Source organism: Spinacia oleracea, chromosome 4, assembly GCF_020520425.1.
Source record: "Spinacia oleracea cultivar Varoflay chromosome 4, BTI_SOV_V1, whole genome shotgun sequence".
Taxonomy (NCBI): domain Eukaryota; kingdom Viridiplantae; phylum Streptophyta; class Magnoliopsida; order Caryophyllales; family Amaranthaceae; genus Spinacia; species Spinacia oleracea.
Window position 1 is genome coordinate 109284222 of NC_079490.1, and position 72089 is coordinate 109356310.

At 35.1% G+C, this 72089-nt stretch overlaps 2 protein-coding genes, 1 long non-coding RNA gene, 3 other non-coding genes and 1 pseudogene across 8 annotated transcripts; 2 read left to right on the forward strand and 5 right to left on the reverse strand.

Moving 5' to 3' along the window:
- The first annotated feature begins 3592 nt into the window (after window positions 1–3592).
- LOC130460414 (small nucleolar RNA R71) lies at window positions 3593–3699 on the forward strand. Its single transcript, XR_008920287.1, has one exon. It is a non-coding gene; the product is annotated as a small nucleolar RNA R71 (small nucleolar RNA).
- Window positions 3700–16924: 13225 nt separating this feature from the next.
- On the reverse strand, window positions 16925–33168 carry LOC110796091 (polynucleotide 3'-phosphatase ZDP). 3 transcript variants are annotated; one of them, XM_056843875.1, is made up of 13 exons: window positions 33013–33168; window positions 32778–32929; window positions 30497–30544; window positions 30170–30229; window positions 27455–27517; window positions 27209–27277; window positions 26703–26759; window positions 25795–25871; window positions 25256–25337; window positions 24992–25108; window positions 18384–18496; window positions 18220–18289; window positions 16925–17256 (listed from the first exon to the last, which is right to left on the reverse strand). In XM_056843875.1, exons 2-13 carry the CDS (start codon window positions 32847–32849, stop codon window positions 17209–17211), a joined length of 876 nt encoding a protein of 291 aa, XP_056699853.1. In that variant the 5' UTR covers window positions 32850–32929; window positions 33013–33168; the 3' UTR covers window positions 16925–17208. The 3 variants fall into 3 exon arrangements, with proteins under 3 accessions (XP_056699853.1, XP_056699854.1, XP_056699855.1); XM_056843876.1 differs by having other exon boundaries at window positions 32778–32910; window positions 33013–33165; XM_056843877.1 differs by lacking the exons at window positions 32778–32929; window positions 33013–33168 and adding an exon at window positions 29924–30084 and having other exon boundaries at window positions 30497–30537.
- Window positions 33169–33470: 302 nt separating this feature from the next.
- On the reverse strand, window positions 33471–33544 carry TRNAW-CCA (transfer RNA tryptophan (anticodon CCA)). The gene has a single exon. It is a non-coding gene; the product is annotated as a tRNA-Trp (tRNA).
- A 184-nt stretch (window positions 33545–33728) lies between these two features.
- Window positions 33729–33802, reverse strand: TRNAP-UGG (transfer RNA proline (anticodon UGG)). Its single transcript has one exon. It is a non-coding gene; the product is annotated as a tRNA-Pro (tRNA).
- A 4685-nt stretch (window positions 33803–38487) lies between these two features.
- Window positions 38488–50112, forward strand: LOC110793092 (protein FAR1-RELATED SEQUENCE 5-like; annotated as a pseudogene).
- A 5413-nt stretch (window positions 50113–55525) lies between these two features.
- On the reverse strand, window positions 55526–56063 carry LOC130472505 (uncharacterized). The gene is made up of 3 exons (XR_008932945.1): window positions 55966–56063; window positions 55782–55880; window positions 55526–55652 (listed from the first exon to the last, which is right to left on the reverse strand). It is a non-coding gene; the product is annotated as an uncharacterized lncRNA (long non-coding RNA).
- A 181-nt stretch (window positions 56064–56244) lies between these two features.
- On the reverse strand, window positions 56245–62902 carry LOC110780051 (uncharacterized). The gene is made up of 7 exons (XM_056842088.1): window positions 62813–62902; window positions 62669–62736; window positions 59971–60064; window positions 59806–59881; window positions 58587–59307; window positions 58216–58416; window positions 56245–57261 (listed from the first exon to the last, which is right to left on the reverse strand). The coding sequence occupies exons 3-7, from the start codon at window positions 60026–60028 to the stop codon at window positions 56245–56247; spliced, it is 2073 nt and encodes a 690-aa protein (XP_056698066.1). The 5' UTR covers window positions 60029–60064; window positions 62669–62736; window positions 62813–62902.
- Window positions 62903–72089: the final 9187 nt, after the last annotated feature.

A 72089-nucleotide genomic window follows, 5' to 3' on the forward strand; every position in this document is an offset into this window, starting at 1 on the left:
CACACTTTTTCACCTTTTTCATCTATAAGACCAATCACTCACAATAATAAGGAATTGGAATACTTGTATAAAACAATGCTCTGGATTTTTCTGAAAGTAATGAATTTTTTTTCTTTTTGCTCAATTTCTCTTTTTTTCCTCTTTTTCTCCCTTTTGGGAACCTTCACATTCTCAATTCTCCTCATCTTTTTGCTTATCAATTTTTTTTTAAAAAAAATCACCACACAAGAACAAGAACCCCCTTTCTTTTTCCAATCCCCAAATTATGCTCAAATGAAGCACACTACAACTCCCTCACCTCACTCACTAATATCTACCCCAAGCCAAGCTTGGATTAGTAACCAATGGGGCTTAATGGGCTTGTAATGTGGTTAGTCACGGAATAAAAGGGGCAAAGCAACAACATGGGTAGAAAGAAGGGAACAAATATATCTAAAATCATCTGAAGGCCACCTAAATAGAAAAAATGTCTTCGTCCTCCTCAATGTGCTTAATTGCTTATATATGAGCCATAAAACACTACTAACAATTGTTAATCAATACTCAAAATCAATGACATGCCAGGAATCTAACACACATTCCTAACCAAATCAACTAGCCAAGCACCAAGTCCACAAATAGTTGGTCAAAGTTCACTCATGCAAAGGCACCAAAATAGTCGAATATTAAATCATGGCCAACATATCCACATTATTCGTCATCAAATAACAAGAATCAAAACAATTTTCAATCAAGGGGCACAGGGAAGCAGGATTTTGTATTCATCGGAACGTAATTTTGTTCTTTTTTTTAAAAGCAATAAAATTATCCTAGAAAGAAAATAAATACACACACACAAAAGCAATAAATAGAGTATAGAAGTGAAGAAGAGAAAACATACCTAATGCATACAAGGAAATGATACACCCCCCCCCCCCCAAGCTAAATCCGACAATGTCCTCATTGGCTCTAAGGGGTACGGAACCCATCATCATCACTCATCACTGATGGCCCTCGCCATCACCATCCATATCTCTTCCCGTCCACCATGACCGCAAGTTTGAAGAGGATGATTGAAGTGAAGAAAGAAAAGAAGAAGGGAGGCATGTGTTTTGTCTCTTAAATCTCCATCCGCTCGATCGGCAGATGTTCGCCCGCTCGGGCGGATAAAAAAAATCTCAAATCCTCCTGTCCACCCGCCCGGTCGGGCAAACCTTCGCCCGGTCGGGAATTCGGCTCGTAACCACGTCGACCGGGCAATCATCCGCCTAATCGGGCGAAATTCTGTGATATTATTTCTTTTGACAAGCGCCCCGTCGGGACACTTTCACCTGGTAGGGCGAATAGCACAGTGCTCCGTTTTGCTATTTTCCGCTTTTTTCGAACATAGAGACTTAAACCTGCACACCACTAAACGCCCAACCAGTAAAATGCCCTCTTCTCACCTCTCTAATGCTAAAAAATATTCTAAAAAAACACAAAAAGTGCAAAAAATCAAAACTACATTTAAAAAAACGGTAAATGGATAGTGAGGTACTCATCCCCAAGTTGGAGTGATGCAATGTCCCCATTACACAACCCAAGCCAAGAAGCACATATGATAGTAAGGGGAGGAGTATGATGATAGCTCGTCGAATGGGGTCACCAAAGATAGTGCCATCGATTATCGAACTAACAGCTCCAGATGAGTTATGCAAAGGAAACATAGGAGGGGGAACGTCGCGACCCCGATCATGAATGTGGTGCCCTTTGTTGACAGAATTTTCATCCTTTTGGGTAACATAGTCGTCAAGCCTTACCCCTTTTTGAGTCCACACCAAGGAGTTGATGCTCCGGTCACCTCCACCTGAAAAATCATTCAAAACAAGTGAACCCCTTCGTATAGTCGCTAGAGGTGGTGTGAGGTAAATTATCATTGAAATAAACATCAGACACATCTATAGTACAACATGACTCCTCTATCATGGGACCCTTAACAACGTGGGTTAAATTGAATGTAACCTTATCATCCCCCACATTTAAAATCAGTTTCCCATTATTAACATCTATGACTTCCCCTGTAGTATGTAGGAAAGGTCTACCCAATATAATGGGAATCTGTCTGTCCTCTTCCATGTCTAATACAACAAAGTCCACGGGAATAAAAAATTTACCTACTTTAACAGGCATATCTTCTAGAACACCTAGGGGGTATTTCACATATCGGTCGGCAATTTGCAGAGTTATGTTGGTAACTTTCAAATCACCCATGTTCAATTTAGTGGAGACAGATAGGGGCATGACACTAACACTGGAACCTAAATCACATAAAGCCTTGTCAATAAAAAGATTGCCAATGTTACATGGGATAGAGAAACTCCCTGGGTCTTTCAACTTGGGTGGAGACTTATTTTGTAGTAAGGCATTGCACGCTTTACTAAATGCAAAAGTCTCCACCTCACTGAATTTTCTCTTCCTATTCAAGATGTCTTTCATGTATTTAGCATATGCAGGTACTTGAGTAATTAATTCAGTGAAAGGAACTGTTACCTGAAGATTCTTTACCACTTCTAAGAACTTACCGCACTGCTTGTCTAGCTTGTTCTTAAGCTGGCGGTGAGGGAAGGGAAGTTTGATAGGTGGAACTTGTATCTCAACTTTCTTATCTACCTTTATGGTAGCCTCCTTCTCCTTGACTACCTTCTCATCTTCTTTTCCCACGGCATCACTGGCAGACGCTCCAGCATTGCCCTCAATAGAGATAGGCGGCCCATCATACTCATATCCACTCCGCAAGGTGATAGCATTTTTAGTCTATATATTCTCTGGCTGTGAAGGAAGTTTCCCCTGGGGTCTCCCTGCAAGACTAGTAGCCAACTGTGCCAACTGAGTATCAATGATCTTGTTATGAGCGACAAGAGCACAAATTTTAGCATCCTTTTCATTCAGAGACTTTTGCATCTACATCATCATGTTTCGCATCTCCACTAACATAGGATCAGACTGAGTAGCTTGAGGTTGTGGTTGTGGAGGTTGTGTCTATTTTCTAGAGAACCCAAGTGGTCCACCAAATTTTTGGTTGTAGTTGGGTCGTGGTTGGTATGGTTGTTGTGGTGGTGGGTGTTGAACCTGGTGTGGGTTCTGAATATTCATACTCCTATAGGAAAGTAGGGCGTTATTTTTGTACCCCTCATTGTAGGAATTGGAGTATGGGTTATTCTACTTGCAGGCCTGAAATGCGTTGCATTGCTCAATGGAGCTTCTACACTCCTGTGCATAATGACCCTGCATCCCACAACTATCACAGACATTCACAGATTGGGCACTCATTGCAGCTACACTAGCAGGTTGGGCGGATTGAGATGATGTAACTTCCATATTACCGAGTTTATAATGTAGGGCAGTCAACTGAGCAGTAAGTTGTTCAATAGAATTCATCTCATGCTTACCACCCTTGTTAGCAAGGCCTATGGGATTCCCATACTGGGAATTATGAATGGTCATCTCCTCAATCACTTCCATGGCTCTAGACACAGGAAGCTGTATGAATCTCCCACTGGCGGCAGAATCCAAAATAAGCCTAGAATCATTACCCAGACCATTATAGAATTGTTGAATCAAGAACCACGGTTGTAGACCATGGTGTGGACATTCTCTCTGCAAATCTTTGAACCTTTCCCAGACCTCGAACAAACTCTCATCGGCCTGTTGAGTAATAGAAATAATCAGGCTCCTCAGACGAGCCGTCTTCTCAGCTGGGAAGTATTTCACATAGAATGCAAGGGCTAAAGATTCCCAGTTAGTAATTTTCATAGCCGCTCGATTTAACCCATTGATCCACAACTTTTCTTTTCCGCTCAAAGAAAATGGGAAAAGCATCTCCATAGTCTGCTCTGGTGTCACATTCTTCTGCTTGATAGTAGAGAAATATTGAATGAAGGACTAAATATGAAGATTAGGGTCTTCACCATTTTCCCCACCGAACTGGTGCCTCTCAATCATATTTATCAATGCAGGCTCAATTTTGAAACTCTCAGCTGCAACAGAAGGCATGATTGCCTTAGGTATTATAGAAAAACTTGGCTTAGAATAGTTTGTAAGCCTCGGTTCTACTGCTTCGTCACCCATTTATGAATTTGTATGAAATAGATCGCCAACAAGATGATCAGTTTCAGAGTCAGAATAGTCTCACAACTGTTCGATGAATCTACGCCATCTACGGAAGGTCCGTTCATGTTTAGGATCAAATGGAGTAAGATTTGTAGTATCTACAGTCCTGGGCATAAACAAGCAAAACTAACGAACAGTCGTGAGATCCGATCTCAAGGAACTTAAGTCCCTTGAGATATGACAATAATCTAGAACAAACAATTAATAATAGAAAATAAAATCGTTTCCCGGCAACGGCGCCAAAATTTGACAAGATAAAGTCGTATCACCTAATCAAAGATAAACCTAAGTCCACTAACAAGATAGTAAGGGAAGTAGGGATCGTATCCACAGGGAAACGGGCGTTCTTTCTATTACAAAAACTAAGGTCTAGACTATTGGGAAACAAGAAAATGGTTTTGAGTTGAATATTAAATTACAACGGTAATTAAACAAGGTAATAACAATATTAAGGGAATCTAGGGCAACGGTTCACCACAAATGCAGACTAGGGATTGACGACAGACAAAAATAAACAATTAATAACTATAACTAGGAAAACATGCATCTCAAAAATCTTATGGATTCCTTAGGCAATTACAACTAGAAGGCTCTCACAATGTACTAGAAACATTTCCTATCTAATATCCACAGATCATGAACATCAGATTTGTACCTCTCGGGGCATAATCTAAGATTCATCAAACTCAATCAAAATAGTATGGCCGAACAAAATTGATGAACAAACAAAATAAGTTATATAAACTATAATTAAAAATAAAATATTTAAGTCTAATCAATCTCAAATGCATTCATGGATCCCCTAAACCCTAGAATGAGACTACTCACACATAATTGAATTAACTACCGCAAACATATTAATTGAAAACATAATTAAAATAGAATAATAAAGCAAGGGATGAATCAATACCGAAAATATGAACGACGAATTGAATGAAATCTTCGAACTTTAATTGAAATAGTAAATGTGTTTGGAACAATTTTTTAGAGAAAAAAACTAAGTGCTAAAATAAACTAAGTACCTAATACTAGAAAAATAAGATGTTTTACAATGAGCTAAGGGCTTAGTTTAAATAGTCTTTCCCAAAAACGAAACCAAAAACCGGAAATAAAAGCTAATTCGCACGTCCAGAGGTTGTTTTCGCCCGATCGGGCGTACACTCACCCGATCGGGCATCCAGCTTGTAAACGGCCTGGTCAGGCCGGCATTCGCCCGGTCGGGCAGCCATCTGCATGATCGGGCGCGCGTACAAGCTGCACGATCCTCTATCTTCAAAACACCATATCTCCTTTGTTATTCGTCCAAATTAGGTGAGTGACCACATGTTGGAAATCTCTTGAAGTCTAAAATCCAACCTCGTTGGAATCATATCATTTGGAGTTGTAGAACTTGAGTTATGATCAAAAGATTAGAAGAGTGTCAGTTTTCTACTTCTTTCACTATTCGCTTTGCTTGAAAACTCCTCCAACTCAATGTTTGCGCTCTCGAAAGTACATAATATCTTGTGTTGATTCAAATGAGTAGGAAATGAACACAAATATGCTAATTCCTACAATAATGAACCTGAAAATACAAACACACTACAAGGAGCACATTAGTACCAAAAATCGCCCCGAAGAGCTCATTTGATATCAAAAAGTACTAAGGGACGGGGGTAAAAACACTATAAAATATGAACCTATCACAAACAATCCAGTATTGTGTGAAGTTGGCTTCCTTACACTGTTTCTTTGTTCTAACTCTGATCATCATGGTTGAACCAGGTCTAGACCTTATGGAGGAGGAGTTGTAACTTTAAATGGGCTTCCTATAAAAGAGTTCTCGGAAACTTCTAAGGTTAATCTTTTGAATTACAGCCAAACCAATTTTTCTAAAGCCCCTCGAAAAAGATCTCATGCTTTATGTGTTGTGGTTGTAACCCTTATCTTTACCAAATATTTCCGCACAAAGCATAAGTTATGGAGTCGTTCGAGCTTTTTGATAATCGTCTTAGTACTGATCAGCCTAGGGTGTTCTATAGAGAAAAAATGGTTCTCCTCTAATCAGTGTTGAGTATCAAAACGGGTGGGATCCCTTATCTAATGTTCAGAGTTCCAACGAATTCTCTAACGATGTGATTCAAGGATATCGGTTCAATCTAAAGGAAGTAGAATATTCTAGTCAGATCTTCTCACCATCTAGCTAGCTTGCTGGGTAAGAGTGGTTTGTCGGTTGTGTATAGAGGAGTCTTAAAGAGATGATTGTCGTTGGAAAGAAGAGCAATAAAAGTAGTTGCAAGTCTGAGGAAGTCGAGTTTATGAAGGGTTTGAGAGGCTTATATTGAGAGGCTTTTGTCCTTCACGGGGGAGGGGATAATTCTTTTTGGTCTATGACTTTGTTTTCAATGGGATTGTAATCTACTCGTGTTTGGATCATCCATGGAATTTCCAAAGGTTAGTTCTCTTTCCTATGGCTTGCATTCATGTTCGATAAATTTTGAAATTTGTTGCATTACATACATTCTCGTTATTGATTGATTTGTGAATTTTTCTCCACCAAGTTAACATATTCTCTGGCGACTTTCCTAAATGCAGGACTACAATACCTGTACAAAGCCAAAGTGAATACTTTTTACAATGATGTTTGGAATGCTAAATATAGAGATATTTGGTCCAATCCCTTCACTTAGGTGTCATATATTACCTTTTTGTCTTTAGCTAATTAGTCAGATTGTGATTATATGCTTATACCATTACTGTTAGGTAATTTGTTGGTCTTTTTTTTATTATGTGGCTATGTATGGTATGTAGTTAAAGCATTCATATCTAAACCATAGCCACATAATACCAACGTAATATGTACGTAAACAACTAAATTTATGCCCTATCATTGTATCTTGTTACTTTTAGAAACAAAAATGAATTTTCCCTTACTGTTTCCTTTTATTACCCAACATATATAATATGAACTGCACATTATCCAATTCTCAAAAGAAAGAGTTCAATCTGAACAAGCTATCTGCTTACCATTATGACATCTTGTTGCTTGGACTTATCTATCATACCAAAAGGAAAATTTGGGCACTTGAAATAAATCTGACAATAATTTCCTTAATTTACCCGCAAGAAGTTCTCAAGGGGCTTGAACAACTTAAACAACCAATGCTAAAGGGAGAAAGCCCCAAAGCAAAGTAGGACAATGCTTTTAGACTTGATCATATACATGTGTATTATGCTTGTGATCAAGTTGATACAAGTAAGGCTCACTTAACTAAACCTTTCTTATGCATTGCGTACTAAACCTTTCTCATTTGATCATGCTAATAAAATAAACTACTATTTGATGCAGATGTTTGGAAGATGCTCATTCCTCATTTGTAGCATCAGTCCCTTCAGCATACGTCAATATATGCTTTCAAAGATGTACAAAAAACACAACCAAGTTTGACACACCTCCTAAGCATTTTCGTTGATGAACCTGACTTCCTTATATGTTGCATGAGAAAATAATTAGAGCTCAAAATTATGTTCTTGCTTTTCTTTTTTCCAGTACTTTTCTAGGTCCTATATGCAAGCATTAGCCTATGGATTTTGTTTAGGTTAATCGGCATTTCTGATGCATAATCCATGTATACTTCTTAACAAGGTAGCAGTTGCATAAAGCTCTAAACTAAAACTTCACCAATTATTGACATAAAAGATTTCAATATCTTGGGGACCTGAGCCAACCACTAGTAAGTTACAAATATTCAAAATCTCGGAAAAAATGGACGGAGTAATAACAACGTTCCTTAAATGGAAAATGTTCAACAGGTTCATCAAATTAACACATCTCCTTCTCAAATCTATGAATCTATTTCATTGAATTTTCATTCTTGGAGATGACATTGGTCAAGCCAGGAGCCTTGAACTGTTGCCTGAGTTTGAAGTTGTAGGCTCAAATCTTCAATCTTTTGCTAGTGCAATCCTTACACTGAGCTACCTATATACAAAAAATATAGTTTAGTGTTGATGCCACTGAAAGTTGCATCCATGAGTTATGTGCATGTTGCAAAGCTTACAAAACCTAATAACCTCTATAAACACAAAAATAAGGTGCTATAATTAGATCAAGGAAGATCAATATGATACACTCTTATTTTCCCCGAAAACCCTCAAACACCTCTAATTATCACTCCCTACTTTGACTTACTATAATCACTTAATTAATTTGTTACTTCTTATGTTTAAGACCAATCGTGCCATAATTTAGAATTTTGAGATGATAGAAAAAAATGGTCACTGATGTTATCCCATACATGGTGTATAATAATGAGCAGTGCAAATTCCGACATGACCACAATAAAGGTATTATTAAAGAGAATGTCGTACAGAGTGCTGACCTTGCCCATGAATCATTTATGTCATATGTTGTTCTCCAGCTATTCCCAACCTTCCCAGCCCACAATGCAGGGTCAGCAACACCTCTGTGTAAAATAAAAATGAGATACCATGGAGTTTTCTTTGAGATGCAGTTTCTTCAATTTATCTTAAATTCAACACAATCCAAAACCAACAAAAGCTAACTATACTCTTACATAAGGAATCGTCCAGCATAATTTGGCTAAAACCAAAAAAAATACTAACAGGGATTTTGCAGCAAAAGGTGGAAAAAAAGTTCTGGAAAGAAACAACAACCAACAAAGAAGGGTGCACAGACCGCAGCCTAACCGAAACAAAAACACTGCAGCGAAAACATAACCTAGCAACAGTAATACTGAGACAGCAGCAGAACACTACAGCACAACACAGAAGCTGCTGCTGGAAAAAACAGAAGAAAAACAACACTTGAAACAACCTACGTACAGCAGGAACAACCTAGCAACAGAAAGCAAAGCTGCAGCAAAAAATCACACTTACACTACACATTGTAGAAACACAACAGCATCCAACAAACAATAGAAGTAGCAGCTACAATAAACAACCCATAGCAGCAGACTGTAACAACATAACAAACAACCTGCAAACACTCTAACAGCACAACCAATCTGCACATATCAGAAGTCTGAAAATCAAACTGCACCTGCAGAACCAGTTGTGTACTTCTGCAGATTCTTCTTCCCCAACATTCTAGAACCAATTATTCATGCAATTTTTTTGAAATTAAATTTGCAATTATATAATCTTTTAACGTAATTGAATATAAGACTAATAATTTAAGCATTTTCCAGACAAATATTTCATTGGGTATCTGCAAATTGAATTGTTCAAGTAGATATGTATCTACTCAGGAGAAGGATTCACATTAGATTGGCTTCTTATTCTATACATTAGATTGACTTCTTATTCTTATTTTATGCATTAGATTCACATTAGATTTGCTTCTTATTCTTATTCTATGCATTAGATTCACATTAGATTGACTTCTTATTCTATCTCTATTATATAAGCTAACGATGCATAGATAGTCGGAGATTAAACCAAACCCATTAAAGTCATCATTCAGATAAAGACTAATAGAGGATTAAGTGTGCATTAGGTTTACCCTTCGAGATGATATTTGAATTCGCTTACGGAAGCCAATCTAATATCACTATTAGATATATTGGACATTAATATCACTAATGTACATTATTCAGGATGACTATTAGATTGCTATTAGATTCGCGATCTAATTATTATCTACGCGATGCATCACTAATATGCATGGTTTTAATGATCTGTACACATGAGTTTAATGATTAGACCAATAATTAGACACATTATGTCAATGATTAGATCTCAATAATCAGCAATTACACAAAACTCATATAATGATTAGATCTAATTAATTAAACTCAATAATTCGCGATGATCATCACAAAACTCATATAATGATTAGATCTCACATGTGTAATGATCTGTACACATGAGCTTAATGTGCACAACATCAATAATTAGATCTCAATAATCAACAATTACACAAAACGCATATAATCTGTAAACTCATTATATCGAGATCTATACGCATATCATCTAAGTATTATATAATATCACTATTAGATTGGACATTAATATCACCAATGTACATTATTGTCACTGATAAACTAATGTGCATATGGGATCTGTACGCGAATTACACAAGAAATTACAACATCAATCAGCAATTTTACAAAACCCAGAAACTCAAATTTCTTAAATTCCCGCCAAAAGTCATCTTCTTTGATAAGAAATCAAAATTCATATTTAAATGAAGGAAACTTAAACCAAAATCGGATCAAACAACTAACCTCATACAGAAGGCAATTCTTCGGAAGAAGTTTAGCAACTTCAGCTGGAAGAACTACTGGAAGAACTACAGGTCTGAAAATAATCACAAAACAAAAATAAATTATCAACACCTAAATAAAAATACTAATAATTATCAAAAAAGAAAAAAATATCCCCAAATATTTTATTATTCAAATTCTAAATCCTTACCTGTATTTGTAAGTATCATCAAAGTACTTCTCAGAGTACTGGATCTGACCCATTTTCTTCTTCAATCACACAAATAAATAGAATTTCTCGAACAAAGCCTAGAGATTCCAAATCAAACCAAATATCAAAATCAATAATCAATCCGTAAATTATGAAAGTCAAGGAAGATTATATGAAATCCACGTTTCAATTCAGGACCCCATAGCTACTACTACCTTCCGATTTTGAATCAAACTAAACTCACAAAATAAACCAAAATCACAATCGTATTTTAACAATAGATCGTATTTCCGAAAATTCCAAAAACACAAAGTTCCAAATCATCACAAAAACAAAAAATTCCAAAAACACAAAATTTTAGGAGCGATTTCCTTCAATATTGCATAAAGATCCAACAATTCCCTAAATACGTTACTTTTTAAGTTATTTCCCACCATACCGTCCACGTAAGCAAGGGAGAAAGAGAAGTAATTTTTTTTTTCCGGTTCAGCATTGAACCGCTATATGAGATAGCGGTTTCGTTTTAAAGCAAACCGCCATCTCAGATGGCGGTTCAATGTTATAAACCGCTATCTCAGATAGCGGTTTGTATTAAAACAAAACCGCTATCTCAGATGGCGGTTTACTTAATTGTAAATTATTTTTAACATGAATTACAGTTTAAATAGAAATATAATTTAGAAGTAACCTTTTATGACATCAATTGTGTCTGTAGCTCAGTGGATAGAGTGTGTTGTTTCTACGCAGGAGGTTGTGGGTTCGAATCCTACCTGATGTGTTTATTTCTTTTTAACCATTTATTAATATTCATTATAAACATTTCTAAATTTAACTTATCAACATTAGTGTCTGTAGCTCAGCGGATAGAGTGTTTATTTCCTAACCAAAAGGTCGTGGGTTCGACCCCTAGCTGATGAATTTTTTTTTTTTAACCATTTATAAATAGTACTACCTACGTGATTATAAACCGCTATCTCAGATAGCGGTTTACTTAAGTCAACCGCTACCTGAGATAGCGGTTTAGTGTCGCTTCGTTAAAAAAAAAAGAGACCGGTTTTAATGCTGACGTGGACGGTATGGTGGGAATTAAGTTAAAAAGTGGCGCATTTTGGGAATTTGACGTTCTTTAAACAATATTGAAGGAAATCGCTCAAATTTTAGTAAAAATTAACCTAATTTTGACAATAAATCGTATTTCCGAAAATCCCTAGCCTCACGTGATTCCAAAAATAATTGATTGCCGAATTCAAGCTAATAAATCTGTCATCTAAAAGATGCAATTTAAAAACCCTAATTTGAATATTGTTCACTCAAAATCAAAACCCCAATCCGCAAAAGCCACTCGATGTTGACCTTTTAACTCATAATTCCTCAGCAATTGACCAAATTTATCAAAATCAATGAATCGTGAAATTGAAAGATCAAACAATTCGAAAAACTGGGCAAAACAATCGATGCATCAAATCAAAGAATCCGAGATTCAAGGAATTTCGAGAAGAACAAAAAGATGAATGATTAAAATTAACCTTGAGAAATGCAGAAAGATCGATCGAAAGAGGAGATAGAAATAGATGAGAGTAAAGTGTGCTTTCCTCTGCAGTGATGTACCTGGGGCTTCAATGCCTCATGCGAATCCAAATTAATTGATTGGTGCCAAGAAAAACAAACTTAATCTCCTACTTTGAGATCGAAGATGATAGATAACTGAATATTTGAGATCGAAGATGGGAGATCGAAGATGTGAGGGAATGAGAGAGAAAAAGTATGTAAGTATCATAGGGAAGCGGCGGAGGAATGAAGTGGGTATTGGGTACGCGAAGTGTGTTTGACAGTAAAAGGTATTGGGTATTTTAGTCTTTTCCATGGGGGACACGAAAAGTGTGATTACCGTAATGTCCCTCCCCTCTTGGCTTATATAATAGAGGTCTATCCAACCCAACTTATTTTATTATTTTATTTCATTCAATTATTCTTCTTAATACTCGTGCCCGGCCAAGTGTATCTTTTAAATAAATACGGAGGTAGTATTTGTTAGAAGTTGCTTTTGTGTTGGATCGTATGGTGATTACTAAATCTACAAAGATATTTACGGGCTTTGAATCTTGGCGTTGGTATTATGAGGAGAGAATTTTATCAGATGAAAACTACATTCCCCTGACTCCTCCTCTACCGATTTTTGCACAAAAAAATTAACGCAAATCTTGCCCAACTAATTCGTTAGCCCAGATTTCCTTCAAATCGATTGCCAAGAATTAATGATATCAATTTCGTAATTGCAATTCATATTTCATCAATGGCAACAATTCAATTTCAATTTTTCATTGACTTCTCAGAACACCTCTCAAGAAACCTCCTTCTTGTTGCAACAATGGCAGAACCCTCCTTGTTTTCTCTACCTATGTCTTCTGTTTTGGAATGGCGCCAATTCTCTTCTTTTATAATTACTCTGGCAGGATTATTTTTCACTCACTCCTTTCTCTTTGTTCATGACAGCAAATAATATCACGCTATCTCTTTTTTTTTTTAAGGTAAAAATTAGTTCATTGATAAAATAGTCATACGACATCTACAATAGAAATCAAAACTAACAAATACAAAACACTTTGAATTAAACAAAATTCTAATCCGGCAAAACCACGATCGTTGTAGATGAGATCTGACAATGATGAATACCCTCTTTCACATCGCTGTTTGATACAGCCTTCAACGAGGGGGTCTTTCTATCTGTTGTAGCTTTGGTATTGAATTAAATTCGATTCAATTGATTATAGACGTAAGAATGACATTCGTTGTAACCCCGCACAAATCTTCATCAATAAATCAACTTTTACTGCGAAATTAAAAACATATCCCAAACTCTCATAAGGAGAGAGATAAAACCCAATAAATGGGTAAAAAAACTCTCCAATAGGGAGAGAATGGAGTTTTTATTCCGAACATTAAATCAAAAGCTAGGAAAAGGTAGGAAAAGCAAGAAAAAAGGGGCTTACCATCAACCTAATGGTTGGTGGTAGCCCCTAGGAAATTAGGGTTTTGAAAGAGGAAGAGAGAAAAGGGAGAGAAAAAGAAGAGGAGCGGCTAATGAACAACTTAGTTTTCTTTTGCTCCACCTAGCATTTCATTTTGCTTTCTTTTTATTAATTTCAATTTTCCCCCACCTTTTACATTTGTATTATTTTATTCTTATTATTTTCCTCTAGTACTATACTAGTTATTGTCTAAGAATTTCTCATTCTTCTATAGGAATATTATACTAGCGTAAAACTTTAAGGGGGCGTTGGTTGGGGGTAATAATCAAAGGGAATGAGAATGGACTGCAATCATTCCCTTTGTTGTTGTTTGTTAGACCTCTTTTGTCATTCCCTTTACCCTTTTTCATTTTTGAGTTTACCCTAAAACCCTTTACACTCATTCCCCACCTTCCCCCCCAAGACTTTTGCATTCCCTTTCCCCTCTTTACTTCCCCCACCTCCTCTCTCTCTCCTCTAACCCTAGATCTAACCTCCGACCACGCGACCACCCAGCTCCGGCTACCTTCTGGGTCACCGACCATTGTCACCGACCATCCACGCCGACACATACAGGCCTGCTCAGATCAGCCACGCTGAAGGGAGGGGGAGGGGCGACGACAGAGGGGAGAGGGAGAAGGAGGGGGCGGCGACAGAAGGGAGGGGGAGTGGCGGCGACGAGGGGAGAGGGAGAAAGAGTGGACAGCGACAGAGGGAGGGGGAGTGGCAGCGACGAGGGGAGGGGGAGGAGTGGACAGCGACACAGGAAGAGGGAGTGACGGCGACGAGGGGAGGGGGAGGAGGATAGGACAGCGACAGAGGGGGCGAGAGAAGGAGGGGCGGTGTCAAAAGAGAAGGGGACGGAGGGCCGGCGACGGCGGCGGGCGGCGGGCGGCGACAAAAGAATGGTGAGAGAGAATATGAATGAAAATGGAAAAAACCATCCCAAACAATTTTTTACATCAAAGGGAATGATTTCCATTACCCTTCTATCCCATTCTTGATTCCATTCGTTTACCCGTGCGAACCAAACCGCCCCTAAGAATTTTTTTGCATAAAACCACCTTTTAAAGTTGCTACTTTTGAAATAACCATCTTATAAGTTTTTTTTAAAATAAGCACCTTAAACTTTCTCCGTTAAGGAAATCACCACCCAATTTTAACTTCCGTCAAAATTGTCGTTAGTGGGGCTCACATCCAACAGCCAAATTATGTTTTCCCTCCTCTTTTCCTTCCTTCTTCCTCTTTATAATCTGTTCCTCCATTAACAAACCTTGGTCGAAATTTTATAAAAAAATTCCCCAAATTAAATCAATTTGTCTCCCAATTTTTCAAGTACATTTCATCAACAAACAATTTTCGGCAATTTCCCCCAAATATTAGCATGGTCCGTGTAGTTAAACAGATAATTTGTGCTAAATTAAAATGAGGGTTCTTCAATTGTAGAATTTGGGGGTTTTCCAATTTAGGGATTTAAACTCAATTAATCCCCTGTAGTAGGAATAAACTACATAGAAGCTCTGCAGGGCAGTTAGAGACAATAGAATAACAGCATCAACTAGTGGGATGGTAGCCCAAAGATTATGGAAATACTTGTGGATCAGCAGGCTTGCTCGCCATCTATTTCTTCTCTGGTTGTAGTATGCATTCACTTGTTCGGTTCGGATAATTTTACATAGTAACCACCATGTGCATCCACTAGCATTTCTTTACATATGCTCTTGAATATGTCAACGACTTCAACATCATGTCCAAGAAGATGCTAGTGGCCCACATGTTGTGGAGATTTATCAAGCATTCACTGAAGACCACATATGATGCAATTATAGCATCACTTATCTTCAAATGAAAATGCTCAAACGTTGCTACATTCAGGAGGATGGCCATCATACTATCGTGTATCCAAATTGTAGGGATTTCAAGAACCCCGTTCTTGAACTTGATGCCCAGAAACAGTCGGTGCTCCGCTTTCTAAACTTCACTCCTCCCTCTCTAAGCTCAGTGACCCTATGTATGACTTGTCCCCACCTTGAAATACTATTTGGGGTTCTATTGGCATGTAGCCACCGCTTCAGAGGTTATTACAATATTACATACCCTCCATTGAAATCCATGTCTGTTAATGGTACCTTGTTGAGGCCCATCATGGAGTATACTTCGCCTAAAAACATTAAGGATATCAAGGCAATCTCCCTGCTCGAGTGAAAGTCTCAATTCATTGAACTCTTTTATGGACATTGGGTTACTTGTCAAGTGTCAACTAAACATGCATCAAGGATTCAAGGGGGATATGAAGTAAAAGATGTACGGAGTAACAGATATTGTATGCTCAGATGCTTTGTATGTTTTTCTGAGCCTTTCTTCAAGGAAGTTTCTCATAGCTTCCATGTCTGTTAATGGTACCCTGTTGATTACGAAAAGTAGAATATAATTTCACTTTCAAGCATTACCCCAAATTTTAAAAACCCCAGATTTTACGTGGTCCATCAACCTACAACAATCATTTGAGTTTTAAACCCCAAATTGATAAACACCCAAATTTTACATACGAATAACCCTAATTCCAAAACTTCACAAATTACCGATTTCACTACGCTGATAATTAGGGGACATTGCCGAAATTTGTTAGCCAATGAAATTTACTTGGAAAAATGGAAGACAATTCATTTTATTTGGGGAATTTGAAGATTTTTTTTTTGAGCAAGGTACGTTAATGGATGAACCGATTAAACAGAGGAAGAAGGAAGGAAAAGAGGAGGAAAAATCTCATTTAACCGTTGGATATGGCCCCACAAACGGAATATTTGACGGATGTTGTAATCATGTGGTGAAAGTTTAAGGTGGTTATTTTAAAAAAAAACTTATAAGGTGGTTATTTCAAAAGTCGTAACTTTTAAAGATGTTTTTACCCAAAAAATCCTAACTTTAATGTGTGCATGTATGAAATTTTGAATTGTAAAGGAACTATGCAGTTGATCTTGTGTTAACCCTAGCCCTTTCAATTGTATTGTCAGTCTAATGTTTACCGTGTTATTTTCATTGCAAATTATGTACGCGTAAATTAATTGGCAATCTAAGAAACGGAAAATAGTAAGTAAATGACTTATCAGATCGTAGTCTCGTAATTATCTATTGCTTTTGTTCTACATGTTGTGTGTTGGCATCTTAGATAGAAGTATAAATATTCCATTCGTTAAATGGGTCATTGTTGAAAATGGCTAGCATTATTCTTGAGTGGCTAATGCATAGAGGAAATGTGTACAGTTGTTATTTCTTATCACCTGATCTCGCACAAAATTCGGTAAATAGGGTTGCAGAAAAAACAATCAAACCATTACAAAAGTAAAGATCAGTGTTGCAAATCACTCAGCTAGAACAAGAACATCAATTTCAATCTTGTAATATATCATAATTGACGTAAACATCAAGCATAAAGAGGATCAGAAAATTTTAGGCTGGACGTTGATGGATCATAGGAATATCAGGATGAACATCGGAAAATCCTTGTACTCTGTACAAGTGAAAGTATAAGTGAAAATCCTCGACGTTGATCATATAAATTTAATGTACAAGTGAAAGTCAGGATGAACATCGAAAAATCATCATGTGCGATCAGACAGCAGCCCAATACATACATGCCAAGAGTAGTGCATATCTATATAGTGAAGAACTCCTCGGGAACGTAGAACTTCAATCCAACGCTCTGCATGGGAGAAAGAGGGTCAGTTCATTTGCATTGCCAAAACTTTAAATCTGTCCCCTAAAGCTGATCCATGTACTCTGTACTACAATATCAACAAACTCCATATTTATCAACATCCTAAAAGCCCAAGAAAGTATTTCATCAAGCTATAATTAACAAAAAGCCTTGTACAGGGGGGGGGGGGGGGGGGGGGGGTAGCTTAGTTGGGACCAAACCTCATCAAGCGACAAGAAAATTTAGAGGGTTTGGGGAAGGCTGTACTAGCACCATGTGAAGGGCATTAGAAATTCACATTACCAAATTTTTAATATTAACTCAATCACCTTTTGGCAAATTCATATAAGCGATAACAAAGGCAAGCAATGTTTTGAATGCAATTCAATGTGATAGCTAAAACTTATTATCGGAATAAAGGAGGCTTAGCCACTAAGGGAGTTGTAAACTTGTAATGCTCAAGTTGAATTTCTGAAAATTGAAAATCCATCATAGAGATTCAAAAGCAAGCAACAAATTGCTTACATTTATAGTTGTTGTTATCTCCAAAAGTAGATTGGGTTGATTCAAAAGAATTCCCTAGCTCTCACTACATTACACATTTTTGCAAAAATTTACCTTATTAACTTTCTTTTCTTTGTATAACCACTACCTTCTTTCAGCTACAAAACGATCTAATTTGATCCTAATTTTCTCACCATTATGTCAACCAAAGGGAAAATTATGAATATTACTACCCCTTTGGGGGTGTTTGTTATGCAGGATAATGAGGTAGGGATAAAATGGAGGGGATGCAGAAATTTGTGTGAGAAATTTAGAGCAGTATAAATTCGATTAAGGGTCAAATAAGAGTATCATTCAGGTAGTTGTCAGTAAAGAATTTCTGACGTAGTTTTTTCTTTCTACAAAAAGTGTATTTTATGAAGAACCTATTGCTCATTTCATAATTCTAAAAACATTCTTAAATACCTGAGCGAATTTGATATCAGCGTCACTGTGATCTTGTTCCCTCCCAGCTGCATCACCAACATAAAAGGATCTGCCCAAAGGACAAAAAGAATTATTTTTTTAGCAATTAAAATTTATGTGATAGACAGAACAAACAATTTACACAAAGTAGGGAGAGAAATAACTGATCCATGTCAACTGAAATGCCAGAATTAAAGTGCTGTTCCATAACATGCCACATTCCAGTTTTGGGTTTACGGTATGGGTCTTTAGGTCCAAAGCCACATGCTATGTAAACCTGTAAATAAATTGTCATCATATCACTTATTAGGTCTTGCATGTCATGGACAAATTAATATATTGATAATTCGCGAGTATGAAGTGACAATGTAAGTCTCAGCAAAAAGCGAAAAAACTCCACTCTATCCGGTACTAGTTAACATTTAAACAAGAACTTAATTTCAAACTTCATAAGCTATAATATGTAAAGAGTGTTATCATCAACTCTATAGTACAGCTAGTAAACTAAAGAAAGGGAAAGAAGTGAAATTAGCATGATATTAACCAATTGCTATATAATGATGCCATGTAAATCTTCTTTCCGTCAGTTTTCTGAACAAATCTAGCTAGTACAGCATCAAAGCTTCAGCATACACTTGCCAGCATCCAGCTTAGCTACTTTTTTAGTTATCTTATGAAGTACGAAGGAAGGGGTTTTTTCTGTGTTATCCGGTTTTTTGTTTTAAAAAAACTGGGTGGAAGTAAAACCGTATAATCCCTTTGTTCAATATGACCTGACCAACGTTGTTACGGGTCGTCTTTCGCACCATCGCAGGCAACCCCCATTAGGGCACTGTTGCTGCCTTCTCCGTGTAGAGATTTATTTTGGACAGGCCAAAATTTACTAGTGAACACCAAGTTGAAGTAATGTAATAATGTGTAATGAATCAAGTGGAAGGGAAGGGGACAATAGGTAGTGAGTAATATTAGGTAGAAGACAAATTAAATAGGTGTAGTAGAATGATCATAAATAAGGGCACATTAGGTTATGAGAGGCATGTGGAGAATATGGTAAAGCTTACGCTTTGGAGAGTGGTGAACTCAAGTCACTAACCCTTGGAGATCGGTAGCCTCAAGTCACTATTTTTGTATCTCAGTTTGGTTCGTTCACCTATCAATCAGATTATTACATATTAACGCCATTGTTTTTCAGCTCAAAATTATCAGTTCTTTACACTTGGTATCAGAGCGGTACAGTTTTGGGAGGGATTATTGATCTGGTTTTCTGAGTATTTTTTTTCAAAAAAAAAAAAAAAGTAAAAGAAAATGGAGTTTAACAAATCTGATCAGAAATCCCAGGAGAAGTGGGATGATATATTCCAAAAATGCAAGGAAGATTTCGTGAAAAACATTATAGAAGGTCTTTCTCCAATTTTCTCTTTATTTCAGCAAGAATTGAAGGAAATCAGAGAGAAGTTTACTGAACTTAAAGAGGAGAATGAAAGATCTGAAGTTGAATGTTGAGGGTTTGAAATCAGATTTGGTGGAAGGTAGGCAGGCAGCAGTTAGTTTCCAGGTACTTATTCGGGTAGAAATCGAGGTGGTATGTCCAGTGATGGTGGTCTCCACGTTTTTATGTATGGAGATGTTGAAGGTGAACACCAAGAGAAGGATTTGAGAACGGAGGTGCTGGTGGTTGGGTGGTTGCGGATCAGGTGGTGGTCCTGGTTTTATTCTGGAGGTCAGTTGGGTTTCTTACCCGAAGAATGTCGAGGAAGGATTTCGGGGAGTAGTCTTTCTGGTGGCCCAGGTTTCTTTACTAAAATATGTAGGGTTTGTGGTTGTCTGGGAAGAGAAGAAAATGGTTTCGCAAAAGGTGGATCTGGGGCAAGCGGGTCGGGTGGTGGACCCGGATATTTTTCTGATGGGAATACCGAAGATGGCTATGCTGGTGGTGGAGGTTGGTGTATCAATGTCGGTGGTGGAACTAGGGGTGTGCAGAAATTGACCTGGACCTAAATCCGGTCCGGAACCGGACCTGAATTGTCCGGTCCGGTCCGGACCAGTTGATTACGGACCGGACACCGGTCTTAAGAAATAAGGGATTCCGGATTCTGGTTCAAACCGGACAAAAGCCGGAAAATCCGGTTTAAACCTGAAATCCGGTTAATTTTATTAGGTACTTGGAAATTCTGGATTGCTAGATACTTGGAAGTTCGGACTTTGGTGCTTTATTATGTGGTTTATGTGGCCCAGCCCACACCATTACACCAACATAACCTAATGAAGTAATGAGATCTCTGCCTCTTTCCCCTCTCTTCCTCCCTCATTCTCTCTCCTCAATTACACAATTACACCAAAGAAGCTCACTCTCTTCCTTCCTTTCATCAACTTCATCTCATCATATTCCTTGCCTCTTGTGTTCACGAAATAACAACCATAACCAACAAATTATCTCCACCTAAAAAAGGAGGAGAGATCTAAAAAAAGTACCCAAAACATAATCATCCATTAGGCAAATTTAAGGGTAAATAAGAACGGTGACATCGAAGACGAATGACGAAGACGAACGACGAAGGGTGAATTTGCAGATCACCTCCCTTAAATCTTATATTTTTTAAAGAATCTTATACTTTTGTTTAACTAAATCTTCATACTATTTTTGTTGGAAGAACTGGAGTATTTACTAAATTTGATTATAGTCAATTTTTTAGACTTAGTTAGAAAATCGATCTGGATTGGTGTATTAATCTTTGTTTGAACTTGTTGTTCATTTCAACTTAATCTTCATTTCTTTTTAATTTTTATGATTATTTAACTTTTTTTCGTCTTTTTGGGAGTAGATGTCCCAAATTTTTTTGGATTTATGTAAATTTGAGGATTTAGTCAAATGCGTGTTAATCATTCATTAAATTGTTCAGCATGTATGTAAGATTCAAAATAATAAATGAATTTTCATGTATGCCAGATTCAAAATAATAAATGAATTTTCCCCTCAAACCAGCCAAACAGGTCTACCGGTTTTAAATCAGCTAAACAGGTTTACCGGTCCGGAATTTTCAGGACAGGACCGGTGCACAGTCCTAGGTGGAACAGCCGCTTGTGGTGGAGGATTTGACAACAACCAGTGGGGAAGATTGTGCCGCCGAAGCCTGGCGGAGGAGAGGTATTCGCCAAGGGTAACGCCGATGCTAGTGGTTCTGGTGGAGGCCCGAGTGATAACAGAGGTGGATGTTGTGTAGGCTACGGTGGTTTTGCCGGAAGTGATAATGGTGGAGAAGCTTGGGGAATTTCAGAAGTGGTGGAGCATTGGAGAAGCTTCACAGAGTTACTTGTTGGCTTGGAGAGGAAGCTGATTTTTGAAGATGATGATAGTCAGGGCAAACTGGTAAAGAAAGACCTTAACAATGAAGTAAGGTGGGTGTAGCCACGTGCCTTGGGGGAAGGAGTTGAGAAATTTCTAAAGGATATTAATGAATTTTTTTGTGCTGTGGAGTTTACATATTTTGATCCAGGCAGTGCAATTAAAAGAGAAGAGAGGCGGGCCAACTCAAAGTTTGGGAATGCTCATTTTAAGCCCAATTTTTCAAGTGGGTTAAGGACAAACCTCTAGATGGCCAGCATGGGTTTATAGACTTTAAATCCATTTTTATATCATTGTACACCAATCAATCCAACCCAAACACCAATTCAAACACAACTCCCTCCAACCTATACACTCATCATCTCAATTCAAACACCATTCATTCTTTCAAAATTTTCTTACCCTCTCAAGATCAGTTACTGAATTTCATTTCCACACCCAAGCCAATGTGTCACGGTCCGAATGTTTTGACACCGGATCCATGCGGCGCACTCTTGCCTATTGGCGGCAAGGACGCGAGCATTGTGCGGAATGAGTGTCTTGTGACTCGTAGGGGCACGAGTAAGCGTCTGATTCCGAAGGGGCACTCTTGCCTATTGGCGACAAGAGCGAGGGACGAGGGTCGATCGGGGCGCTTGTGTGCGCACAACAGGCACAAGCGGGACCGACGACGAGAGTGTATCTGTTTTTGGGACTTTGATGGGTCTTGGAGAGCTTAAAAGCATGCGACAGCACAAAATCTATAAAGGCTAGCAACAACACATGAATTAAGCAAAGGCAACTTCTGATGAGAGGTATTGGTTCATACCCCTCATAGAGGTTTATTTTGAATTAGCTAAAACTTGCCAGTGAACACTGGAATTACAGTAACATAATAATTCTATCTAGAGCTTAGAAAACTATTAGAAAGATCCTAGAAAGCACTAGATAAGAAAAATACAAGTAAAGGAAGGTTGGATTCTAACACAATGGCACTCTTACTGACACTTATCAATATGCTACAACGACCATAGATCCTATTGAGAGGGTAAGAAATTTTTGAAAGAATGAATGGTGTTTGAATTGAGATGATGAGTATATAGGTTGGAGGGAGTTGTGTTTGAATTGGTGTTTGGGTTGGATGAGAAGTTGTTGCACCTGCATTCAATGAATAAGCACCAGGAGTATACACCACTCTCCCAAACGGGGAGCTATGGATGAAGTTGTTGCACCTGCATTCAATGAATAAGCACCAGGATTATACACCAACTCTCACAAACGGGGAGCTAGAACTCACTCAACGACTCGTTCTTAGTCTTAGCCAGTGCAAGAATGGGAATATTGACCATTGTTGTCGAGGCCGTGAATTAGGTGCTAATTACTACCCACCTTGAGGACAAGGTGGAAGTTAAGGGGTCGGTATTGTAATGAATCAAGTGTAAGTGAAGGGCATAATAGGTAGTGAGTAATATTAGGTAGAAGACAAATTAGATAAGTGTAGTAGAATGGTCATAAATAAGGGCACATTAGGTTATGAGAGGCATGTGGAAAATATGGTAAAGCTTAGGCTTTGGAGAGTGGTGACCTCAAGTCACTAACCGTTGGAGATTGGTGGCCTCAAGTCACTATTTTTGTATCTCAGTTTGGTTCGTTCATCTATCAATCGGATTATTACATATTATGCCATTATTTTTCAATGGGCCATGGGCTCCAATTGGGCTGAAACTTGGGATTCCACTGTATTTTGGGCCAATGAAGGTAATGTTCGAGCCATTGATTTAGGTTTGAGGACCGGAAATATGGGTTAGTGCAGCAGCATATTAGGTAGTGCACCAGAAAGTTCTAGAATGCTCGGGGTTTTGTGTGGAAGGTTTTAACATGGGAAATGTCTAGAACTCTTTGTACAGATTTTAGGGATGTATCTAGACGCCTCCTTGTAGGGGCCGTTGAAGGGGAGGGCAGGGACCTGGCCAGATTTTAGCCCCATTCAGTTTCTGTAAATAAAAATAAAGAAAAGCCCAAAGTATTAGTTGTCCAATACCCGTGAGATCCTGGTTAGTGGTGACCCAAAGTACTCCCTAGTCCGATGAAGCACAAACACCAATACAACTAACATTTATACCCACGTGAATGTTTTTCTACCTTAAAAGTGAACAACCATAATTACAATATTACCACCATAGACTTTTTCGTTGCATTTGATTTGAACTCGCTGCATCTGGGTCTTGAATCTTGACTACTGTTTGATAATTATTCTTTGTCTTTCTTTTTCTTTTTGGGTACAAATGAAGATTTTCTTCATAAATCTTGACTACTGTTTGATAATTATTCTTTGTCTTTCTTTTTCTTTTTAGGTACAAATGAAGATTTTCTTCATAAAAAAATATTCATTTATTTTATTATATGTAGTACTTTTTTTCAGGGAACTGTATGTAATACTACGTACTTTATTACTGTGTTTAAGAATTTGTTGGTTAAAAATGTTCTTCCATCCGGCCCCCCTAAGAAAAGTAGTCAAGATCTGCCATTGCTGGAATGCTGGCTCGTTGTATATATACACATCACCATTCATTTGTAAAAACTACCCAACACATTATATTTTCTCTCAAGCAATATAAAGAACATTTTAAAAGTAAGATCTCTTACTTGCTTACTTACAATCTTCTTGTCATTTTTGTAGCACAGTTAGCTTGTAAACTAACCGGTAGTCTTGACTAGTGTTCCGACATGACTATGACGCTAATGGACAGTGGCAAGAACTTAGAAATAGTCAGCACGTGACAACGTACTAACTCCTTTCATTTTACAATATTTGTCAAACAAAATATCAATGCATAATTATCCATTAGTTTAAACATCAATGCAATATAACTTCCAATACAATAATTATAATGTACAATCATTTCCAAAAACTTTGGCATAACCTTAAATACGAAATAGTACTAGGCTTATTTCAAGGTCAAAACTTCTACTTTAGGAAATATTGGAACTAGACCACTACTCGTAGTTCAACCATTGATCTTGACCCTTAACTACTTCTTTCCCAGAAAAAAAAAAGAGTGCGCACAGCTAAACTATAGGGAGACTTCGTTTCTCAACCACATACTCATTCAAAACAAACTAAGCCTAGTTCAAGAAGTACACTTGTCAGACTTAGAATTAAATTTAATTTCTTTTCCCACATTGTCAAGAAGCTTCACCATTATTAGTTTATTACTAACAACAAGAAAGCCTTAGTCCCGAAATGAGTTGGGGTCGGCTAACATGAATCGTCATAGGAGATCGTCATTGTGACCAATCAAACCATATTACTACATAAGTACATAGCAAACTCATCCTAAATTTTTCCATCACATCTAGTAAGTGGAAGAGCTCAAAAACATAACAACATGGGTTCAATAGACATTCAATGGCCAAGTCACAATTTCTACCGCTTTTATCTGAAGTTACCTGAATAGGGACTTTCACAAGGTTGATAAAATTGTTCAGGCGTCCAACTTTTGAATCCACAGCTTTCTGTCTCTTATTCTTCCAGCGGTTGATGTTAGATTCATTAGTAAAGATAACCTGAAATAGTATCAATCCTATTAAATACATTCCATGGGAGAACTTCCCAAAACATAAAATCGCAGTTTTCTTTCTTCCGCTTGGAGTTAGGGGTGGGGTAAAGTAGAGAGTTGAAGTCTACAAAAGTAGAACAAGACAAGATGCTACCAGCTTGTAGCCGTCATTATACAGTTTCTGCAATTTCTCAGGTATTGAAGGATACATAAGGGACCAAGCATCTGCACCAGTCCTGGAACAAAGAGCTAGCTAACGTAAGATTGTCTACAACTTATTTCATCAATGTATCGATCTCTAGACATTCAAAAGATTATATGCAAATCTATCAAAAAATATATAATAATCCAACTATTGGAGAAATTTTAATATTTTTAATACTTTATACAACGAAAAATATAGATTAATGTAGGAATTGTACCGATTCTGCACCCAAATGCCATATTTAGTAATGTAAGAAAATGAGGTAGTGTCTAGATCTATCATTGCAAAAAGTTGAAGACTAATACCAAATGCTTGTATTTTATGCTAAGTACAATATTATGCAGTGCTCAGAAAGTTAGACTAAATCCTAAATTAAGTCACCTCATCTACAATATGATTACTTTGAATTGCAAATCACACAAACGTCGAAAATAAGATTAATATATGTGATAACGTGGTAAAGCAACTTTCTGAGATTTAGAACATACTTCCTCACATCAGTGTTTGCAAGACACCCATCAAAATCAAATGCTGCAATTTTAGTTGAATCTTGTAGGCCATCATCCTAGACATGGGTACAAAAACAACCATAAAAGAAGTAGATAAGATGAGAATGCATCTGGAAACAAATGCCTATAAGGTAGCTCAAATAAACAATTATTTAGAAAATAAGGAATCATGATTAAAAAAAGGCAGATTTGTTAAAAAGGACCTTTTATAACTCAAATTTTGCGAGAAAGGACCTTATATAATTTTTTTTGTGAAATCACACCTTAATGTAATTTTTTTTTTGCGAGAAATGACCTAAGGGAAGTTTCCGGCATTGATTGAGTTTTTTCGACCATTGACTTGCGCGTGAGCAACACGTGTGGCTTACCTTGGCTAAAGACACTAATTTTCCCAAGTATAGAATTTTCAAACTTGATTTTATTTCGATTTTTTTTTTCAACTTTAGGTTTTAAAGCTTAAAATTTGGAGAAAAATTGGGTATGGTTAGCAAAATAAAGCCACACGTGCTTCTCACGTGCAAGTCAATGGCCGGAAAAGCCCAGTCAATGCCGAAAACTTACTTTTAGTTGTCTTTCGCAAAAAAAATTACATTAAGGTGTGATTTCACAAAAAAAATTATATAAGGTTCTTTCTCGCAAAAAAATTTACATTAAGGTGTGATTTCACAAAAAATATTATATAAGGTCCTTTATCGCAAAATTTGGGTTATAAAAGGTCATTTTTAGCAAATTTTCCTTAAAAAACTATGGAATGCTACCTCTTTGACTCCGTAAAAATTTGAATTACTATCAACATAACTGTATTTCTAAACAAGAAAAGCATTCAGTCTGTTTGGACAATCATACAACAAATGGAACATGAACCTTTGGATTGTGAAATGCCTCACCTTCTCCAAAAATATGATAGTATGGAATGCTTTCCACTTTGGCAGTAGAGTTGCTCCCTGAATCCAGAAAATGCGAAGTCAGAATAATACTCCTTCGAGGAAAAATTGACCGTCTCAAATGAAACGACTACCGTCTAAATTGGTAAAAGTTAATCAATAATAATAATTCAGACTATGTTGATAAAAAATAAAATAAAAATAAAAAAGTGCAACAGTACTCCTTGGAAGTATCTTTCAAAAGTAACTTGGACACGTTATATAAATAATTACTGTTAGACAATATATGATACTTCATAAATAGTCAAGGACTTCAAAGACCACAAAAAATTAACTTAAGGCGGCCAGTTCACGACAAAAAACGAAGAGAGTATAAGTGAATACGTAAAAGAATAGCCGAAAACATAGCAATGTCACCATTGTAAGATACAGCTAGACTATGAAAAACAAAATGAACAGGACAAATTATGAATAATATTCGACAATAAAAGATTGAATGTGATTTGTACCTGGTAAATATCCATTATATCAGATGCTACAAGTACAATCTCGACCTTAGCGTCCTCACTCACAGAAAGCTAAAGAGAAATTGTGTCAGAAAAAGGACAAGAAAACAAATGAATATTGGGAATGTGGTTGTCTGCCTTTGTTTCTAGTACCATACAACTTTCCAGATGTGGTAACCCAAGTCACATCCTAGAAAGTTCACCAAGAGACCCTTGGAAACAAAGTAAATTAATAAGCATTTTCCTTACCAGCAATTTCTTCGAGCTTCCTTGCTTATCCCCAACATCTACAACATCATCACTATCTGTATGCTGCACAAAGCAAAGACAATCACGACTCACGTCAATTGTGTTGTTTTTGTTAAATAAATATTACGACATAAACGAATAACTTGCAGTACTACAATGTAGAGATTAGTCATTAGTTACACATAACATACAAATGATGCAATAGAACATCTTGAATGAAACATCAAACTCTTTTTTAGGTGTCCAAAATAATGCATCTATTTAGGCAGTCTTTACTATTCTTGGATCTCTAGTTACTGCTTATCAGTTATGCACATTTATGTCAATGGAAATGAAGTATGAGATTGCAAAGTATTGTTTAAAAAGAGATTTTATCCCATAAAATTATTTTAATTTAAAAAAAATATATGTTACGTATTGCATAATTGCATTGCATAGGAGAAAGTTCAAACTGACTGTAAAGGAGCCAGCTAGCCCAGATATTAAATTAAATTCATCTAAGCTAGACGCAAGGAAGGCAAGTTGGGGAATAGTGAAATACACCATAATTCAGTTGAGAATTCTGTTATGTATTGCCCTTGAGCAAAAGGTGGAGGGAACTGAAGTAATTTAGCAATAGTTTTAGTTGTGGAGAGAGAATGATGTAATAAGAGAAGGAACACGAATAAGAAGGGAGGTCATTAGGGAAATCGTCTTGCTACTCTAAATCTTAGGATGTAATGGTGATTTGACATCACCAGTATAACAATAACCTTATTTTCTATTCTGAATTTTCTTCTTCTTTATTACACTTTTCTGTCAATATCTTCTATTAAATTGCTCTTAATGGATTGACAATGACATCACGACTGACTTGTATTTTATGTCGGAACAAATGTTTAGAGTCCATTTCAATGTTCTTTTATGTGTTGTCTGTAACCATTTTAAATTCAGAAAGAACAGAGCTGGGCATGAACGCACGGAGAAATAGAACGGGCAAGCACCAAAATTAAAGAAAAGTTTGTCTATACGAGAGTCATGAGATCCCTTGGTTTCCATCTGTAACAAAAATGTGGTATAAGAAAATTTTGATTGACTAGAAAGTCTAGAATAAAAATTTTGGTATGATAAAATGAAGAACTAATAGGAAGACAAAAGGAAATCCGGCAATAAAATTAAGAAGTATGTTAAATTAGATCCATCCTCGCATACAATTTTGGGATTTAGACCAGGTAAAATTAGTAGTATCATGGGAGTATGGGGCCCATTTTTAACAGACATGATGGATACTTCAGCTAAAAACGACGTTATGTTCAAACATTTTCCTTTTGACTTTTAATATTTTATTAACCGATATATCACAAGACAAGTACCAAGATGCATCATCATCAATACAGAATTTTGTAATAAAATTATCCAGTATATTTAAAATGTGCAAATTAGAGGAGCATAGTGAAGGTACCTTTAAGTCGTTGAGATGGTCTCCACATAATATACTAAACATAGCCAGCAAAACTTACAAGTAAATTAGATATAAGATGGCGATGGGGTTTCTATTTCCATTATTTATAATTTTACAACCATGAAAGATCTATGATAAGATCTTTGACTTTCAATAAACAAATACGAAATATACAAAGTCAACAAACCTCTGTGAATGGCTATGGCCTACGGCTACACAATATGATGAGGGTAGTTCTAAACCTTGCAATGTATAACCAAACTCTTTTTTTAATATTTTTGCTCATCTACTCGTTTGAAGGTTAAATGAGCCAAAAAAAAAACCTTTGGTTATACCTTGCAATGCATAACCGGGTGCATAATAAAAATTGCCTCCATAACCTACAAGGCTACTACTCCATACCATAGAGGCTAACTGAAGGTTTGGATTCAAAATATGGTAAAGTAGCTCATGGGTGGGGGAAACTACTACTTTGGTGGCGTTATTAGTGATATTTTAGAATTTTATATTTCTCAGAGGAGATGATGATTCGTTTAATTTCACTAGCTTTGAACAGATGGCTAGGTTAAAAGGCTACTAGGCCTGTTACTGACATTCAGGTTCTGTGTTATTTGCTGTTGGACATTTTCATAGGATGTTTAGATTAAGGTATAAATCACATCACTAGGAACAGCTAAGAATCAAACCTAAATTAACTGAGTCCATTTTGTGGATGTTCTTGATGAATATAAACAGTTCTGGTAATAGATTTGTCTTGTTGTAGGGGGTAAAAAGCACAGCAATATCACAAACAAACCCAATTTCAGCAAGGCAATGCAATTTAGATAAATATGCAGAGAGGTATATTGAAACTCCCCTAACATGCACGGGAAAATATTCACTATAAAATCTCAATGTTTGACTGGATTATGGAGAGATAGCTAGAGGATGCAACATATTGCAAAGTATCTTCTGCATAAATAAAGATATCAGTGCAAATCATAGTTACTGTAACCAGTGTAAGTTAATATCAGGAATTCAGGACCGACCTTTACATTACAATGTTGGTGCATACTAGATTGCATCAATGAATGAGCAAGAGTTACATTTTTGCATAGCACAATTCTTTCATTTATGACATGCTCAGCTAAATTTGGAACAATTTGAGTCTATCTCTTTTCATCTCAGATTCCGATTCCGTTGCTCCCTTCTACAACCACACATACAATAAATTTTCATTTTTTATCTCATCATGCTATACAGCCCTAAAAAAATTAAAAACAGACATTTCTTACCTTCCTTTTCTCGGTAATTTCTTGTTCTTCTCCGGCGGCGGCATCATCATCATCTTTCACCTGCATAAGCAGTAATAAGTCTCCGGTCTACCGAAAAAATTTCCTATTATAAGTAAGATGCCTAGAGGCTAAAAACATATAAAACCAAAACGTTATCAACTAAAAGTATCTTCAGTTTTCGAGTGTCATTCAGACCAAAGTTCCAGTCTTTCCGGATATGCGACCAACTACGATAGACGCCTACTTAAACAAACTCCTACTTGTATAATCATAATTAGCATCCAAAATGATAAATTCCATACAAAATGAAATCACAAGAACCCAAACCTTGCCAAGTTCCTCCACTAATTTCTTTATCTCCTCCTGATCATCGCTCTACATTTAATTGAAACAAACAACTGTCAAAATTACTTCACCAAAATACTTCATTTGTCAAAAACATACCTCAAACTTTACTAACAAAAACCCTCAATTTATCAACAACAACAAAAAACCACAAAAGCACACAAACAAAACGAAGCAATTACTTTGAGTGAGTCGAACCCACGGATTGACTCAACCGACGAAACGGAGTTCGAATTGAAGGAAAAGCAGTGGAAATGGTGCCACTTGGTGGCGTCAAACCCTCTCTGTTTGTCTTTGGTAACAATACCTAACCTTAATGCATTTTTAGCAATGTTGTCTGAACATGTTTTGCATGCGGAACGATTCGATTTGGCGTACTCGGCGACGAAGGATGACGCCATTGGTGGCGGAGCTCGGAGATGGGAGAAGGAGGGTTTGACGTTAGGGTTTTTGAGGAAACAGAGAGATGATTTAGGGAGAGAATAGAGGAGTGGAGTGCGAATTGGACGGCGATGAGAGAGAAAGGCTGTGGCGGTGGTGACGGCGGCGATGAGCATCCAGGCTCCGTGCTCTTGGGCCCTGGGGTCTGGTGACTTTGTGAGTGTCTCCCGCCAAAGTTTTGACTGTTCTGATGTTGCTACCACGTTCCAACTTCCAAGTCAATCTATTTATACTAAGAGAGAAAATCAATATGGTGATGATAAATGATTGTCGTAAAGATTTTATTGATACTAAATATCCCAAAAACATTACGAAAGAATGTAAATTATCAATCATATATATATATATATATATATATATAGAAAATTTGTAACTATTAATTCAACCTTTGCCCGATTTTCTTTAATTAAGCCTACCTGCGATATTTCAAAATAATCCAACCTTTATGACCCAACTACTATTATTAAGCCTAACAAGTTACTAACCTGCTATAGGCGTTATTCATCCGTACGTGGCATATAACAATTATAATTTTTTTTTATTTTTTTCCCCTTATTTTCTTTAATTGCTATTTTAATTTTCGTTCCTCTCTGCTCTGCGATTTTCTGCTTCATCTCTGCACTCCTCTCCATTATTTCTGTTCTACCTCTTCTCCACCATTGTCGATCCCTCATACGGTCATACTTCTCCATTCGAAGTTCATCAAAAATAAACAGCAATTGCTATGGCTGGGGTAAAGCAATTGCCTGTTGGATCTGGATCTTCTTCAAATTCAAGGTTTTTTTTTTCTTTCTAAATTTTCAACAAGACCACAATAACCAACATCCCACAACATAAAAAAAACTATATTATTGCAACAGCTCGGGTTTTTACGAACTGACCATCAAGGAAGCCCAAAATTCAAAATTTACCAAAAAAAGGAACAAAAACACTAAGGTTCGTAAGTTCACCTTCAATTCTACGATTTTGGAGACGAAATTTGAATGCGCGTGGATGAAGTCACCTATTTCCACAAGAAAATCGCTGATGATGACATGAACCAGTACAATTGTGGTTGAAGCAGCAGTAATGGAGGAGAGAGGAATTGAAACACGGTACAGAGAAGAGAAGGGTTAAGGGTTTTTTGAAAAAAAAATGAAATCCTTGTTTAGGTGGCAAGTGATGATGACGTGTCCAATATTTTAGGAGGGAAACCAACTTTAGGTTGTCAACGTTTTTAACGTTGACTTTGTAGCAGGTAACCGGTCATCTAGGCTTAATAATAGTTGTTGGGTCATAAAGATTGGATTATTTAGAAATATCGCATAGGTAGGCTTAATTAAAGAAAATCGGGCAAATGTTGGATTAATAATTACAAATTTTCCTTGACTTTGTAGCAGGTAACCGGTCATCCAGGCTTAATAATAGTAGTTGGGTCATAAAGGTTGGATTATTTAGAAATATCGCATAGGTAGGCTTAATTAAAGAAAACCGGGCAAAGGTTGGATTAATAATTACAAATTTTCATATATATATATATATATGAAAATTCACGCAATTTGACCATCAACTTGTTCAATTAAGCTCCAAATTAATCGACTTAGTTCATCTTTTGCAGCCCCAAGAATTCTTCTTTCAATTACAGCACAAAATTCCTCTTCTGGTTTTCTAGTTAGGAACTAGATTTATTTTTTGATCTGCTACAGGTAGATCATTGATCATGTCTACTCGGTGACTATCATGATTCTCTTTTGAAATAAGCATCTAGAATGATAAAACCCCAATTAAATTGAACAAAAATACAAATCATCATCTTCTTCACAATCTTCGCCATTGATGCTACCTTCTCAACCCTCACACTCTCACCATCTTCATCCACCATCTCCGCTCCTTCGCCGCGGGCCGTCGCCGCCATTTTTGTTCTCCTCCAACAAAGCTTCGAATCAGCACCAGTTTGTCTCTCCTCGCTCCACCATCTTCAACCACATTCCACACCTTTAAAATGAATCAATTTAACTTGAACTAATTCTGAATCAAACGAATTGAAAAATCTAATAATAAATTAAATTGCAATTTACCTTTAAATGCAGCAAATTTGCACCAAAAATCCAAAACTAGACGAACTTCAAACCAATTCGCGTGTGATTTGTAGCAAAATCGAGTATAATGTACAACAAAGTTTAGTGAATCTTGAACAAGTTGGAAGAGAAGAGTTTTTGGGAGAAGAGACAGAAGGAGGTCAGCAGTAGTACCCCCATATTTTAACTTGAAAGGGATTGGTTGAATGAAATTTAATCTCATCCGTTAAATTTGGAATCGTCTTAGGTCTAATTCCTATTACTTTGGCTGGATTATTTGTAACTGCATATTTACAATATAGACGTGGTGATCAGTTGGATCTTTGATTAATTCACAAATATTTTTTTGATTAACCTCCTCCTTTCTCGAATCAACAGGAGGTCAACTTTCGATTAGATTACTGTTCATTTATTTGAGTCTAATTCGATAATTCAATTTGCTCTACCAACAATGGAATCACGCTCTGTAGGACTTGAACCTACGACATCGGGTTTTGGAGACCCACGTTCTACCGAACTGAACTAAGAGCGCTTTCTTAAGATAAGAAAGACTGGAAAGAAAGGTTTTTTTTAACTCAAAACTATATCTACATCCTACATGCATACACTATCTATGATATAGAGTATCATAAAAAAAAATGAGAGATTACGTATGTCCAAATTTTATCAAAATTTCAATAAATTCCTCCTTACTTCTCAGAGTAAAAGTAATTAGGTAGGGATGACAGGATTTGAACCCGTGACATTTTGTACCCAAAACAAACGCGCTACCAAGCTGCGCTACATCCCTTTCAATTCAATTCGTTACAATAATGTAATTGTAAAGAATCCTTGTCTTGTTTTCCACACCTTTCTTATTTCCCATAGAAATACAAAATTTTATTTGCCCGGCCATTTCCTCTTCTTTTCGATCTCTTATCATATAAGGTATAATAGAAAGGCTTTGGATATTTATGTATACGAAAATCCGTCGTAAACTAAAAAAATATTTTTGGGAATGTTTAGTTCAGTAGAAAGGAGCATGCTATTCTTTTTCTTAAAAAAAAATCTTCTCTACGATAAATTAAGTTGTAAATTTTTATTTGACTTAGCTTAAAGATTTTATTTACAAAGACAAGTAGTCTTTAACTATCATATATACATCGGATTATAGATTAAATATGTATTACTTTTATTTTAAAAAATAAATTAAAGAAATCCAAAAGGAGGATTTTCAATGCGAGATTTCAAAACATATCTTTCTGTGGCACCGGTACTAAGCACTTTATGGTTTGGGTCTTTAGCTGGTCTATTAATAGAAATCAATCGTTTTTTCCCAGATGCGTTGACATTCCCCTTTTTTTCATTTTAGTTATTGATACGGGAAGGGGTTAACGAAGGTTAGAGCTAGAATCAACGATCTTTTTATTTTAGAATAAAAAAATCGGGTTAGTTTAGTAAATAAGAAAGGTGGATTCAACCTCACCAAAACTTGGGTCCAGGGTAAGAGTATTATACAAGATACTTAAATGAAATACTGTGATTAGAAATATAGTTCTAAACCTTTTTAATTTGATTACGTAGTATTTTTTACTTAATATATATATTATTACTCTATTGATTTGATTTCAACAAAATCTTTCGAATTGTATTTCTAGTTAGCAACTTCTATTTTAGCAACTTTTCTATTTTTCTTGAAGAAAGGAAAAAAATAGAAAAGTTGCTTGAATCAAATATCTAAAGGGGGTTCATGGCTAAGGGTAAAGATGTCCGAGTAAAAGTTATTTTGAAATGTATTGGTTGTGTTCGAAAGAGTGTTAATAAGGGATCAAGGGGCGTTTCTAGATATATTACTCAAAAGAATCGCCACAATACGCCTAGTCGGTTGGAATTGCGAAAATTCTGTCCCTATTGTTACAAGCATACAATTCATGGAGAGATAAAGAAATAGATCGAACCAGACGTCTGTTTATAATCCTTTCAAGAAAGGAGACAAAACAATACAATTATATTATTTACTATTTTTTTTATAGAAAATGTATTCTATATCTATATTAAATATATATTTCATAATTATTATATATAATATATATAAAATAGAAATAAACAAAGAAAATCCTATTTTGGCTGGACCTAAAAAAAATATTAGAATTTAGAATTAAGAAATAGGATTTTTGGTATAAGGAATAAACTAAACAAACTATGGATAAATCCAAGCGACCCTTTATTAAATCCAAGCGCTCTTTTCGTAGGCGTTTGCCCCCGATCCAATCGAGGGATCGAATTGATTATAGAAACATGAGTTTAATTAGTCGGTTTATTAGTGAACAAGGAAATTTTTTATCTAGGCGAGTGAATAGATTGACCTTGAAACAACAACGATTAATTACTAGTGCTATAAAATAAGCTCGTATTTTATCTTTGTTACCTTTTCTTAATAATGAGAAACAGTTTGAAAGAACCGAGTCGACTACTAGAACTGCTAATTTTAGAACTAAAAATAAATAATAGACTTATTCTTTATTTAATCGATAATGGAATTGAATTCAAATCTGAAATCAAGCACGAATTGGGGTTTTGCTCTAAAAAATCTGATAATCTAGAAGAATCGAAATTTGATTGTCACGTCGTAAGATAATATAAAAATTGGGAATTTTTTTTTGAATGGATTTGTTGATTTTTATTTATTTATCGTATTTTATCAGACTAATTTCGACTTTAATACTCCCGGAGAATAAACTCCGGGGAACTTCATTTAAATAATTTCGAGGTATTTTTTGCAATCTTCTTTTTTTATGATCTCATTATAAATCATATAAATACAATTTGGATTTAATATAGCTATATATATATATATATATATATATATATATATATATAGGGGGGTGATCCGGTAAGAACACCTCCTTAGGTAAGAACACTTCTTACGGTAAGAACACTTTTACACTCTCCATGTTCTAAATTTGTTCAAACATGTTCTAAATTTATTCAACCATGTAATAAATTTGTTCAACCATGTTCTAAATTTGTACAACCATGTTCTAAATTTGTTCAACCATGTTCTAAATTTGTTTATCCATGTTCTAAATTTGTTCAACCATGTTCTAAATTTGTTCAACCATGTTCTAAATTTATTCAACTATGTTCTAAATTTTCAAGCTCATGTTCTAAATTTATTCAACCATGTTTTAAATTTATTCAACCATTTTTTATTTTTGTTCAAGCATGTTTTAATTTTATTCAATCATGTTCTAAATTTTTAAGCTCATGTTCTAAATTAATTCAAGCATGTTATAAAACTATTCAATCATGTTCTAAATTTTCAAACTCATGTTCTAAATTTATTCAAGCATGTTCTAAATTTATTCATCGATGTTCTAAATTTGTTCAACCATGTTCTAATTTATTCAGCAACGTTCTAAATTTGTTCAAGCATGTTCTAAATTTATTCAAGCATGTTCTAAATTTATTCAAGCATGTTCTAAATTTAGAACATGAGAACCTAGTCAACCCATATACATATATACATGTTCTAAAATTTCAAGCTCATGTTCTAAATTAATTCAAGCATGTTCTAAAATTATTAAACATGTTCTAAATTTATTCAAGCATGTTCTAAATCCATTCAAGCATATTCTAAATTTATTCAAGCATGTTCTAAATTTATTCAAACTTTCAACATGTTCTAACTTTATTCAACCGTGTTTCAAAATTTATTCAAGCATGTTCTAACTTTATTCAAGCATGTTATAAATTTATTCAAGCATGTTCAAAATTTATTCAACAGGGTTCTAAATTTATTCAAGCATGTTCAAACTTTATTTAAACATGTTCTAACTTTATTCAAGCATAATCTAACTTTATTCAAATATGTTCTAAATTTATTAGAGCATGTACTAAATTTATTCAACCGTATTCAAAATTTATTCAAGCATGTTTTAACTTCATCCAACAATGTTCTAAATTTATTCAAATACGTTCTAACTTTATTTTGGACTTGATTTTGTAATTTGAGTGAGTTACTCTATATGGCATGAGAAATTAGAAGTAAATCTTTAAATTAGCATTCGAATATACAGCAAAACCATGACGATCTACAAAATTCAGTAATTTCTATCATCTCTTCAATTTAATACACAATCGAGATTTTCCAAATTTCACTCAAAATAGCTGCAACTTTGAAGCAAATTCAGAATAAAACGAGATATTAATCATGATATATGCTCAAAGATGTAAATCTTGATATACGCTCAAACGAGATCTGATTCGCCGCCACCAAAATTGAAATCGATTTTAATTTTTGAATTGAGAAATCGATTTTCATTTCCGAATTGAGAAATCGATTGAAATCAATTTCGATTTCGAAAAATCTTACCGAACTGCCGATCGATTTGCTTTTATAATCGATTGAAATCGATCGAGAACACCAGCAATTGAATTAACCGAGCAGCGGCTGCGATTAAATGGCTGCGATTGAATGGCAGCGAGCAGCAGCGGCGGCGAGAGGTGAGCAGCAAGGGCGGCGAGAAGCGAGCAGCCACGGCGGCGGCGACAATAGGCCACCGGCAATCACGTGTTCTTATTCGCAAATCTGATTATTCGCGGCCACCAAAATTTGCGATTGAGATTTGAGAATCAATCGATTGATGATTTGGAGGAGCAAGGTGTTCGCGGCGTCGCTGGATTTCTGCGAAGGAATCACCACCGCGAGCAGCAACCGGTGAGAAGTGACCGGCGACCGCCGAGCGTTGGTGGTGGCTACGACCGGAGAGAGAATTGGAGAGAGAGGGAGGAATAGAAGAGAGAGAAAGAGACTCTGAAAATGAAAAAAATAGCGTGAAAAAAAATGGGGGGTATTTGTTAATAATTACGAAATTGCCATTATCAGAAAGTGTTCTTACGGTAAGGAAGTGTTCTCACCGTAAGAAGTGTTCTTACGGGAGCCTTTCTCTCACTCACTCTCTCTCTCTCTCTCTCTCTCTCTCTCTCTCTCTCTCTCTCTCTCTCTCTCTCTCTCTCTCTCTCTCTCTCTCTCTCTCTCTCTCTCTCTCTCTCTCTCTCTCTCTATATATATATATATATATATATATATATATATATATATATATATATATATATATATATATATATATATATAGAAAAGGGATCAAGTGAGAACACTTCTTAAGGTGAGAACAAATCTTATACGAGAACAAATCCTGACCATCGAAGATGTAAGATCTGACGGCTGGAATATCACCCGTGTTACTGTTTGAGTAATGGCAACTTTGTAATTATATGCAAAAAAACAAAACAATTTCGCTCTCTCTCTCCACCGCAATTTCTTTCTTTCTCTCTCCACCGCAATTTCTTTGTTTCTCTCTCCACCGCAATTTCATTCTTCCTCTTCGCAAGTTTGAATCCCTGATTCAATCTCTTCTTCCTCTTCGCAAGTTTGAATCCTCAAACTTCCATTATGCTTCAATATTTTCACTAATTTTCATCTAACTCAAACAATTTTCAACAATTTTATTCCTGTTTGTCCTTGAAATTCGATTTCATCAATTTGAAATTAACAGGTACGAATTATCGATTGAGTAATTTTTTTTATTTGATTTATTTTAATTTGTTTGGTTTTGAGCATTGTTTGTTGTTCACATATTTGGTTCAATTTTAATGTGTTGTTATAGTATCGATTGAGTACTTTTTCGTATTTTATTCGTTTTATTTTGTTCAATTTTTTAGTACTGTTTGGTTGTTCATATATTAGGTTCAATTATAATATGTTGGAAAGTTCTCTGTGGAAAATAGTAATTGCAATGATATAATATTTTCAATTCTACGGTGTATTATATTGTGAATTAAAGTTAGAAGACCAGTCATTGGTTTTCAGTGAATTAGGTAGCTCATTTGGATGGATTATACGAGTTTGTTTCTGGGTTGTAGGAAGATTGGGATTGTAAAAATGTTGAAGGACTGAGGGTTTGAAGATATTCATGCGAATTGAGGAGTTAGAGTTGTGTGTAGGCTTCAGATTGGTAATGTCTATTGGTAATTTTGGGGTCTTGAAAATGTTAGCCTGTGGAGTTGTGGATTGTTAATACTCCTGGTTTGAGCATAAATTTGGTTACAGGGGGGAGTTTATTTTGTTTGTGGTTGGGGTTCATCGGTTCATCGCTATGGCAGAAAGCAGTGTTTCCAAGTCAGGTGTTTTCAGAGTGAATGTTTGAAATAAAGAGAGGTTTTTAGCAGTCAAAAAATTGATTGGCTGTGAGGCAAACACGGGTTGAATTTAGAGTTTTCAGTTGCAATGACTTCCATTTCAGGAATGTGAATGTGAATGTGTCGTGCATAATTGATCGTTTGGTTGAAAATACTTGAGAATGAACTAGCCACACTGGTTGACCTAGTTCTATAGGGAGTTTTATCTTGAAGGAGGAGGTCAGTTCATATTGTGATTCCAGGGGAATTTTAAGTTGTTGAAATTCTTGAGAGCATTGTGATTTTTAATTGTTGTACAATAGCTGTTTACGGATGTTGGTTTTAATGTTTTAAATTAAATAACACCTCTTTTTGGTTGGTCTTACTTTTCAATGTATATAATTATACTTTAGCTTTGGATTAACGCAGTCTTGCTTAATCTGAAACCCCAGGACAAAACTTCGCCACTTTACTGGTGCAAAGATTTACCTTGGTAGGGGTATCAGGTTCGTTCGCTCTGATTCTCAGGTAAGTTGTAGTGATGATTGCTGAAATTTCACCTCTTAAGTCTTGTTTTTCTACTGAATACTTTGTCTTCTTGATATTAACCAAAAGCTAACTGAATTTTGATGATGTTGGTTGAAGGTTTTCCTGTTTGTCAATTCAAAGTGTAAAAGGTATTTCTACAACCGTTTCAAGCCCTCAAAGCTCTGCTGGACTGCTGTGTACCTGAAGCAGCACAAGAAGGTTATTATCCCCCATCTCTTTCTCTATTCATGTTTTTAATGTGATCTTATCGATAGATTTGTCTATTTATCATGAAATTCATAATATTCTGGTCTTTGTGTTGGTTTCCTGCTAATACACAGGAAATTTTGGGTGAAGCTGTAAAGAGGAGAAGGGCCACCAAGAAACCTTACTCAAGGTCTATTGTTGGTGCCACTTTGGAAGTTATTCAGAAGAAAAGACCTTAAAAGCCTGAAGTTAGAGCTGCTGCAAGGGAGGCTGCTCTGCGGTCAAGGTCTGTTATGAAACTTCATTTAATCAACTAACTCCGACTTAGCCTAAACCCTCGAAATTCTAACTTTTATTTTATTGCTTTAAATTATCATTAATCTCAGCTCTATTCTCATTATCCAACACGACATCATCTATAAATAGCAAAGATCACATATCTGATATTGGATAGTCAACCTTGATACTTCATCTGAAACTGCTGCAGAAAGGAAAGGACTAAGTCATATCCTTTCTGGGATCCAACAATAACATAAAATGCATCTGTAACTTCATAACTCCTGACATTTTTTTTCACGTCTCTATACATGCTTTCATTTAGGTCAATATACTTGCGTGATATACCCCTTTTCCCCAGTGCCTAACAAAGCACCTCTCTCGAATTCTCGGTACCTTTATGCGCCTTCTCTAAATGTTAGTGTACTCTTGGGACCAAAATACTCATAATTATTACTCATATCAGGTGTCACTAATGACAATTTTCATTCTGCATTATTGACTTAAAAGTATATGCTTTAATGTCTTAAAATGTAAGCAATGCAAGTTAGTTTAGTTGTCATATAGATTGAAAATTATAGTAAGTAAAGATTACAAACCTTGAAGACATAGTCAGTAACTAGACTACTTTCTTGACCTGAAACTGCTATGGCCTTCATGAAGACATCAACATCAAGATCTGGGGTGACCCCTAATTTCTTCTCTTGTATTAAGAGTTCTTCCAATAACTCATACTGATTCCCAACCCCTAAACATCGTCCTGAAAAATCGAGTGTCTCCCTTACTGTCATTTCTCCAAAATGAAGATCATTTTGACTGATATAAGCACTCGTTCTATGGGGAACAATTTGCGTCAACTCGTCGCCATTATAAGTTATCTTTCCTGTTACCTATCGATAATTGGAAGAGGATAAGCCAACATTGTAAGATTATAATTAAATTATTTCAACATCCAAAAAAGATTCTTAGCTTTTGCAATATAACCTTCAAAACAGATGTTGAGCTTCAAACATCTTTAGGTCCGATTCTAAATTGTACATCAATAGTCATTGCAATCAAATAATGCAGAAAAATAATCACAACACAGAAGTAATGCAGTTCTTAAAAGACTTTCTATAAAAGAAAAAAAAGACATCAAAAAATCCATCATAAGAAAACTCAATCAAATTCTTACAATAAGATTCAGCAGAAAAAGTAACAATAAAAATGACAGGACAATACAACTAAATCAACTAAATAAATAAAAAGTCAGAGTACTCATTTTTTGCTTTAGAAAGGTCATAAAATTCAGAAAACAGTTACCAATTTGTGTGTTATTTTACATGGATATGTGATATGGGAGTATGCCTCATGACTCAAATGGTTCATAGTGATGAATTTTTACTACCAGATACAGTAAATGTTTCATTACTTACAATCACCAATTATACAGTTATACCCACACCTCTAAATTGTAACACTTAATATATGCAGAACCTAATCCCACCAGTTAAAAACCCAAGTGACCCATAAATTATAGCATAATATAGTTTTGGCTTTATATGGTTTAAACCTGAACTCCCAGGTTCGCCACCCAGTGACGATAGACTCTTAAAGAAGCAACAATAACAGTACGTTACTTGGATCCTGCACTTTCAACACTTCATGTTAGAGCCAAAATCATGGAACTTTTTTACAACATAGCCAAGTAGGACACTTGGACATGTACTCAGGTCCAATGTGAGTACCCAAATTCGAATAACACAGCTAACAGTAACATAAACATAATCTACAGTCATCATTTACCGGTTACCAGGAAAGAAAAAGATCAGCCATCAAAAAAATATAAAACAATTAAACCCAATGTACACGAGACCATAAATTAAAAAGCTTAATATCACACAAAACCAAAAAGATCCAACAAAATATCCACCAACAGATTCAACAAATAAGAATTTACCCAAAAAAAAAATTAACATAAATGGGAAATTACCTTCCAAGTTAAAGAATACCCAAGACGACTAGCAGAAGCAGAAGCTCCAATCCAACAGAGGAAACAGAGAATTGCAGCCACAAACCCAGATTTTTTATCCATACCCACATAGGAAATAGCATATATTATAGAGTAAAATGATGCAAAATTGGGGAAAAACAGCATAGCCATGGCAGGAGGACAGAAAGAGTGGTCACTTATGAGATCCAATATAGCCAACGCCCCTTCCTTTTTATAATAATAGGAATCCACCGACTCCTGTGATGTAACTAAAGCTTGCAAATTGTGTTTTAGGTCGACCATCTGTTTTACTCTTCTGAAATTGGTGATAGAAGGACTAAGATCATGCACCATAAAATCCACGCCGAAAGTATACGTCCTCATCATATTCAGTACAATATTATGATTATAAAAGAACCTCATTATCGATTTACATTGTTCTAGTACAGAATTTATCCATTGAAACATCTAATTTCTAATTTAAGTATTTTATTTGATGGAATTCTTTTATATCTGTAATTACAAATTTATTGAAACCCCATTTCCTTTAGGCTATAGGTTTTAAACTATAATTTTGCAGTAGCTTTATTAAACTCACATGTTTATCGCTGTTTTCTTTTTTGGAAGGCATATTCATCACGTGCTATATCCAATTTTGCACGGAGTAATTGATTCCTTCAACATGGAACATCAACCCGTAGATTATCAAGACATTTATCATAATTCAACGTCAATAGAGGAATCAGGTGAATTGTTTTAAAAAAAAATTAAAGTTAAAAATTTACAATATATGGTGATTATCTTTTACATTTTAAAAGTTGGTGGTAACTTCTATATGTCATTTTGCTACATTATTTATTTTCTTGCTGCCTTTTTCCACTCTATTTTTATAATTTAGTGATATATTTGTTATTTCTTTAATGATTCAGGTATTACTAATGAGCAATCTAGTTGTTCTAATGTCAGTGTTCATGTTACTCCTCAAGTAGTACCTCTCTTAACTCCTGGAGGAACACGAGAATGGATTCCATGCCCGTCCCCTGAGTTAAGACCTACTATTGGCATGATTTTCGAGAGTGTTAATGTGGGTATTGAATTCTACAAAGCATACGCAGTTGCTTCCGGCTTTGGTATTAGGAAATCTACTACTACCAAAACCAAGAAAAAAGGTGTTGTGGACCAGGTGGCATTCAAATATTGTGTATGCAATAAAGCAGGTTTCAAGGAGAAACGTATACAGAAAGCTAAGGATATTTCCAAGGGTAAAGAAGGGGAAGCTATGAAAATTTCCAAGGGTAAAGAAGGGGAAACTATGGAAGACCAAAGTAAAGTTATTAGAACTAGAAAAAGGTTGGTAACTCGAGTGGGTTGCAAGGCGCGAATGATCCTGAAGTACCGTAAGGAAGGTGGTTATATAGTGCAAACATTTTATGAGGGACATGCTCATCCTCTCTACACTCCAGGTTGCAAGAAGTTTCAAATAGAGGGGAGGAAGTTGAACATTTTGCACAAGAAGATGATAATCGATAATTCAAAGTTAAATATTGGTCCTGTGACAACTTTCAGATTGATGAAGGAATACTTTGGAGGTTATGGCAATGTTGGTGCATCTAAGGAAGATTTCAAAAATTTCCAAAGAGATTTGAAGACATACATTAAGGGTTCAGATGCTCAGATGTTTATAGACAACTTCAAGATGAAAAAGTTGTTATGGAGTGCTTTTTTTTATGACTTTGAGGTGGATGAAGATGATTGTCTTTCTAGAGCTTTATGGGCAGACCCAATTTGTAGGAGAAACTATGCTCTCTTTGGTGATATGGTATCATTTGACACTACATACTCGACTAACAGATATAACATGATTTTTGGGCCTTTCACTGGTGTCGATCACCACAAAAGGTGCATTACATTTGCTGCTGCATTCATTGCAAAGGAAGATACATCATCATTTGAGTGGGTATTCAGAACATTTCTCAAATCAATGGGAGACAATGAGCCAATATGCTTAATCACTGATCAAGATCCAGCGATGAAGATTGCTATTCAGAATGTGTTTCAGAACACCGAGCATAGGTTTTGCATGTGGCATATTATGAAGAAAATGCCTGATAAGATAGGACGTACAATTTGTCAAGATACTGAATTTCTATCAAAGATATGTGCATGTGTTTGGAGCCTAGAGATTGAGCCTAGTGAGTTTGAAGATAAATGGAAAAAAGTGCTTATTGAGTTCCATCTAGAGGGACATGATTGGCTTCGTCAATTATTTGAAATGAGACACATGTGGATACCCGCCTATTTTAGAGACTTGTTCATGGGGGGGATCATGAGAACAACCTCAAGGTCAGAAAGCGAAAAAAACTTTTTTTACCTCTTTTACTAATCCCCATCTAACCCTTGTAGAATTTTTCATTTGGTATGAAACTGCTATGGATGCACAAAGGCCCTCACAAGCCCACAATGATAATGATTCAAAAAATAAGTATCCGCACTGTAAGACTCCACTTGCCATTGAGAAACACGCTTCAGAAGTCTATACAAACACTGTATTCTATGAGTTTCAAGATGAAGTGCATAAAGGTTGTTTTTCTTGTGATATTGAAGATTTAATTAAAGAAAATGAACAGGAAATTACCATAGTGAAAGAAGATGATCGAAGAAGAACCTATGAGGTGGTGTTTAATTGCACTACCAACGACACAAGATGCTCTTGCAAGATGTTTGAAAGGAAAGGAATTCCATGTAGACACATGTCTTCAGTTTGTAAGAGAAAGAGGTTAGAATTAATTCCTGAAAAATATGTGCTAAATCGATGGACTAAGATGGCAACAAAGAAGCCAATCTTAGGCTTCGAAGGAAATATTATGGAGCAATGTGCAAGGATGGTGGATAGGAAGAAAATTTTGAATGATTTATGGTCAGAAATTCATAGTTGTGTGAGTTTGGCAGAGGATAATGAAGAATATCTTAGTGATCTTGTGAAAAGCATTCACACACTAAGGTTGGAGTTAGAAGCTAAGAAGAGTGGAAATGTTCCTCCACCTAGCAAAACTCAAGACATAGAGTTCCTTATTGGAGCAATTGCTCCAACTGAGACCTTGATCAAACCACCTAAAATTTCAAAGAACAAGGAAAGTGGTCCTAGTGGGGAAAAAGCTGCAACCAGTGGCACCGAAAGTGACAAATGGTTGAAAGGAGACAAAGAGAAGGCTATTGAGCAACAACAAAAGAAGAAGAGGGTATGTCGGGGATGCGGGGAGCTTGGTTACCATGATATCCGCAATTGCCCCGAAAAGCTATCTTCATAATGCAAGGTAAGAAGTCTACTTTAAATCTACTACGTTTCTACATAATGTCACTTTGTGATTTGTTAACTGATCTCTGTGAATCTTTACCTGCTTTTGCTCTGCTATTCTGCACTTTTCCACTATTCTGAAATGATTTTAGTTTCACTGTTTTTTTGTTTGATTGTGGGAATAGCATTCTAGTTTATCTGTACAAACAGGCCGGTGCTTGCTTCCACCATTAGACAACTGCTCTGAATCCCTAAGACTGCTCTTCATAACTTTACCTCCCATTCTCTTAAAATGTAAAACACATCTCAATTCTCAAGAAGCTGTTGGTTGTGTGATGTGACTTTATCTGGCATATAAAAACACGAGTGTTTTAGTTTATAAATCAGTCACATTTTGGAGAGATAATCATGGTATTAACTACATTATTAGTTGGGAGTTAGGCCTTAATGGTCTCTTAGAGCAATAACAGTAGAATGTTTTCTTTGGTTGAGAGTCCATTTAGGGAGGATCATTGACTAGCTCCTCATTTTTAGTACCAAATACTTCTGTTTTATTTTTTTATTAAACCAAATCAAATCAAATCAATTTCACTTTCTTTCATTTTATTTCTACCATCATTTTGCAATGTATTTCAAGAACAATTTTCCAGTTCAAATGTCTTAAATTACAGATTCTATGATATCAGACAAATCCCACATGGAAATTCTTATATAATCGAATAAAATGCGAAAAAACAGATCTGTCGATCTCTAGTCACAGAAACAAATGCCAATCTTTATTCTTGGGTAATTTTTCTAAGGACACAATTCAGAAACAGTAAACAGGCCAGGGTCCATCTGGTTGCTGAACGGTTACAACTTTTTTTTATAACTTATTCTAGGAGAGTATCTGGAAATTTTCTCTCCTTGGGGACTTGGAAGTTTGAAACCTTCTTTTTTGGTAATCCATATTCCAAAGAGGGGAAAATGATAGGGGACTGAGCATGTGAGAGGTCTCTAAGATACAATTTTTCTGCAGGAATAGATACTCTGTGTAGACTATAGAGCATCATGATCAATCTCAAGAAATCTATGTGTGTTATAGGGGAGATGCCTATCCTGTAATCATGCTTAATTCTTAATTACTTTGGTCAACAAAATTAGTTTTCTTCCATCCAAATTTAATTTTTTTGATGACAACTGTCCTGCTTGTGTTCGTTTGACACCCACACTGATTTCGAGACCCCTGTCAATCTAGCGGTCTTTCAATCCCGAAATCACAGATGAAAATAGCATTCAAAGGGATACTCGAGTCAATGTGCCGTTTTCTTGTGATTGTATTAATGGGGATTTTCTTGGTCATGTTTTTAGTTACCAGATTCAGTTTGGAGATACCTATACAACTATTGCAGCAACACAATAAGGTACATCATGCAAACCTATAAGGCACATGCCGCAAACCTATAAGGTACATCATGCAAACCTATAAAGTACGTCATAAAAATCTATAAGGTACATCATGCAAATCTATAAGGTACATTTTAAGAACCTATAAGGTACGTCATACTAAGTTATAAGGCACATGGCACAAACCTATAATGTACATGACAATAGTCTATAAGGGACGTGACACAATCATATAAGGTACATGGGATGAACTCATAAGGTACATGACGCAAACCTATAAGGTACATCATGCAAACCTATAAGGTACGTCATAAAAATCTATAAGGTACATCATGCAAATCTATATGGTACATCATGCAAACCTATAAGGTACATTTTAAGACCTATAAGGTACGTCATACTAAGTTATAAGGCACATGGCACAAACCTATAATGTACATGACAATAATCTATAAGGGACGTGACACAATCATAAAAGGTACATGGGATGAACTCATAAGGTACATGACGCAAACCTATAAGGTACATCATGCAAACCATATAAGGCACGTCATAAAAATTTATAAGGTACATCATGCAAACCTATAAGGTACATGACGCAAACCTATAAGGTACATCATGTAAACCTATAAGGTACATTTTAAGAACCTATAAGGTACGTCATACTAATTTATAAGGTACATGAAACAAACCTATAATGTACATGACAATAACCTATAAGGTACATCATAAAAACTTATAATGTACGTCATACTAACGTATATGATACATGGAATATAGGTTCACCCGAACCAAAAATACTTGTATAACTTAAATACACCCGAACCAAAGATCCAAAATCGATTTCAACAACAGAGAAACTTGCATTTAGCAATTAGTTTTAAATGCTAGTTTATTATTATTATTATTATTATTATTATTATTATTATTATTATTATTATTATTATTATTATTATTATTATTATTATTATTATTATTATTATTATTATTATTATTATTATTATTATTATATTATTATTATTATTATTATTATTATTATTATTATTATTATTATTATTATTATTATTATTATTATTATTATTATTATTATTATTATTATTATTATTATTATTATTATTATTATTATTATTATTATTATTATTATTATTATTATTATTATTATTATTATTATTATTATTATTATTATTATTATATTATTATTATTATTATTATTATTATTATTATTATTATTATTATTATTATTATTATTATTATTATTATTATTATTATTATTATTATTATTATTATTATTATTATTATTATTATTATTATTATTATTATTATTATTATTATTATTATTATTATTGTTATTATTTTTATTATTTTTATTATTGTTATTATTGTTATTATTGTTATTATTGTTATTATTGTTATTATTGTTATTATTATTATTATTATTATTATTATTATTATTAATTATTATTATTATTATTATTATTATTATTATTATTATTATTTTAATGTCACAAACATATAAGATACATGGCTCAAATCTAGCCTATAAGGTACATCATACTAGCGTATAAGGGACATCATACTAGCCTATATAGTACATCATAGAAGCCTATAAGGGACATCATACTAACATATAAGGTACATTATACTAACTTATAAGGTACATGGGACAAACCTATAAGATACATGACACAACGATATACGGTACATGACACAAACGTATAAGGTACATCTTAGTAACCTATAAGGTACGTTATTAAGACATTGATGTGAAGAAGATGGAGAGTTAGTTGAAGCATTTGCGGTTGTTGGGTAAAGATTTGATTTTGTAGTTGCATTCTTTTTATCTCCAGAACTGATAAATGAAACACAAGTTTATGCCATTAAGATTAAATGTCATATCTACAAACAAGTTGAACAAAGTTTTCGATTTTTAGAATTATTACTTGTAAAGTTGTGTTTCTTATTGTGGGTATGTACTTCATATTCGAAAATTCTCGTAAAATTTATGATAAGTAAAAATTGTATTTCGGAGAAAACAATTATTCTTTACTTATAAGGTACGTCATATAAACTTATAAGATACATCATGCAAACCTATAAGGTACATCATGAAAACGTATAAGGTACGTCATAAAAATCTATAAGGTACATCATGCAAACCTATAAGGTACATGACGCAAACCTATTAGGTACATCATGCAAACCTATAAGGTACGTCATAAAAACCTATAAGGTACATCATGCAAACCTATAAGGTACATGAAGCAAACCTATAAGTTACGTCATAAAAATCTATAAGGTACATCATGCAAATCTATATGGTACATCATGCAAACCTATAAGGTACATCTTAAGAACCTATAAGGTACGTCATACTAAGTTATAAGGCACATGGAACAAACCTATAATGTACATGACGCAAACCTATAAGGTACATCATGCAAACCTATAAGGTACGTACATTGGCACAAACCTATAATCTATAAGGTACATGACGCAAACCTATAATGTACATTGGCACAAACCTATAATCTATAAGGTACATGACGCAAACCTATAAGGTAATTAAAACTCCAGTAGAAAATCAAAGAAATCATTTTTGGATTGATTATGAAAACAGTAAACTTCACTTGATTACTGAACTTTTTTCTTCAGAAACTCTGTCGCACTACATCATCAAACATGTTCCTGTAAATCATACATCAATCAAGAATTGGTGTAGACAGATTCTAGACGGGTTGGATTATCTTCACACTCGTGATCCACCGATTGCTCATCTTGATGTTAAATTATTAAACATCTTTGTTGATGGAAATTCTGGTATGGTTAAACTTGGTGATTTTGGTTTAGCCAAGTTAATTGAACCACGGAGTAGTCCACACGGTTATTATGGTACACTACTGTACATGGCACCAGAAATGTTTGAAGGAAATTATAATGAGATGGTTGACATTCATGCTTTTGGGATATGTGTATTACAGATGATCACTCGTGAAATTCTTTACCAAGAATGCAGAAACCATGATGAGATGTGAAAAAGGATTAATGCATCTAGTGAAGCCGAGTCAAGTCTGAGTCGAGTGACGAGTGCTCAGGTAGATGGAGAGTTAGTTGAAGCATTTGCGGTTGATGGGTAGAGATTTTGATTTTGTAGTTGCATTCTTTTTATCTTCAGAACTGATAAACGAAACACAGGTTTATGCCATTAAGATTAAATGTCATATCTACAAACAAGTTGAACAAAGTTTTCGATTTTTAGAATTATTACTTGTAAAGTTGTGTTTCTTATTGTGAGTATGTACTTCATATTCTAAAATTATCGTAAAATTTATGATAAGTAAAAATTGTATTTTAGAGAAACTACAATTATTCTTTACTTATAAGATACGTCATATAAACTTATAAGATACATCATGCAAACCTATAAGGTACATCATGCAAACGTATAAGGTACGTCATAAAAATCTATAATGTACATCATGCAAACCTATAAGGTACATGACGCAAACCTATTAGGTACATCATGCAAACCTATAAGGTACGTCATAAAAACCTATAAGGTACATCATGCAAACCTATATGGTACATCATGCAAACCTATAATGTACGTCATAAAAACCTATAAGGTACATCATGCAAACCTATAAGGTACGTCATAAAAATCTATAAGGTACATTTTAAGAACCTATAAGGTACGTCATACTAACTTATAAGGCACATGGCACAAACCTATAATGTACATGACAATAATCTATAAGTGACGTGACACAATCATATAAGGTACATGGAATGAACTTATAAGGTACATCGTACTAACTTATAAGGTACATGGCACCAACCTATAAGATACATGACACCACGATATACGGTACATGACACAAATCTATAAGGTACATCTTACTAACCTATAAGGTACGTTATTAAAACCTATAAGGTACATTGTAAGAACATATAAGGTACGTCATACTAACTTATATGATACATGACACAAACCTATAATGTACATGAAAATAACCTATATGGGACGTGACACAATCATATAAGGTACATGGTATGAACTTATAAGGTACATGACACGAACATTCAAGATACATCATAAAGACCTATAAGGTACATCATACTAACTTATAAAGTATGCATACTAACGTATATGATACATGGAATATAGGTTCACCCGAACCAAAAATACTTGTAGAACTTAAATACACCCGAACCAAAGATCCAAAATCGATTTGAACAACAGAGAAACTTGAATTTAGCAATTAGCTTTAAATGCTAGTTTATTTTTGGTTTTCATATTATTATTGTTATTATTATTATTATTATTATTATTATTATTATTATTATAATTATTATTATTGTTATTATTATTTTCTTAAATTTATACTCTTTTGTGCAAATTGGAAAATAAGTAACGTAATCAAAACTCGAAACCTATAAGGTACACCAACATCTAAAGTACATGGCACAAACCTATAAGGTACATGACCCAAACCTATATGGTACATGACACAAACCTATATGGTACGTTATAGAAACTTATAACATACATGTTACTAACCTATAAAGTACAACATACAAAGCTATATGGTACATGTCACGAACATATAAAGTACATGCCACGAATATATAAGATACGTCATAAAGACCTATAAAGTACATCATAAAAACTTAAAAAGTACGTCATACTAACCTATATGATACATGACATATAGGTTAACCCGAACCGAAAATACTTGTAAATTTGAAATCAACTGTAACGGATCCGAACCGAAGATCTAAAATCGATTTGAACAAGAGTCAATCTTAAATTTAGCAATTAGTTTTAAATACTAGTTTATTTTAGGTTTTCATATTATTATTTGATGTATTATTATTATTAATATTTTTTTTTTTTTTTTATTATTATTATTATTATTATTATTGTTGTTGTTGTTATTATTATTATTATTATTATTATTATTATTATTATTATTATTATTATTATTATTATTATTATTATTATCGTTGTTGTTGTTGTTGTTATTATATTCTTTTGTGCAAATCAAAACATAAATAACTTAATCAAAACTTAAAACCTTTAAGGTACATGGCACCAACATATAAAGTACACTGCACAAACCTATAAGGTGCATCATATTAACCTATAATGTACATGGCCCAAATATATATATATAGTCTGACATTCGTTTAGCAAAAGTAATGCTTAAATAAGAAATAATAGTTACGTTGTGAAACACTTTACTTAAACCAAGTTACTCAAGTTATTAAAAGTTTCAAAACACTTTGCATATGTTGTAAGCAATTTACTACACAAATTCCAAAAGATAAGCCATAGCCAATGGCCATCTAAACCAATGCGCAAAAACCTACATCTTTAAGTTCCAAAATATCAACCTCCTAAAACTAAAAAAACCCCTAGCATAATCCACCATTTAGCTGGTGTTTCTCCATCCAAACATGGTCACGTAGTCTTTACAAAGTAAAAAGCCCAACAACATATACAAAGAATAAAAGTTCTCGTCAACGTGGAATGCTTTTGTCCTTGTCCTTTACAGCAGTTTATAATTAGTTATGTAGCAAACAAACACCCAAATGAGTTCCATTATCCTGTTACCTGCAGATTTGTTCAATTAAACCAACGTGAGTACATGTTTCAGAATCTTGATTGAAAAGATTACAAGGTACATATTTTTTTAGCAATTAATTCTAAGTTCACTGAGTAACTGTCATTGACTTCCTGAAAATAATTCATGAAAGCTATATAACAAGGATTAAAGTCTGACATCTAAGAACAGAACCTACAATTGCACTAGCTATATAACCTGCAATTGCACTAGCTTCACAGCATTGGAAAGAACAGTTGGAATTGAACCAGAAATGTTATTACTGCTCAGCATTAGCTCTAGGTGGTTAGGTAGGTTTCCAAATGATAAAGGTATAGTCTTGGATAGGGTATTCAATGAAAGATCAATTATTACCAAGCTTGAGATATTCCCAATCTCTTCAGGAATTGCACCAGACAAATTGTTCTGCCATAGCAGTAACTTCCGAAGCTTTGAAGCTTACCTAGTTCTTTAGGGATTGACCCAGAAAGACTGTTTTGGTATCTATACAAATTGACATTGATGAGTTTGTGAAGGAAAAGATTGGTACACAAATGAATTTGTCAAGTGAAGATGTTGAAGTGGCTACTGAGATAATAAAACAACTAAGAACAAAACTCTTAGTCCTACATTATCAACCTAATATTACTGTTGAACAGAAGTTGATGTCAGAGGAATTAGATTATAATCTTGGCAACTTATTTTAGGAGTGTAGGGGTAATAACTTATCCCTAGAACCAAGACATCTACTTAGGATTTTTACCTATTTTTAGCAGGTTTCAAGCCCTAAACTACCTCTCCTGCCATTAAGTGTCATCAGATACACTCCCACGTCCACAACTTCTGGTGCTTCTTGCACCTGAGTGTCACTTAATTGGGAAGTGGTCCGGCAAGCATCACATATAGTGCAACAGCAACTAGAAGACCCTAACTGAGTGTTTAGGGTAGGCTATACACAATTTGTGCGATCTTGATGTTGACTGCATGCTATATATTCTAATAAATTTACAGACAGATTAGACAACAACCCCCATTCCTTTATCTCCTCTTAAAACTAGGAGATGTTGAGCAAAATCACAGCTTTATCTACCAAAATATCCAACATTGTGGGATGGAAACTAAGAAGCTTCACAAAATATAAGAGTAACCCCACAAGAGATAACATCATAAGAAATCCTCAAACGTTGGGGAAGCTTGGAAGATCCTTGAGGTCAGAAGTTTGGGTAAAAAGAAAACAAAAAATGTACAGCCAAGCTTCAAGCACCAACACACATTTCAAAAGAAATTGCAAGCAATCATTACATGATGAATTAATTCTATTTTGGAAATTCAAAGAAACTCTATCAATCTACAAGAATAGGACCAAGATCATTGTCTAGTAGGCAGGGATAAATAGCAAGCTGGTTTATGAGCATATAAGGAATAGACCTAGGGTGACCATGTAAATTCTAACAAGTGAATTATCCCGTACAGCAAAAAATCTAAAGCCCTCGTTTAAACAAGTCTGTTACAGAATATTAAAGCAGGCAAGCTACTGCTATCATGATAACTAATACCAAGTATACAAAAGCATGTGAGTTACTTTTTATGACGATAGACAGCTAACTCAAAAGTAGTTGAAACCCAACACAAACCAAAATGAAGAACCACAGCCATGAACTTCAGATAAACCATTGAAGAAAGCTGCAGTTTTCCCAGATAAGGTTGCATCAGAACAAAAATATTATAAGCTCACACACGAGAAAAAGCCTAGAAGTTCTGAGTTCTGGTCCCAGATAATCTCATCTCACTCTGTTTCCTTTACATCAATTTCCTTACACATCCCACTGTTACCCGTCAGCTCCATATCAGGTTTCACTCCTTCAGGAATAGCCTAACACTCTTTCTGCCCTGATTTATAACTTTTAGCACGATGAAACCAGAACAGTTAAATACTCAAGACTTCAATATAAATATGAGGTCCTACGCTTCAAACTCCGCACTTATACAAAGTAATCCCAACGCAATAAAAGTCAACATACTTGACAAGTTCCCAAATTAATCAATAACCCTATTCTACAAAGAAAAGCTCAGAATTCAGCAAGACAGAATACCGTCTACATCAATTTGACCAAAACAAACCGAGAAAACAAGACAAAAGCAAAAGTCAACTTAATGTGTACCACATATAAAAAGCAATTGAAACTGGCAGAGAGGACTGAGTACACTCAACATCAGCAAACCTGCGGATTCATAAAAATGTTTCTCATTCAATCCTATTCTCACTGGATGGCATATAGATTATGGAATACGTAGCTAACATACACTACATAGTTAACAAACACCTTGCCCTCCACCCTTCAGCTAATGGTTACTCCATCCAAACACTTCTACTTCAGAGAAGAACACTACTTACAACTTGTTTGATAGTTTAGGCCTTTCGGAAGAAATGGAAATGACTTCATAAGTTATTTTGGCAAGTCCAACAATGTCTACAGCAGTAACTATCCCCAAGTATGTCCTGGAAGAAAACAATAAAAAGCACATACTTGGAATACAGTAGCCTTACCATGGACATTAGATTTTTAGTTTCCGGAATTCTCTCCACTTCTTTTCAATTGTTTCCTTCAAAGAATTGACTTCACTGGTCAAGATTGAATGACAATATTTAACTCTCAATTTCTTCAGAAATGCATCCTTGGAAAAAAACAGAACAGGAAATTGTTAGTAACTTTTAAATACTTCCTAGTTAATGACACTTAGACTTGCCTAGAATAGATTAGATTTAGCATAAATATTTTAAATACTTACAGTTTGAAGTTTCAATTGTGGATCCCATGCCTTCATATCTCCTTTATATGTTTCCATATACCTCATCAAATAAAGTCCAACATCACACCATTCTTTTGGTTTTTCCCATTCCAAAACAAATTCTTGTACCTTGAAAGATGTTACTTTACTAGCCTTATTATTCTTCTTCCCTTTGAAATACTTTGACAAAGCTTCAGCCTGAAAATGTTTCCAAAAACAGACAAACACATGACATTTATAAGAAAATTCGAAGGAAAAAACAAAGAAAAAATGTATAGAAAAAATGATTTTGATTTACCAGTGTTTTTGCTTCACTAAAAGTCTCTGGATTTAGACTTGTTACTGCGATGATGTCCATTGTTTGTCGTTGAAAGTTGAAATAGAACATGTATGGACAACGAGGGTCTTGAATTGTGAAACACATCTAAAATGTAATGAAAATATACACTTTAAAAGAAATGAACAAGGAAAGGGACATAAAAGAAATGAACGAACATAATTACCAAAAAGAACAAAGGTGAGCACTATTGAGAAATCAACATAAATAACTTACAAGTTGTACTTTTGTGATATCAATATTTGCAGAAGGGAGATCTTGTTCTAATAATTTGCAGAATTCATCATAAGAATTGAGTGAAAGGTACAACAACATCTATAAAAAGAAGAAGAAACAAATAAATATTAAAAATATAAATTGTTAATAATATAAATTCAAAATTAGCTAGGGGAGAAAATACCATGTGTGGCATGGGAACAAAATATCTTGAAATAGAGCTAGAACCTCGTTTCTTCTCCCCGACGTTCAATAGATGTGCCCACAAATCCACCACTTTTTTCTGAAATCCCGTCTTCTGATGACAAGGTGTTTAAATCTTCACGTGTAATGAACATGTATTTATCTTCAAACAGCTTCTCACTATTGAAATGAAAATAAATCACCGGAAATAAAATGAACATTTGACATTTCAGTACACAGAATAACTAAATGAACTATAGGCAAAACTCAGTATTAAACTTTACCTTTTCTCTAAATCAGCAAATACCCAGTCTGCCATACACCTTTCCTTTTGCGTTAGATCCCGTAAGGCATTCACGTGCCTATTAATGAATGGGGATCTATACAAAAAAGATGGGTTTCCTTCCCTTTTCTTCAAGATTTTTATGTCACAGTCGATGACATCGACTATTGTGGGAGACACTGAATGCACAACATGAGCGTTATTGAGACGAGGCGAAAAACGGCGAGAAGGTTGAGTGTTGGCAGCATGCCTAACAGAAGGGACAGGAGAAGAAGGGGGAATGTTGACCAAACGGGGAGAAAAACGTGTATGAGTAGGAGGAGGAGGAGGGAGAGGAGGAACAAAAGGAGGAGTAGGAGGAAGTGGTGAGGAGAATAAGTTAAAAGAAGGCATTTCAATGTGAGCCAACCGAGGAGAACGGCGTGGACCATGGTGGCTGGCCATTGAAGGTGTTTTAGAAGAACAGAAATTAGATTGAGGAGAAGGAGGGGGAGGAGGAGGCAGCTTAGTTTGAGGAGGAGGAGGAGGAGGCAGCTTAGTTTGAGGAGGAGGCAGCTTAGTCAGAAGAGGAGAAGGATGAGGAGGAGGAGAAGGAGGAGGAGAAAGTGTCGAGGGTCTGCTAACCTTATTTGCTGCCGTGTTGCTAATAGCTTTTCTAACCTCCTCATCAAAAGCCTTCCAGAAATCCGGACCCAAATTCTCGTCATCAAGCACAAAATCCCCATCCATAGTTTTCTCCTTTGGCTCCTTTGGCTCCTCTGGCCTATCAATACTTTGAGTGTGCATCTCATTCATATCAATTGACTCCTCTTGCTCGTTAGTTTGCTGGTCAGTTTGCTGCTCATGCTTGTCACATTCTTGATACACGTCAAATATCATATTCGCTAAGTTATGTAACTTAGCTACAGCTTGGAAGTTCGGAAATTTTGAATTTGCTTGTTCAACGACATCATCAAATTTACTAAATGCTCCGGCAAACTCCATTGCAGCACTCACAACCTCTTTTAGGCATTCCTGCAAGAAACCAAATCAATAATTTAGCATAGGATACTTAAATCAAAGTCAAGTGAAACCCTAAGCAAATAGCGAGAAGTTAAGGATTGAAAAACATATATATTCTTCTAAAAAAGCCAACAATCCGCACGCACTTCTCATTTCTCAACCTTACAAGAGCCCGACTACTGAATATACTGATATAGTGATATCCAAATTTTGTCAAAGAAAAACAGAGAGCATTCTCTGCAAAATTGGTCAAGGTTTTATGTTGCTGCCACTGGCTCATTCATATTTACTTACTTAGTCCAGCAACATACCTCCAGCTTCTTTAGTTGCCTGCGGTTGTGAATTATTGAAACACTGACAACTCAACTGGATCATAAGACTCAACAATCTCTTTCATTTTCATCAGCAGATATAGTTTTATTGTGTCAATGTGTCACTCGTCATGTTAAATTGGATTGCATTGCTAGAATGACGGAAACTAAGTCCATATAGACAATTTAAAGTGTGGTAGCGCTATAACCGGAATATTAGTTTTTGCTCGAGCGTATTATACTTATACAAGTGAACATCATTATTTTCTCGAGCATATTATGCTAGAGATGCACAAATACTAAGTATACAGACGAACAATAGTTTTTTGCACAATTGCAATATGTCAGATGATAGATCCATGTTGATTAGTGGAGGGAATTAAAATTAAGAAGCATGTAGAAGTACATAACTAATTTATTACACACGACAGAATAATAAATTTGATATGCTCGACAAAGATGTAGGTTGCCAAGTACATAACTAACTGCCAAGTCCATTGCTGTTTTTTGCTGATTGTTAATGGCATTGATTTTATCAGCAAAATCACTGACTACAAAATCATATTAAAATCACAGGGCACCCAATTCTCTCTTTTCTCTGTTTCGTTTATCTCTATCCACTATACTACCGTTACGAAATTCCAGCTAGATTTACCTTTTGATCAGCACCATTTGTTTCTTTTTCTTCTTTAATGGTCAAGGTCTCTTCCACTTTACCTTGTCCAAATCTTCCCGCCATTTTTTTCTCCAAATCAGACCTCTCCTGAATTTTGCTCGTTGTCCAAGACTTGATGAGGGGAAACTTCCTCTCAACAAGCTGACGACCCATAAAGGTCACACGATCCATGTAACAAAGCTAGAAAAAAAACAAAAAGCATATCAAATGCCTTTTTCCTTATGTTTTCCCTATTTGTATTTCAAAACAAAATTCATAATAAAAAGCATCACATAAGAAACATGATTTTAACTTATAAAATAGAATGCCTTAGATAAGAAACTGTAAAAACAAAAGGATTGGAATCATACCAGTAGAACTATAGCAGGCCCTTTAAACAAACCATCTCCATTTTCGGCTTGCCATTCCCTACTACAATCACATAGAGATTCTAATCTGTATTGGCACCAATTCATGTCCTTAACATCATTAACATCCCCTAAAGATTTCAATATCTTGCAGTTTGCTTTAGCATTTTTATTTCCATTCAACAATGTTGAAACTACAAGAACCACAAAGCTCCTCTTAAATATTTCCCCTCCATCCACCAGAACCTTAATATTCTTCACAATATCCCCCACTATCACAGTACTGTTAACTCCTAAATCACGAAACCAATCGCTAACAATTTTTGTATACTCAACACTAGGATCCCTAGCCTTTGCTTCAATAACCTTTTTTGCACCTTTTGGCAACCCCAAAGAAACATAAACATTATCTAATGTTATTTTCATTTTACCCGTATCCAAAAGAAGAGAGGAATGAAAAGGATCAAAATTTTTAACTAGCCACCGACAGAGATCCCATGGAAACTCTTCTATCTTTAGATCCAATAATCTACCAAATCCTATTGCATGGACATCATCTTTTTGTTTTTCAGTCAAACCCTTGAAATTTCTATCACCCACGAGTAGCTTATACAAAGTGGCAGGGGATATTCTGGAAAATGTCTTGACCTTCTCACTCTCTCTCCTCACAATAACTTGCATTCCTTGTTCTTCTCTTACTTGTACAACTTCCAAAGAATGATCGCTGCAAAATATATGACATAAAAGTTACTGCATAAATCAGAAAATGAATAGGAAGCAAAGCAACAACATGAGGGTTTTTTGCATCAGTGTAAATCAGAGGCATGTTTTTCTCTAATCTGTTATCTTTTTTATTGATCGAGCTAGCACCTTAAACTTGGCTATTCTCTTATCGGGCAACATAAAGTTGGCTAGAAATAAAAGAAGTGTGATCCATAGACTCTTCTGGAACATTTGCATTCTGTGACGGTTTCTCTTTGCCCGTGCAAGTATTTATGTTCTTGCCAAATTCCAAACATGCAAGTCACAACAGGAAAGCAAGTTATTCTTCTCTATTAAGACAACTGAAAATGACATTCAACTTTATCATAGGGCTAGACAAGGGGGAAAGCCGGAAAGATACAAAAATAGGGCAACTGATCTAAACAGCACAACATTACACACTTTTCCAAAGTTTCTCTACCTAAACTTATCAACAATAACCAATAACAATAACCAATACCTCTGTAGTAGTTCAGGTTGAACAACGATTTGAGTTTGAGATTCAGCTCTAGATCGTGTCTGCCTACTTGCAATATCTGATTTAGTACATCATAAAGTGAAGTTATTGAACAAGAAAAGAAGTATATTGAATAATGTGGTTACTTATTAAATAAAATCAATTTACCATGCGATGGCTCAAGTTGGCTTAGCCTCCTCTTGTTTTTTGCTTTATTTTTCGACATCCTTCTGATATTTCTTCACAATTTCAAATTTCTTACCTGTCCAAGTTTAGCATTAGGGTTCCTCTTAAATAACGCTAATGTACATAAAAAAAACCATAAATTATACAATAACACACTATTTCAACACAAGGTATTATACAATAACAACAAACTAGTTAAGACACATTTTGAATCATCATCATAATACTATTACTAGTTATTTCATCTACTGACAAGACCCTGAATTTGCGCTATCAACCTTCATTAGCCAGTCATCTGCAGTCATCAATATTTCAGCTACCTTTTATACAAGATTGTCACAAAATTACTATCCTGGAAGTCTAAAAGAACTACCCATCTTTGTCCCGAACTGCATTTTAATGCATATACTTTCTAATGATTCTCAAGATATGAATTCTTCTTCCAGATAAATGCTGATTAGTACTCGTACACCAAATTAGTGTCAATGCTCCCCAACCTCCTAAACAGTAGGCCACATTTCTAAATTTAGTTGTTTTACTTATGATTTAAACTTTTTATTTCTAGCCTGAATGATACCCTTAAAAAAAAATTAGAGACTACGTAAATGTACATTAGTATGGACTACGTATAACATAGGACTTGTTGGATTTGATCCAAGGACTTACCAGTTACCAGTGACCTTTTTCCAGGACCGTGACAAAATCTTACAGAAATAAATACAGACTGCAATTGGTGTACAATAGACTTGGACCATATACGTAATACAAGAACCCGCACGGGACATTACACATAAACAAACGCCAGAAAGTCAGAGACTATACTCTCAGCAAGGGAAATGTAGAGATCATGGTGGCAACTTTAGGTCAAGGTTAACTTCAAAATGGACCACAGAACTATCCAGAAAAAATAGAAAAACTAAACATATGTAACACTTCAGTTTAAATAAATAAACTAGATTAGATCCCGTGCACGCACGGATTTTGATCATTTTTTCACAAATATTTAACTGTATATCTCTCAAACTACTGCATAGTTATAACATTTTTAACATACTCGTTTAAATTTATTCATCTATTATGCATATGTAAAATGCTAATATGGTAATTTGACAAAATATTGAGTGATATATTTTCCATTATTGACATAGCAATTTGACTAAAATATTACCAATTTAGAATAATTATTATTACGTCGTATCTATTATTGCCATAATTCATAAACTAAATTTTGTTTCCATACATAAATTGTTTATAAAAAAGGTAGAGAATAATAATAAAATAAAACAGATACACGTTTTTTGGAAAGTGGTTTTTGGCGGGAAAAAATTGCACCAGGAATTGACACGTGTCATTTCTGGTGTCTCTTTTAGTATATAGTAATACTTCCTCCGTTCCTAAATAGTTGCACCGTTTTGACTTTCATGTTTGCCAACGCATAACCCTGACCATCAATACTTATAAGTATGTATTCGTAAAAATTATAAAAAGTTGATGTATTTAAAATATATATTAAGACAAACCTAATAATACTTTGTATAATAATTTTTAATTTTATTTATTAGTAGAAAAGTGAGGTCAAAGCAAGACAAGTGAATAGTGTCAAAAGTCAAAACGGTGCAACTATTTAGGAACGGAGGAAGTATATAGTAATATACTAGTTTAGGGCCCGTGCAATGCACGGCTACTACTAAAGTAATTTATTATTTTAATAGTAATTAGAAGACTTGTGATATTAAAAAAACATGAAAGTAAAAAGGATATATGAAAAAGTATAAATTCAAAGTTGTGTGAAAAAAATATTCAAATGAACTAAATTTGCATATTACTATACAAAGTTAAAAATTATAGTCGTTTACTTGTATGTAGGAAGGATTTATCAACGTTAAACAAACCCGAATGACTCAAGACTAACTTTCGAAAAGACCCGAGCATAACCGAGTTAGTCAAATACAACATATTTTGAATTGAGTAAAATCTTGATAAATAAACTTATATGTTAGTCTACTTACCATGTATTATAATTTTAATTAACATTCTTACTTACCAGTTACCATGTATTATATTATTAATAGTAGACTAACATTAGAAGTTCATTTATCAATATTTTTTATATTTCTTATCAGATTAAAAAGTTATAATAATACACAAATAAAATTATATCATAAAGGAAAAAATAATATTGATTTAGCTTTCCTCCAATAATATATTTTGCAGTACACATCTATGGTAATTAAAATGTATTTTTATCTTAGTTTCCTAAAAAAGCGCAATGTAATTTATTTATTTTAAAGTAAAAAAATTAAAAAACATTTTGGCGGGAAAAAATTGCACCAGGAAATGACACGTGTCATTCCTGGTGTCTCTTTTAGTATATAGTAATAGATTTGCAGTCCATGCTAGAGGGAAAATTGCATCGAAAACAATGCGAGAAAAATGCATCCGGGCATATGTAACATTATAGAAACAAAACGCCTGTGTGGAGGACATTGCAAAAACAGTAACAAATACAATGGTACAAATTTTATCACAAGAAGAATCGTCTAGGGAGAGTAGTACTTTTGGCAACAGCAACAATACACTATAAAGAGATATATTCATAAAAAAAATGATTACAACTTCACTAGAAATTGGCTTGGTATAGGATCGGTTGATATGGAACTCACAGGTGATAGCAGCCTACTTTGTGGCTTGTGCAATTATATTACTGATTGAGCTTTCTTGTTCTTTTGCAGCCTCAACCAGTGAATCCTGCAAAACCATATTCTCCATGTTAGCTGACACAAACAGCAGTGAATACTATACAACATTCAAATAGATATTGTACCTGTGCGGCAATCAGGCGGGCAACTGTTTTTTTGCTTGATTCTTGGAGCTCACCAGCAATCAAAATCTCGTCGAGTATATAATATTCCTTTCATAGCCATACAATTAACAAATCAGAAGGAAATTTAAAACATATAAAAAAATGTGAAACATCATGATGCAGGGCATACTCTTACCTTGTGAAAGCTGAAGATCAAATCCAACTCACAGACCTGCAAAAGAATTTAGTTACTTTTTAGATGTAGAACTAACTAACGTAATGAGAAAATTAACTTCTTGTGTGCTACTAACAGCTGAAACAAATAACTCACACTTCTAAAATAGCGGTCTAGAATCTCAACAAAGTGATGGACAATTTCGAGAACCTCTAGTTCGTTGTCATCCTGATCAATGCACATGCAAAAATACAAACTCGCATATGTTACCGATGTATGAAAACATGAGTTTCAGCTGATCTCCAACAGATATAATACCTAAAACAGATAGCTAAAGTCACAACAGATCATCTTTATCTCCTTATTTGCAAGATGGTAGAGAAACGGATAGGGAAGAGCCTAGAACATGACTATATGATGGATTGGAACCATCAAAGTTTTATATGAGACGGGTGTTAATAATAGGACAAGTCCAAGTCACTCAAGTTCCATTGACAGTATCCTTATATCTCACAAAAAGTCGCCAATCCATATAGAAGTCCCTCATAAAAGTCCTCACTATACCCCCTGTATCATTCAAGATTTACTCATCAGAACCAAATGCAATAATATTACTCATTCCCTTACAAAACAGTTTTCCCATTGTAAAAAGTAAAATTATATGGAAAGGTATCCCAAAAGAAATTAATTGGAAAAAAGGGAAAAGTAAAGGAAATAAACAAAATACAGAATTCTTTAAAGGGATCTTCAGATGGATCGACATATATCCAGATTCTAGATGATCCTATTCTAATTTTGCATTACATCTCTTGTGGAGAGCTTTAGAATTAGGCACTTAAGATGCTTCAGCCTGAAACTATTAGGACTTTATCACATTGTATTCAGAATATATAGGCAGGATGTGGAATTTGCAGGATACTAATTACACACTACTACTGTTTCTCATGCTTGCTAAAAGCATGCTCTATGTTTCTCATGCTTTCCATTTCACCTAGGCCAATGAACTCAAATACTCACAAAGTCAAAAATGAGTACAGTAGTATTCAGGCCAACTCCAAATTCTGTGTCTGTTATACCACCAGTCTACTTTCATTTTCAATTAACAAAGTTGTAACTCAACTTAGGGTTCTTATTTTGAAATCCATGACTAGACCAATAATCTTGACTTACCTAAATCAATTTAAATCTCTGTTTGTCCAAAACCAACAAACCGTTTAGCAACAAAACCAATCCAAGTACAAGTTGGTAATCTCAAGAATCCAATATAAACAAATCTTCAATACATGTAACTCTGAAACCTATATCAATCATTTCTCCTTAAATCCAAATTTCAATGCCAAATTATTTCTCAAAATAACAAAATTCACGACATTATACAATTAGTCAGTTATTAAAGTAAAAATGGAAAGATTAAGCAAGAAAACTGATTTTATTCAAAAGAGGCGAAAATCGCACACAAACATCGGGAGAGAGAAAAATACCAATGGAGAAACACTTGATTTAGGGTTTTCCGAATGAGCAATTGGAGGAGAAATAGAGAAGACAAAGTTCGAACGAGCTTTAATGGAGAAAGAAGCTCAAACAAACCTCGAAAGAACCTAGGAAGAAGAAGGTTTAATGGAGGAAGAAGTTTGAAGAAGAAGCTTGAAGAAGAAGCTTCAATGGAGATGGAGGAAAAAGAATGTCGTGAAAATGAGAGGGCAAAGTGGGAAGAGAATCGAGTTGTACGAAGAGAACGTATTAACCGTTGAGATGTATCAGTATCAAGGGACAGGATTTGTTCTCATATACAAAATGTATTCTCATGTAAAGAGGTGTTCTCACCGGAACCCGTATATATATATACACATATATATATATATATATGTATATATATATATATATATGTATATATATATATATATATATATATATATATATATATATATATATATATATATATATATATATATATATATATATATATATATATATATATATATATATATATATATATATGTGTGTGTGTGTGTGTGTGTGTGTGTGTGTGTGTGTGTGTGTGTGTGTGTGTGTGTGTGTGTGTGTGTGTGTGTGTGTGTGTGTGTTTCATTGTGATGAGACACAAGGGGATTGTTTCTACCACGGATTTTTGAGAACATAATGTTTGTTTGCTTGAAATAGTGTCCTTTTGGAGATTCGTTTCCAAAATGACAACTGGGAGAAAATAGACCTGAAAGTCTTTGAGGCGAACAACAAACATAAACGGACATTCCGGAGGCTTTTCGAAGTTCTTTAGAAAATCCGAACACTTATTCTTTATGGACTTTATGTAGGGGAATACAGTTAAACATAATAACATTTGTGGAAATAATCCCCAAAGCCAGGAAGCATGTATAAAGCACAGATTAAGCATACTTACGTTTGAAGCGTGTTTTCCTCAGTAATCTGTCAACGAACACGAACTTAGAACTCCACTTGTCGTTCCTCTACTTGGTTCACCGACATGATCTTGATAATCATAGCTTAGACAATCGATCAAGAGTGTTTGCCTTTTGGGAAGAACTCAGTTTGGAGGCACAGAGAGAATCAGGGTTCTCTGAGTCTCTAGGGTTTGAGTGTAATTGAATTATTTTAGGAAAACTTGGGTGTGTAGGTTATTAGAATAACCTACTAACCGGCCAAGCCAATAAGGCCACGACCGGCCAGCAAGCCCACGCGACACATGTTAGGTTATGATACATATGACAATTCATAAATCATGCGGAAAAACCATAAACCCAGGAAAACATATTATTTACACATAATCATTTAGCATAGATTAGATGCATACTCTTTGTTGCGTGCCTTCCCTAGCTGCGCCCGAACCGAACAAGAACAAGTCTTTAGGACTCCAAGTGTCGTCCCTCCGTAGATAGTCCACAGCACGTCCGGATCCGCCTTAAGATTGACCAACTAGAATCGCCCTTAAGGTACTATTATTTTCGGCACTTTATAGGCAAATGTGTGACTGAATTTTTCTCTCAAAAACTCACTTTGAATACTTTGAAACTTGTGTTATAAATTGTGAGCCCTAGCCTCATATTTATAGCGGTATGGAAAGGGAATCGAAATCCTATTCAGATACAAATTAATTAAACCTAGAATCCTACAAGAACTCTAATTTAATTAATTTATCAAATAGAATTAGGAATTTAATCATTAACCGAACTCTGCATGTTTTAGGAAACGTGCACGAACACAAACACTTGCACACACACGCACGGCAGCCACGAGGGGGCTCCATGCGTGCGCGCGAGCAGCAGCCCACTCAGCGCCCGCGCGCGCTGCGCGCTGTGCGCGCTGTGCGCGCTGTGCGCGCTGTGCGCGCTGCGCGCAGCCTGCTGGGCCTGGCCTTGCGCTGGGCCTGGCGTGGCTGTTTGTGCGGCGCGCTTGGCTTGCTGGGCGATGGCCTGGCTTCGTGCTGGGCCTCGTCCGGCAGGCCTCGTCCGATGCTTATTCGTACGATGCGCTTCCAATTAAATTTTCCGATTCCGGAATTCATTTCCGATACGAACAATATTTAATATTTCCGATTCCGGAATTAATTTCCGTTTCGAACAAATATTTAATATTTCCGTTTCCGGAATTATTTTCCGATTCCGGTAATATTTCCGATTCTGACAATATTTCCGTTTCCGGCAATATTTCCGATTCTGGCAATATTTCCATTTCCGATAATATTTTCCGACACGTACCATGTTTCCGTTTCCGGCAACATCTACGACTTGGATAATATTTAGATTTCCGATACGATCCATATTTCCGTTTCCGGCAATATCATCGTTTCCGGAGTATTCATTTCTTGCCTGTGACGATCTCAGCTCCCACTGAAACCAAGATCCGTCGGTTCCGAATATTCATAGATGGAGTATTTAATGCTATTAAATACTTGATCCGTTTACGTACTATTTGTGTGACCCTACGGGTTCAGTCAAGAGTAAGCTGTGGATTAATATCATTAATTCCACTTGAACTGAAGCGGCCTCTAGCTAGGCATTCAGCTCACTTGATCTCACTGAATTATTAACTTGTTAATTAATACTGAACCGCATTTATTAGACTTAACATAGAATGCATACTTGGACCAAGGGCATTATTTCCTTCAGTCTCCCACTTGTCCTTAGGGACAAGTGTGCATTTCCTAATTCCTTTGTCGCTCGATGCTTGCTCTTGAACATAAGGTAAGAGTTGTCATCCTTATTATGTCCAGAGGTGTTCCTCGGTTTCAGAGTTCAACTGATCAAATAAACAGATAATCATAGCCTATGATTCATCCGAGCACGGCCATGCATTTCACAGTTTCTAGCTCTCCGAGTGGCCTTGTACAACTTTTAAGCATCTCATCCCGATTTATGGGAGGACAATCCCAATCTTGCGATCTTGAGATTAGACTTCGTTTGATAGGTGATTACCTGAGCGTTGCCTTTATAGCCTCCTTTTACGGTGCGACGGTTGGTCAACGTCAAAGCAACCAGTTCTCAAACAAGTAATCTTCAAATCACTCAGGTATTGAGGATTTAGTGTCTAATAATTTAATGAAATTTACTTATGACAGACTTTCATCTCTTACAGTAAAGTTTCATAGGTCTCGTCCGATACTAGTCTTCCCAAAGTAAGTATCTATGCAAATGATTATGACATTGCCATGTCCACATAGTTCAAGAAACAGAACTACTAGTCATCTTGCATTCTAATCGTCTAACGTTTTCTATGCGTCCAATTTTATAGAAAACTCCGATTAGGGACCATTTTCAACCTTTGACATTCAAGTTCACTTGATAGACATTTCTTAGTCACAGGACTGGTCCTGACAGTCTATCTTGAATATATCGTCAAATTTGAAGGGACTCATCATTTAATACTAAACCAAGATTAAATGGAATATGAAAATACATTTCATATATGATAAATGTTCAACCCCAATGTTTTATAACCATGGGCCTCAAACCCATCTTCTAAAACAATTCATGGAATTCAAAGCTATGCTTGATTTCCAGTGCTACAACGTGAGTGTTGCTTCTCACTTGTTGCATAGGTTTAGTTATCATGCTTTGCCAATCTTAATATCCTTTTCATCGAATGTTCTTCGAGATATGATGATAAGATCTTTTCGAGTTTGTTTATTATGTGATCTAGTCTTTCTTACTTCGATGGTGGTTTTACTCATTTTGCAATGAAGAACCATCAAGTTAGCAGACGTTTTTCTTGCTTCAAGAGTGGTTCTACGCATTTTTCAATGAAGAACCATCAAGCCAGCAGATAAGTGATCTACCCAAGTTCAGTGAAGAACTTTAAACACCCCTGTTTTATTGCTTCTTAGGCAATAATTACTTTTACTTCAACTGTATAGGTTGCTAGTGATGCTTTGTTTGGATTTACCTATCCAGGCAGTTCATAGATATGTGGAAGATTCTCCAACTATATCTTAGAACATAGAAATTATTATTTTAATTTCCCACGCAACAACTCATGGTCTCCAACCCATGTTGCCATTTTCAAAACACGATGCTCTATAGCTCGTCTTTATCAATGGTTAACTCCAAAGGGTCTTGCTTGATCCTTTGCCAGTGTTTATGCGTGTAGCATCAATATTTAGCATATCTTTATTTCCTTGAATCAAGAACTATTCCTATGTACCTTTTCAAGTACCATAAGTATTCTTGATCTCAATCTAGTTGATCTTTACTTAGATCAATAGAGATTGGTATATGTTCGTCATGGCTAAAGTCACACGATACATTTTTGGCGATCCTCATATTATATCATACATGATAAATTCTTTTGCAGAATAATTCCCAATTGAATTCTATTCATGTAACTTTAGCTCATTCAATTTCAGTAGATACTGAATCCAGCTAAATTCTTTGACATATAATATAGGTGAAGAATCTCATTAGATTCTTTGATGTTTTAACTTAGTAAATGCTTATACATAGTTCAAACATTCTTTACTTAGATTTATTCACATGGGTCGAATATCTCCAATGGAGACTTTCGTGTTTGATTTAGTAAATGCCATTACTTAATCCAAAACAATATCATAAGATCTTTGTAAATAGATCTTAATACCCAGTATGTACTAAGTTTCGCCATGGTCCATCATTGATGAATAATCTCAAATCTAAGTCATTAGCATTTGAATGTTATTTTACAATAGAGAGATATGTGTGTGATACACATAGGACCAATTAAGTTTTTATGTACTCCCACTAAACTTCTTATATATCTATAAGAATCATGTATATTTTATGAAACTAAAATACTTATTAGCTTCATTAAAATATAATTCCAATCCCCAATTGCTTGCTTAAATCTGTACTTAGATTTTATAAGCTAGCTTTCTCTTTCAAGCATTTATTTGGATCCACAAATCCTATGACATACCATGTACATAGTTTATTCCAACATTTGATTGAGGAATACGTTTTGTCATTCAATTGCTATATGTACCAATATGCAATCATTACTTGAATTATAGACTTGAGCATTACGATTATGCATGAGGTTTCAACACAATTCATACCATGAATTTGCTTGTAACCTTTAGCAACTAATCACGCTTTGTGTGTGAACACAATTTCATGTTTGATGGTTTTTATCCTTAAAACAAACTTGCAACCAATAGGTGTGAACCTATTCTTGCAAATCAACAAAATTTTAATTTTGTCATCAAAACATTGAGTATGTTTTATGGCCTTTAACCATTTAAAACATTTGAGTCTATATATGGCCTCTAACCATTTTAGGGAATTTGGGTTTCGTCATAGCTTTCTTACAAGTCACAAACTCATTAATCTACATGATAATAGTTTGACTGCAAGTTGTAGGTTTCTTCACTATTTAATAGAAGAATCTCATAGTTTCATTGACCTGATCTCTATGTTTCTTCACTATCTAATAGAAGAATCTCATAGTTTCAGTGACTTGAATTCTATGCCTACTTGGGTATAGAACATCAATAGAATATCAATAGCCACTTGAAAGTCCTTTGAATATTCTGTTCTCCTTGAAGCACTTGTAAAGTCTTCTAAGAGATGTCTATTCTTTAAAGCCACTTCTAAAGTCCTTAAAGAATAAGTTCGGATTTTCTGAAGCACTTCGAAAAGCCTCCGGAATGTCCGTTTATGTTTGTTGTTCGCCTCGAAGACTTTCGAGGTCTATTTTCTCCCACTTGTCATTTTGGAAACGAATCTCCAAAAGGACATTATTTCGAGCAAACAAACATTATGTTCTCAAAAATTCGTGGTAGAAACAATACCCTTGTGTCTCATTTGAATAAATCACAATGAAACATATATCTAGACTTGGGCCTTAGTTTGTTGAATAACAAACACTAAGCTCCCACTGAGTTTAGCAACTCTTTAGATATATATAATTGAAAAGATATCCTGAAATTACTTTTCAATAGCTTTGACGAATTTGGTTTAGTTTGGTGGTAGTTGAGCATTTTGTTTTAGAAATTATAGGAAAAGTCTTTATGATTCATCATTGATCGAATCAAGTACTAATTGACTTTGATTATGCCATATCTTATGGACCTAGATTGTGAAATTACAACACACAATCATTGATGATCATATTTGGTCTCAAGTAATCATCAACATGATCTAACCTAGATCTTTATGATTTCTTGCCAAGTGGATTTTATACTTCTGAATCTTTGAACTAGCCAAACAGATTCAACTTATATCACATTTGAGTAAATAAACCTACATTCACTCAAATCCATGCGAAATAATAAAGTCATAAAATCTTTCTTTAGCTTTGAACTCTATTGTCTAGGCGTTCTAACAATAGTTCACATCTTTTGTTACTTTCAACAAGTAAGACTAGCTTGTCTTAAGTTGATCTAGAAATCAACCAACTTTCAAAAGTCCATTAAAATAGAGTTTTTGAATGTTAACTTGTTGATATGGTCTAAGCAACAATGCCAAAGATTAGTGGAACTCAAATCAAGGGGTTGATTTGAACCTAGTAAAGTTCTTTAAAGAGTTGTTTGTTTTAATCAAGCATATTGACTCATCCCGTAAATGACCATTTCATTCAAATAAACAAACAAACAAGCATTGTTTTTGTTCTTCTGAATGTGAGTCTTTCTGTGTTTGAAGCAGAAATTTAGGTATGCTGATTATGGAATAAAATAGCCATTTAGTTCCAGCCTTTGAAAGGACTTAAAACAAACTAGATGACCCTACAACTAATGTAGCATTTCCATGCTTCATTTCCCACTTGTAGGTCATTAGTGTATCCTAGCTTCCATTGTTTGAGTTATTACCGAAGTAAGAACCTCAAGCGGTATATGATACCAAGGAAGTTTGATTGCTAGGTCACTTCTCTTTAAACATAAACTTATAGGTAGAAACGGAATCGTAAATTCCTTTCATTTGTTCCTTGTTTTCCTATTTCTTGTACCCTTTCTTATAGTCTTAAGAATTGAATTCTTTAGTGTTGACTTTTATACTTTGTTAGACATGTCCAATGTCACCAACAAGGTTCTTTACCATTTTAATTTATGTTGAATATTTTGTTTCAACTAGATGATCTTACCAGAAGCTTCTAAAGTTCTCTAAGTATCGATCTATTCGAATGTCTAGGGACTAGACTCATTCGAGAATTAAATGGACAAAGATATTAGGTTGTTAACCATTGGTAAAGCTGAGCGTATTAAACTCAATGCTTTATGATCTCAAAACTACATTGTATTTTGAATTCACAAGCACCAATTGGTTTGCCATTCGATTTTGATATTCGAAAACAACCATAAAAGTCGCTATAAGAAACGTACATTTTAAATTGCTCACTTTCTCTCATTTCCGTGAATCGTTCTTGGATTCACTACCAATCGAGGAAATTTACTGTTACCTTTCTAAAAGGATTTATTGCAGTGCAAGATATTTAATTATAAACAATAATTAAAACATACATTGAAGCATGCAAAGTCTAAACATTTATCATGAATAATAACTTGAAATTAAAGCAACCATGCAATTCAAACAAGTTATTAGCATTTTATTCGATTTTATTGTTCCGGCAGGTGTGAATAAAATGATTCCAAGACCCTAAAACCATTGAAGAATTAAGCACAGTTTGTCGACTCAATTCTAA

Coding starts and splice junctions, on each gene's coding strand:
- LOC110780051 (XM_056842088.1), bottom strand. CDS start 60,028: ATGTCGAAAAATAAAGCAAAAAACAAGAGGAGGCTAAGCCAACTTGAG. Junction 59,882..59,970: donor CCAACTTGAGCCATCGCATG/GTAAATTGATTT, acceptor GTACTAAATCAG/ATATTGCAAGTAGGCAGACA. Junction 57,262..58,215: donor CAAATGGTGCTGATCAAAAG/GTAAATCTAGCT, acceptor GGTTTCTTGCAG/GAATGCCTAAAAGAGGTTGT.
- LOC110796091 (XM_056843875.1), bottom strand. CDS start 32,849: ATGGCGGCGACGGCCCGCGGCGAAGGAGCGGAGATGGTGGATGAAGAT. Junction 27,518..30,169: donor AAATTACCGAGAAAAGGAAG/GTAAGAAATGTC, acceptor TGCTTTGTGCAG/CATACAGATAGTGATGATGT. Junction 25,338..25,794: donor GCAAACACTGATGTGAGGAA/GTATGTTCTAAA, acceptor TCTTTGTTCCAG/GACTGGTGCAGATGCTTGGT.